Genomic DNA, 72089 nt, shown 5'->3' with positions numbered 1-72089 from the left:
AGGGATATCTGTGTCATGTGCTGTTTGTTTTTTGACAGGAAGACACACCTTCCTGCACAAAAACAATGAGAAATTGCATTTTTCTCCTTCAATGTATGCTGAACATTTCAGCATGCATTGAAGATATGAAAATGTGGAGAAATTAAAACAATTCTCCTTGTGCTTTCCTACACCAATTTTAGAATGGTGCACCATTCACACACATATCGAGATTTATGATTTCTGATAAATCTAGACATGTGTCTTGTTCTATGAGTATTAAGTGCAATCATGCACAACAACACTTATAGGACACCCTTTCAACACAAAGTGGCCTGCATGATGAGGTTGTATTTACATGGAGTATAAAAAGTGCACAGAGTGCCTTTTCCTCTCTTTGTAAATATGAAAGAGTATCTTACACAATAACTATGTTACAAAAAGTGACATATTTCCAGTTCTACGACCCCCTAAGCACCTCTAGAGGGTCAGAGTATTTCCACTCTGCCCCCTTTATATGTTTTACACAATTATTCCCCTTGCTTCTTCAGCCTCGCTTCTACAGAGGCAGAAAATGGCCGCCAACAGTTCCTGGTTTCGAATGTAGACAGACACTCGACAGCCAATTAGCATTCATCGCGCGATCGGGAGGGTGCGCACTCGGTTCGGGGAGGGTGCGCTTACGGTGCGGGTAGGGTCCGCGGATCCTCCCCGGCCATAGATATTTAGCTACATTTAATTCTAATTTTCTCAGGAACTATTGAACGGATTCACATCATTTATGCAAAAGGCATGAGTCTGAACTGAGGACTACCTCTTTGCCAAATTTGGTGTCATTCCGTTCAGCGGTTCGGGCTGTAGCTGCGACAACAGATCCTATGGGAAATTGCATGGGGACAACCCGTTTTGGGACCCCCCTTTTTTCTCGGCCCCCGCTTCACGAATCACCACGAAACTTTCAGGGTAGGAGCGGAGCGGAGCTGGCCAAAAGTTTGGAAAATTCCGCGAGGATACGTCAACCGGCACCAGACTTATTGGGAATAGAATGTTGCAGATTTCCTATGGAAAATAGGTCCTAACTATAACTACCTACTGGCGACCGTCTGTAGGTAATATGTATATATATATTCACTTAAAAAACCATAGGTTTCACACATGTTATAGTTAGCTGGACATTTCCCTCATAAAAAACCAATGAAATTCCCCCGTTATAGTTAGTGCAGGCAACTATAACTCACGCGACCGCAATCCTCTGCTGATGACGTCAGATATTACATCACTGTATTTAGACACCTATTTACCCATGTCTTCTTCCATTAATCTTTAGCTATACATATATTACAAATATTTATTTTTCAGAAAGACACATATGTAATCAGTGATGTAATATCTGACGTCATCAGCAGAGGATTGCGGTCGCGTGAGTTATAGTTGCCTGCACTAACTATAACGGGGGAATTTCATTGGTTTTTTACGAGGGAAATGTCCAGCTAACTATAACATGTGTGAAACCTATGGTTTTTTAACCCCTTCAATGCCCCGCCCTTTGCCCCTCCTGTGCCGGGCGTTACATTAGTGGGCGGGGTCCATGACGAGATAGTCTCGTCATGGGCACAGCGCAACCGTGCTCCATGACGAGGCTATCTCGTCATGGGCATAGAAGAGGTTAAGTGAATTTGCAAGGTTTTTTAAATGCTAATTCCTAACTATAACGTGTGTGAAACCTATGGTTTTTTAAGTGAATTTGTACGTTTTTTAGTGCTAAGTTATGTATTTATTAATATATATTTTTTTCAGGTTCTTCACCGTGCGCGCACCGTGCACGCACCGTGCGCGCGCTGTGGGTGCAGGGTGCGCTTCGAGCACCGAGCACCCACGATGCGTTGTGCGTGCCGTGCGCGCACAGTGCACGCACCCCGCGCTTTTTTGAAAAAAAATTTTTTTCATCCTTGGGGGTCCTTCAGTGACCCCCTGACAAAGGCTAGGGGGTCAGGAACTGTCCACCCTGCCCCCTTTTCACATTCTCCACCTTTGTTTTTCACTGCCTCAGACTGCGAGAGACAAAATGGCGGCCAACACTTCCTGATTTCGACCGACTGGAATGTTTACTGTCATATAACCACAAATCAGAATTACGCTCGCGCACGTCAGCGTGCGCGTATGGTATGCTTACCGTACGCGCACGGTGCGCGCCTATAGATATATATGTACTTTTAACTGAAATTTTCTCAGGAACTACTGAACAGATTGACTCCAGATATTCAAAAGGCACATCCCTGACCTGAGGACTTTCTCTTTGCCAAATTTCAAATAATTCTGTTCAGCCGTTCGGGCTGTACCTTGGACTAAAGGTCCCTATGGAAAAATGCATGGGGAAAACACGTTTTGGGACCCCCCTTTTTTCTCAGCCCCCGCTTGACTAATCAACCCGAGACTTTCAGGGTAGGAGCGGAGCGGAGCGGAGCGGAGCGGAGCGCCCCAGCTATTTTGAAAAATTTGCGAGGATTCGTCAACCGGCGCCAAAGTTATTCAAAATTGAATTTTCAGATTTCATATGGAAACACGGTCCTAACTATAACTATCTACTGGCGACCGCCAGTAGATAATATATATATATATATATATATATATATATATATATATATACATATATATATATCCATACACCAGGTTGCCCCCAAAGAAGCGCCTCACCCGGAGAGGTGTAAACACAAACCACCACAGGCAGCAATGACTCCAGCAGGCAGCATGCTCCTCGATCAGCCATACGCGTTTCGAGGCGCTTGTGTGCTCTTGTTCACTGGCAATTACTGATGGTAGTCGGGGTAATTAAGAACATACTTTTATTTCATGTAAGAGTCCCGCCCACCATGGGCGTCATGCAGCAGGGCCTTATGGTTAAGATAGTTTTCAATCATGCTGCTCGGACTACGGCGTTCATCAACCCAGTGGACTCCGATACTGCAGTCAGTGTAAAAATACAATTCCCGGTTGGGTGAGTCACGTGCCACCATTGCTACAGCCACACCAATATCTTCCTGTGGCTCAGGCCCCCTACGTCCCAATGAGTGTCCGTGATTCCAGGCACTCATGGCCCGCCAAAGTCAGTGGGGCGTTTTGCGGCCGGACCAGCCGCTACAAATCCATACACCAGGTTGCCCCCAAAGAAGCGCCTAACCTGGAGAGGTGTAAACACAAACCACCACAGGCAGCAATGACTCCAGCATGCTCCTCGATCAGCCATATGCGTTTCGAGCCGCTCGTGTGCTCTTGTTCACTGGCAATTACTGACGGTAGTCGGGGTAATTAAGAGCATACTTTTATTTCATGTAAGAGTCCCGCCCACCATGGGCGTCATGCAGCAGGGCCTTATGGTTAAGATAGTTTTCAATCATGCTGCTCGGACTATGGCGTTCATCAACCCAGTGGACTCTGATATTGCAGTCAGTGTAAAAATACAATTCCCGGTTGGGTGATTCACGTGCCAACATTGCTACAGCCACACCAATATCTTCCTGTGGCTCAGGCCCCCTCCGTCCCAATGAGTGTCCGTGATTCCAGGCACTCAGGGCCCGCCAAAGGCAGTGGGGCGCTTAGCGGCCGGACCAGCCGCTATAAATCCATACACCAGGTTGCCCCCAAAGAAGCGCCTCACCCGGATAGGTGTAAACACAAACCACCACAGGCAGCAATGACTCCAGCAGGCTCCTCGATCAGCCATACGCGTTTCGAGCCGCTTGTGTGCTCTTGTTCACTGGCAATTACTGACGGTAGTCGGGGTAAATAAGAACATACTTTTATTTCATGTAAGAGTCCCGCCCACCATGGGCGTTATGCAGCAGGGCCTTATAGTTAAGATAGCTTTCAATCATGCTGCTCGGACTACGGCGTTCATCAACCCAGTGGACTCCGATACTGCAGTCAGTGTAAAAATACAAATCCCGGTTGGGTGAGTCACGTGCCACCATTGCAACAGCCACACCAATATCTTCCTGTGGCTCAGGCCCCCTCCGTCCCAATGAGTGTCCTTGATTCCAGGCACTCAGGGCCCGCCAAAGGCAGCGGGGAGCTTCGCGGCCGGACCAGCCGCTATAAATCCATACACCAGGTTGCCCCCAAAGAAGCGCCTCACCCGGAGAGGTGTAAACACAAACCACCACAGGCAGCAATGACTCCAGCAGGCAGCAGGCTCCTCGATCAGCCATACGCGTTTCGAGCCGCTTGTGTGCTCTTGTTCACTGGCAATTACTGACGGTAGTCGGGGTAATTAAGAACATACTTTTATTTCATGTAAGAGTCCCGCCCACCATGGGCGTCATGCAGCAGGGCCTTATGGTTAAGATAGTTTTCAATCATGCTGCTCGGACTACGGCGTTCATCAACCCAGTGGACTCCGATACTGCAGTCAGTGTAAAAATACAATTCCCGGTTGGGTGAGTCACGTGCCACCATTGCTACAGCCACACGAATACCTTCCTGTGGCTCAGGCCCCCTCCGTCCCAATGAGTGTCCGTGACTCCAGGCACTCAGGGCCCGCCAAAGGCAGTGGGGCGCTTCACGGCCGGACCAGCTGCTATAAATCCATACACCAGGTTGCCCCCAAAGAAGCGCCTCACCCGGAGAGGTGTAAACACAAACCACCACAGGCAGCAATGACTCCAGCAGGCAGCAGGCTCCTCGATCAGCCATACGCGTTTTGAGCCGCTTGTGTGCATAAATTAAGGAGGCCGGATGGCTAAATTATGTCTACTCTGTTTCCAGCCTACAACAACAGGAGCAGGCCCGCCCACCCATCCTCCACTTAGCTTAGATGTTGAGCCAGACAGCACCGAGCATACATACACAGCAACATAGCATTTTCCAAATTAAGTAACTAAATTAATGCACCGCTGTCAGTCATACCACTATACTCACCTCCACCACTACAAAGACATGTAGGTGTGGTGTTGTTATTTACCTTTTAGGCCACTTCATGAAACACCCCGAGATATTCCATCAATCATCTCCGATCCTACTGACTGTCTGCGAGTATGGTATGGTCATCATGATGTCCAACTCTGTAGTGTCCCAAGTGAGTCCATAATCAAAAATGCAATGGATCGGCCTGCAGTAGTACAATTTTGTTATTGAACAACAAGAAGGGAAACATTGACTTGTGGCTCTTTTTTGTGTGTAGATTAAATACTAATGGCCATCATGCACAACAATACAAATACCGATCACTCAGAGTCAGCGTGCAATGCATGCCATCATCATTTACCTGTTTTTCCGGGGTAGTCCCTCTAGACTCAGAAAGGAGGATAGATATGTAGTCAGGCTCTTTGGGGGGGCTCAACGAGGAAGGCACACATCTCACATTTGCTGTACCAATCTCCATCCAATGTCTGGCTTGAGGAAAATGGATTTAGGGCAAGTCAGAAGGACTGGAGTCAGGACTTGGAAAAGTGGACTTACTTCTTCACTGACTGCACACAGTTGCAACTCCAATCAGGCAATAAAGAGTAAAACGGTGGTGATGGATTTGTTGTGATTCGAACCAGGTAGACAGTGAGACACACAAATAATAAAAGTAAATAACATTCCTTAGGTATGTCTTTTTGGAGGACTTTTTTGGGGCATCTAAGCAAAATAGAAAATGACTCGAAACCCTAGTTGTCAGGAAAGTAGAGCTTGTCCTCAAACTCTGGTGGTTCACTCAGAAGTAGGTCATCTAACACACTACTTCCATGACCTGAGTTGCCAGGTATGGTGTAATACGGTGGTATAAAGTGCTGATTCATTTTGATCATGTTTAATCTCTCCACGGTTTAGGGCGAGAGACTGGTCCATTTCGGCACCAGCAGCACGGAAAATACGCTCAGAAGAGACACGTGCAACAGGGCAAGACAGTTAGTTTACCACCAGCGCTTTTTCCCATACCAATACAGCAATGTGTTTTGATCAAAGAAGACCTCGATTGGGTCATCCAGATAGGCCTGGAACATCTGCTCAATGCTCATGGGTGCACCGCTTTGCTCGCCCTCTTTTGCCTTTGCCTCATGACTGGACTTGAACCCTTGCTGTAGAAACCATTCCTGTGCCGATTTTAGGGCTGATGCTCCTGTTGTTGTTGTTGATGTTGTTGATGTTGTTCTTGGTGTTGTTGGTGGTTTTGGCTGCTGTGAGCACTACCCCCAGGCTTTGAAGTTGAACTTGAAGCCGGCTACCCTGCAAAACTCGTGCCCTGGAGTAGCGGGCCTCTAATTCCAGCCCCTTCTTTTTCTAGATGACAGTCCTCCACAGCTATCCAGGTTTTGTAGTTGCCAACATCACCGTCTGAAAAAGGAATGAAAGTGTGCAGTAATGGTTTGTACCGTGGATCCAGAATTGTGGCACAAATTTAATGGTTGGATGGCACAATGCCTCTTTGCACCCTTGAATTTAAGGGTTAAGCTCTCCACCAACTCATATGCTTCTTTTTTTACCTCCACACCTGCGTACATTGCAGACACCCTCTTCAGCTCTTCCTGTAGCATGTGCAACAATGTGATAGCTTGGCCCATAGTGCAGTCCACCTTGCTGACTGTGTGAAGACCTCAAAAGGAAGTAGCATCTCTGTCAGGCATTTAATTAGTCCCCATTGGTCCAACTCAATGATCATGCCTTTCATACTAGCATCCCCTCTTTGCATGACATATTCATTGATTGGTGTGTACTGCTCAGACGTTCAAGCATTTAATAAGTTGAGTTCCAACGTGTTGGTACCTCCTGGATGAGTGCTTGAACTGGCATTCTATTATCACGTTGAATGATTCTCAGCTGCTTACAGGCTTTAAAAGAATGGCTGAAATGTGTGCAGATTCTTCTGCAGGTGGTCTGTAAGTTGCTGACTCGGTCTTCTTTTTTCAGAAAGTCTTGAACAATGATGTTGATGCAGTACACAAAACACAGGATCCTGAAATAGCCACCATCGGCCATGGCCTTAACTATATTACTGCTATTGTCCCTGGCAACAAAACCAATGTTAAGCTCTCTTGTTCGCAGTCATTCAAAGACCTTGCTGTCAAAGTCTACCAAAATGTTTGCAGCAGTATGAGATTTCTCCATGGCGAACATGGCTACAGTTGCACGTTTCCGAGCGGCATTAAAAATCTCAGCATTGTCAACACCTGCTGCAGATATCGTTTCTCTAACCCCCACAAAAGAGATCCAGTGTGCAGTGATGCACATGTAATCAGTGGCTTGGCAACTAGTCCACATGTCTGTTGTCAGGTGGATAGTGTGAACAGCACTCTGCTGCAAAGCTTGTCCAAGCAATTCCAGCACGTCGTAATGTAGTGCTGGAACAGCAACTCAGCAAAATAGCACCGGATGGGAACCTTCCATTTTGGGCAGATGGCTGCCACTAATTCAAGAAAACCCACCACTTACACAAAAGAAAAAGAAAGGAGGTCCAGCACTAACTTTTAGCCAGCTTCGCGTTGTACAAAGATGCCGTTTGGTGGTTGCGTTCGTACTGCACCTCTGACCTAAACATGCTGAGAATGGTAGCAGGGATTTTTTTCTTATCTGGTGCCACTGATGCAGGTGACTTCTTGACGCCAGATGTCACTAGGTTCAACGCACGTTTTTTTGCTGCAGTACTCTGTTGCCTGGGACCCCTTGGTGTCTCAGCCTTACTCTTGTGCTACTGTAATGTTGCTAATGAAGATGTGGGTGGTACCGCTGCACTGCTGGGGACAGGGCTCCTCTGTGTACAATAGAAAATGTCTCCCTCTTGTTTACCTTCCACCGTGATCGGATCTTCTACTTCATAAACACCACCTCCAGCTTCCATATTCTGCCGGCAGCGACCTACATCCACCAGAACCACCTCAGTAGAAGTAGGTACTGCCGAGAGTCAAACTTCACGCTACCAGTTGATCTGGCATTGTAAGTGGCACCAGCAGAGCCAGAAAGTTGACCTCATCAGTTTGGGACTACTTTTCGGTTAGCAGGAATGAGGTGAACATTGCTATATGCTCCATTTGTGGACAAGGTGTTAGTCAGGGTAAACTTGGTACAAACTATGGTACCGGAGGCCAAACAATCCATCAGAAAAAAAAACTTGATCAAGGAGGGGGGCACACCATAGCAGCCATAAAACTCCACCCATTGTTGTTGGTGGGGATGGGTATGATCTGTGTTGGTGGTATCCATGCTACATCCCTCACAGCAATTTGGGATGGGGTAATGTCGGTCTCCACTGGGTCAGGACTAATGTGCATGATGAATGGCTCATCATCATAATCCTCCTCTGCTACATCTACCTCCATAACTCTAAGGCTTTCTAGAACCTTCCTTTTTTCTATCCTTGTCTTGTGGGTGTGGCGTGTCTCCAACTCAGACTGAGGCGGGATTAAAGTGGTGTCTAGATCATCAGAAGGGGGGCTTGGAGAAGAAGTTGATGGACTAACCCTCCTTCTCCTGGCTGGGGATCTGGAAGACAATGGATCCTCTGAAAGAGTGGCTTGCTCTTTTTTTTCCTCTGCAGGAAGCTTGATCTCCTGAAATGCCCCTACTTCGGGAGGAATAACTACTATTGGGGGTGGTTACGGCTGTTGTTACCCACTTATCTGAGTTTCCTGCATTGATTGGGTACTATTTTGCGATAACGATAAGTCAATTTCAACATCACTGCTTGTCGGCGTTGGACTCATCATTAGGCTGGCTGCCTTTGCGTCAGACATGGGCTTGGGCCTAGGTTGGTGGGGTGGGTCCACTGATGAGGGGGGGCTGCTCCCAGCTTGCTCCCCGGACCCTGCTGCTGCAAGTGCAATTTTTGGTTTCCCAAAAATGATCTTGGGTGAAATACTGCTCTTGGTAAGTGGCAGTGCCTTCTTCTCACTGGCAACTTTCTTGGTACTGGACCTAGTACCTTTCTTTGGGGCCATCTTGAAGATGTCAGCAGCATGCAGTGGCACAAGTTGAAGAGATGCCTGTGGTCACACGGCACATGACGTCATGCACAGCAGGACTTCTTTCCGGCAGCACAATGGGTGATGTCTCCTCTTCTTTTATGCACCTAATAGCAAAGAAGCAAGAAGAACATCAGTGAAATGTGGCATTCATTGTTGTGGTTCAATTACTACTAGTACAAACAAACAAATATAATTTATAACTTAGTGTGTGGTCACACTTGTTAGTGTCATTAATATTATTAAATGTATTACCCCAGTTATTAAAAAAAATAACAATGCAGTGTCGCCATTTGGGAGACTTTGGCAACAAGGGCTTTCATTGGTGTACTGTACAATCAGGAAGGATAGGAAAGAAGAAGAACAACAACAAAAATACAAATGTAACGGAAACGGTTTTGGCATTGTGCATCATGTGGGATGCAACATTCAGGGAGCTGCAGCTAACAATAGATGAAAGTAATAAGCCAAGAAGAACGAAGGAAAGACATACAGGCCTGTGGCAAAAGCACACTAACTACTACCACAAAATGGCCACGCGCCACATGGTCACTCACAACAAGCAGGAGGCCTGGAAAACATTGAACTCAAGCAGGCCTATATTATGGACACAGACTTTACAAAATTGCCTCTGCCACACACGGAGGCTCAGCCAAGGCAAATGCTGGCCCACTATCACAAACACACTCACACACTGGCCAGACAAAGGAGGTATGCTAAACAACACAGCTGTAATGCAACAATGCCAAAACGGAAATCCACAGGGCTAAAAAAGTTTTGCAAGTTACACAACAACCACACACATCCAAAAAAAGCATTTATTTAGCACACATGAAAAAAGTGAAATGCCCACAATTTTTTTTTTGCAATTCAATCCATTGCCATCCATGCACTAGATGATGTTTAAATTCAACAGATACCACAAAAACAGTTGCTTCTTGCACTCATGAGTAGCTCTGGGCCTATTGGTTTGAAAGCCCATTGGCAGACTAGGCCACACAGTGAATCAATTCAAATCAATAATATTGCAAATGTATTAGAAAATGTAGTGAACTGTGCTGCATTTTTTGCTGGATAAAAGAAGAAAAAATGTGCATGAAAACAACAACAAGGCATGGCCACCACAAAGAAGGCTTGCAGGCCTAATGCAGAAGCACACTGGCTGCCTTCACAAAATGATCGCCAGCCACATGGCCAGGCCACCACTGCAACAAGAAAGGGAAGACAGACAATGTAGGCCTATAGCAAAAGCACACTGGCTCCCTTGACAGAATGGCCACCAGCCACATGGCCAGGCTACAACAACAAGAAAGGGAAGATAGACAATGCAGGCATATGGCAAAAGCACATTGGCTGCCAAGACAATATGGCCGCCAGCCACATGGCCAGGCCACAACAACAAGAAAGGGAAGATAGACAATGCAGGCCTATGGCAAAGCGCACTGGCTGCCTTCACAGAATGGCCGACAGTCTCATGGCCAGTCTACCACAGCAAGAAGCAGTAAGCCACATGGTCACTCACAACAAGCAGGAGGCCTGGAAAACAATTAACTCAAGCAGGCCTTTATTATGGACACAGACTTTACAAAATTGCCTCTGCCACACACGGAGGCTCAGCCAAGGCAAATGCTGGCCCACTATCACAAACACACTCACACACTGGCCAGACAAAGGAGGTATGCTAAACAACACAGCTGTAATGCAACAATGCCAAAACGGAAATCCACAGGGCTAAAAAAGGTTTGCAAGTTACACAACAACCACACACATCCAAAAAAAGCATTTATTTAGCACACATGAAAAAAGAGAAATGCCCACAATTTTTTTTTGCACTTCAATCCATTGCCATCCATGCACTAGATGATGTTTAAATTCAACAGACACCACAAAAACAGTTGCTTCTTGCACTCATGAGTGCCTCTGGGCCTATTGGTTTGAAAGCCCATTGGCAGACTAGGCCACACAGTGAATCAATTCAAATCAATACTATTGCAAATGTATTAGAAAATGTAGTGAACTGTGCTGCATTTTTTGCTGGATAAAAGTAGAAAAAAGGTGCATGCAAAACAACAACAAGGCATGGCCACCACAAAGAAGGCTTGCAGGCCTAATGCAGAAGCACACTGGCTGCCTTCACAAAATGATCGCCAGCCACATGGCCAGGCACTACTGCAACAAGAAAGGGAAGACAGACAATGTAGGCCTATAGCAAAAGCACACTGGCTCCCTTGACAGAATGGCCACCAGCCACATGGCCAGGCTACAACAACAAGAAAGGGAAGATAGACAATGCAGGACTATGGCAAAAGCACATTGGCTGCCTTCACAATATGGCCGCCAGCCACATGGCCAGGCAACAACAACAAGAAAGGGAAGATAGACAATGCAGGCCTATGGCAAAGCGCACTGGCTGCCTTCACAGAATGGCCGACAGTCTCATGGCCAGTCTACCACAGCAAGAAGCAGTAAGCCACATGGTCACTCACAACAAGCAGGAGGCCGGGAAAACAATTAACTCAAGCAGGCCTATATGATGGAAACAGACTTTACAAAATGGCCCTGGCCACACGGAGAGGCTCAGCCTAGGCAAATGATGGCCCACTATTACAAACACACTCACACACTGGCCAGACAAATGAGGCATGCTAAACAACACAGCTTTAATGCAACAAAGCCAAAACAAAATTCCACAGGGCTAAAAAAGGTTTGCAAGTTACACAACAACCACACACATCCCATAAAGGCATTTATTTAACACACATAAAATAAGTGAAATACCCAAAAAAAGACATTTGAACTTCAATCCAATGCCATCCATGCCCTAAATGATGTTTAAATTCAACAGGCACCACATAAACTGTTGTTTCATGCACCAATGAGTATCTCTGGGCCCACTGGCTGAAAGGTCTATTGGCAGACTTCATCGGCAAGTGAATTAAATGAATATTGCAAATTGATTTCAAAAGTTGGAGAAAATGTTGTGAACTGTGCAACATGTTTCCTTTATAAAAGAAGAAAAATGACTTACAAAGACACAACTAGGCCCAAACTGGAACTACAGGCCACCCACCAAAATTAATTTAAAAAAAACGATGAAAAGTACAAAAAATGTAGGTGCAATGCCCCAATCAAAGAAACAACACCAATTTTCCAACTTACTTGTGAAATCTCAAATTCTAAAGTCCTCAAATCCAATGATATATGATGCAGCAGCCAAAATGAGTAATCCTTCTAGCCCCAAATCCAAATGAAAAGTGAACAGGAGATGGACAAAGCACTGGGCGGAGCCTCCTGGACAGGAACAGGAAGTTGGAGACTCTGGGGCACTTCCTCTTAAAAAAAGGAAAAAAAGAAAAACACTCCTTGCACAAAAAAGTACAGCCAACTGTCAATCTGAGGAGTTTTTTTAATCCAAATCGTCATTTCAAGAAGGTTTTGATGACTCTCAACCAAGTCAACTTTTTAACATGTTCTTCTATTGCTACTTTCATACCTTGCATTCTTCAGACTTTGAGACCTTCATTCATATCTTTCCACACAGAACACATTGAAGATGTTCATAATTTTTTCTTCCCAAGGTTGGAGGTAGAACTAAGGTGGAGAACAACCACCATTTGCCATGCTTTAATTCTTTTGCTTGTCAACTCACTTACATTCCTACCATTTCAAGGTTTGAAACTTGTTTTTCACAACCTCAGCATGATGTGGCTATGTTAATACACGTTAGAAATTCGGTTGTTGGGTGACTGGGATATGAGCCCTAGGCAAGAAGAAACCACAATCCTAGTCAGGGTTAGAAGAAAGCAAATCCCAAATTAACCTTTGCTCACCCTTTAGTAGCTTGGCACAAAGCATTCAGGCTTAACTTTAGAAGCAATGTATAAAGTATTTGTGCAACAGTTCGAACTGCAAATCAGTGAATACACCACACAAAAAGGTTTCACACTAGGTTAGAAAAATAGGCCTTAAATTAATAAATAAAACAAGACCAAAATGACAAAATTCCAATTAGTAGTGCTGGGGATATTGAATTGTAAAGTTTTAAAGTAAAAGAGCGCCTACGGGGGATATCTGGTTGCATTGTACAGGGTCAAAGTCACAAGATCAGACCGACCACGATGGAGTGTGGGCTGGCTTCTGGGACCCAGTTAGGCCCCCTGAACAAAGTACCTGAATCCTGGTTGCAGAGCGTTTCGTGGATCTGCATCAAAGATGCATACAGAGACGAAATGCATTGTTGAGGATCCTGTTGACGGGGCTTGCGATGGGATGTCTGGGGTCGAGGATGTGAGGTGCAGTAGAAGCGATGCGTCGGTTCCGATGGGCGATGAAGCTGCGATGCGGAGTTCTGGTCTGGCCGTTGAGGCTGCCATTGCCAAGGGATGCCAGGAGCTTGCACCGGGTAAAAACTTGTGCAGTTGCAGTTCCAAATGCATGCTGTGGTCCCAGATGCTTGGGAGTTCTTTGCGACGGGTTCAATCCACATAACAGCACTGATTAATTGGTTCTGCTCAGGGATGCACAGCTCAGCAGAGTAGTTGTGTCCGTTCCACTGGCAAGCATCTTAAGCCCACTTCCAAGGGTCCACAACAGGGGTGGCACCACTTGTCAGGGTAGACTTACAGATGGCAGAGTCCAGGTGCAGGAGCTGGAAGTCTATAATATCCATAAGATTTCAGATCTGAGTTCTGGGATTAAGTGATGCAGGTCCATTCCTTCTCACCCAGGCAGGAGGGCAGCAGGTCGGCACAGCAAAGGAGGAGTCCAAATAAGCAGCAGTCCAGCAGAGTGGCAGTCTTCAGCACAGCAGTCCTTCTTTCTGGCAGAGAAGCCACAAGTCCAGAAGTGTACTGAAGTGATGGTGTCTGAGGCCCAATACTTATACCCAGTGGTGCCTTTGAATTGGGGAAGACTTCAAAGACAGGCTTTTGAAGTGCACAGAGGTCCTTCCTTCCTGCCCTTGCCCCAGACTCACTACAGGGGGTTATGCAGCCTTTTGTGTGGGAACAGGACACAGCCTATTCAGGTGTAAGTGAGGCTGGGTCCAGCTCCTTCCTCACGTCCTGCCAGGATGGCCAATTAAGTCACACCCTAGCTCCCATTTTGTGTGACCGTTTAGGGGAATACACAAAGCCCATCTGTCACCTACTCCAGACATGTTATCAGAGACAGTCAGCAGACACCAAATGACTAAAGTAAATGACAACTTTCTTAAAGTCTAATAGTCAGGGGTTACGCCCAGTTTTGATGGTCAGATAGGGCGTGAAATCCATTTGACAGTGAGTTCCAATGGATGGTCACATTAGATGTCATCTCCCTTTATACTCAAATACCAGAGGAGGAAGCCCTAGAAACTATGGAGCATTACTTGGAAACCAGGAATAGGCTGCACAGAGTACCTACAGAATTCATATTGAAGCTCACAGAAATAGCTCTCAAGAGGAACTACTTTAAATTTGACGATACGTACTTTATGCAGATAAAAGGGACCGCGATGGGATGTCCCTTCTGCCCAGAAATGGCGGTCCTGTTCATGGTCTGTTTTGAAGACAAGTACGTTCATAATAACAACCCCTTTGAAAGACATATACAACAGTGGTATAGATACATAGACGATGTGTGGTGTCTCTGGAATGGCACAGAAGAACAACTACAATCATTTTTTGAATGGCTGAACAATCGCCATCATGACATTAAATTCAGCATAAACAAAAGTAAGACTAACTTGACTTTCTTAGATGTGGAAGTAATACCTGAGGAACGCAAATTAAGGACTACACTTCACTGCAAACCCACTGATCGAAACACAATTTTACATTATCAAAGTTCACATCCAAGAAGCTTAAGAGATAATCTTCCTTATGGACAATTGTTACGTATACGAAGCAGCTGTTCAAGAAAAGACGATTTCATGATACATGCGGAAGAATTATGTGATCAACTAAAAGAGAGAGGTCACCCACATAAATTGTTGAAACATGCAACGAAACAGGCTTGGTATACACCAAGGGAAGATCTATTAAGGAAAACCACCAAAAAACCTTTTGATAAACTTGTTCATTTGGCCCTCATACAAACATGTATCGCCAGATAATCCTTAATAATTGGCACCTTCTCTCTGGACTGGAATGCCTATTAGAAAGACCCTTGTTTGCTATGAAAAAAGACAAAAGCATAGGCCAGAGTATATTCTGAGCGGACATAGCACAGAAGTCCTTAAAAAAAGATCTGCGCGCCCAGTGGAACATGACACCCATAGAAGGGCATCACAAATGTGGAAACTGTTCAGTTTGTTCAAATACAATAGAAGGAAAAGAATTCATCCATGACGCAATTAAATGGACACATAAAGGGGCAGATTTATGAGGGACTTGCGTCCCTTTTACGCCGCCGTTGCGTCACTTTTGTGACGCAGTGGCGGCATAAACTCTGCGCCATATTGCGCCCCATTTATATCGTGACGCATGTTATGTTATATTATGTTACCTTCGGTTTATATAGTGCCAACTCACCTACAGGTCTCTAGGCGCTTTGAACCTCTAGCCAACAACTATAATTCAAGCATAAAAAGCGAGAAAGATACCCTACAAGAAACTATTTAAGTAGGCCAAAAGCCTCTTTAAAGAGGAGCGTTTTCAACTGCTTCCTAAAACGTAGGAGGTTTCCTTCTCTCCGGAGTGATTCCGGTAGTCTGTTCCATAATTGTGGGACCAGCACCGAGAAGGATCTGCCTCTTTTAGTTGACAGCCTATATCGAGGACAAACCAACAGCTGAGCATTCCCAGATCTGAGAGCTCGTGTAGGCCTGTAGAGCTCCAAACGTTCCTTGATATATACAGAAGCCTGTCCATAAATCGCCTTGTGAGCCGTACAAAGGCTCTTAAATTCCACTCTCTGCACGATGGGAAGCCAATGTAATTTGTGCAATAAGGGTGAGGCTTGAGTTCTTCTAGGGAGTCTAAAGATCAGTCGTGCAGCATCGTTCAACACAACCTGCAGTCTGTTGGTCAGAGACTTTGGTAGGCCTAAATAAAGGGCGTTCCCATAATCCAGCCTTGATATTATTGTAGCAGAGACAACTGTACAAAGCATAGAAAAGGAAAAGAAAGGGACAAGCTTGCGCAGCTGTCTAATCATGCCAGTACAAGTCCCTACAACAGCGGAGATCTGACTGGCCATTGACAGCTCATTGTCAATCTTAATCCCAAGACTTTTTACTTTGTTGCTTGGTGTCGGCGTAGGACCCAAATCCTGGGGCCAATATAGATCACACCAAGGTGAGGCTGTGGTCGAAACCACCAGTATCTCTGTCTTATCTGGATTTATTTTCAACAGATTTGCCGTCATCCAACTGACCGTGTATCTGAGAATATTTTGGGCATTGGAATGTGCTGTCGCCGTATTATCAATACTTAATAGTAACTGGGTGTCATCGGCGTAGTTAAACACATGACAACCCATGTTGGCTAAAGAGTTGATCAGAGGTTGCAAGTAAAGATTAAATAGTAATGGAGAGAGGGCAGAGCCCTGCGGAACACCGCACTCCAACACTCCAACCACCGAAACACAATCCCCCAATTGGATTCTCTGTGTCCTTCCTTTCAAAAAAGACTGTAACCATTTATAGGCCAGGTCTTTTATCCCAAAACAGGCCAGTCTGTCCAGTAGCAGGGAGTGGCTGACAGTATCAAACGCCGCTGATAGATCTAAAAGTATCAGGGCGCTTGGTTTCTTACTGTCAGCCATACCTCTGAGCTTATCCAGCACCGCAAGCATCACTAACTCGGTGCTGTGATGTGCACGAAAGCCTGCCTGACGCTCCTGGAGTATATGATGTGACTCCAGGAATAAGGAAAGAGACTTCAGTACATGTTGCTCCAAAACCTTGGACAAGAAAGGCAGTTGAGAGATCGGCCTGTAGTTTTTCAGAATGGTCGCATCGGCTCCAGGCTTCTTTAAAAGTGGTCTAACTCGGGCTTCCTTAAAACTTGATGGTAAAAGGCCGGTCTCCAACGAGCTATTGAGGAGGGGGATAATGTGATCCCCTAAAATGGGGCACGCCAAACGGAAGACCCTAGGGGGACATGGGTCCGCCGGGGAACCAGACTTAATTCTATTCATAAGCTGTTCAAGGCTTTGATAATCTATTTCCGGAAACCTTGAAAGAGAAACTTCCAGGGGAGTTTGAGCTTCTTGTGGTGGAGGTGGGTCATTCAAAATGCCGTGGTGTGCCTCAGGGCTCCTCCCTGAGCCCCACATTATTTAATATCTATATGTCCACATTGGAGGAGGTCATCACCCCATTCGGAGTGAGCGTCGTCAGCTATGCTGATGACACGCAACTAGTGGTGTCTCTATCTCACCCCAGACAACAATCAGCAGACTTATTTAACTGCCTTACGCAGGTCCACTGCTGGATGAACAACTCAGCCCTAAAACTAAACGGGACGAAAACTGAAGTCCTGCTTCTCGGCCCGAAAGGACTCTCACTCTCCCCGAACATCTGGCCAGCTTGTCTGGGCCCCCCCCCCTGATCCAAAAGAAGAGGTAAAAAGTCTTGGTGTGTGGCTCGACACTGACCTTTCGTTCACTGCGCAGGCAAAGAAAGTAGCCGGGACCTGCTTCGGGCTCCTAAAATCATTGAGGAAAGTCCTGCCCCTCCTGCCTTTCAACTCCCAAAAATTACTAATTCAAGGCCTAATACTTTCGAGGCTTGATTATAGCAATGTAATCTACCTAGGCGCTCCTGAAGCGACTCTTAACAAGCTTCAGAGAATCCAGAACACTGCGGCCCGGATTATCACAAACACCCCAGCCAGAAATTCGGCTAAACCTGCCCTAAAACTCCTCCACTGGCTTCCCATAAGGGAGCGGGTCAAATTCAAGGCCCTGTGCCTAGCCCACAAACTACTACAAAATCAAGGCCCCCCTATTCTCAGGAGTCTCATTACACCCTATAAATCCGTAAGATCCCTCCGTTCGGACTCAGAAAACTTCATCATCACCCCAAGATTTAAGAAAGTACGCACAGGAGGAAGACGTTTTTCAGTCCACACTGCACGCCTCTGGAACTCGCTCCCCCGCGACCTGCGACTCGAACCACAATACCTTCGCTTCAGGAAGCGGCTCAAGACTCATCTTTTTCCCCAGTGATTCATGCTTACCCATAACCCTGATTTTCTGTCCTCCCCCCCCCCCTTTTTCCTTTTGCTTTGCCCTCGGCCCGCTGAACTGAAGAGATAGGGTTTCTCTTGTTAGCGCTGGGATACCTCAGGGTGACTACACGCTCTACAAAATTAATTATTAATAATAATAATAATAATAATCTCTAAGAGAATGGTCTCCACCTTCTCCAGGAAGAAGCATTGAAACGTGTCCACATTTATTGTAGTTTCCAACGTTTCTGATTTTTTGCTCAGCTCTGTCAGAATGTTAAATGTTTCCTTCTGGGTATTTTCAGCCTGATTGATATGAGTTTCATAAAAGGCTACTTTTGTAGCCATAATCAACTTTTTGTATCTATTAAGAGAGATTTTATATCGTTCCCTGTCCATGCCATCCTTTGTTCTCCTCCAGTTCCTTTCCAGAGAACGAAGCTTTTTTTTATGGTCCCTCAAGGCCGAGGTAAACCACGGGGCCCCCTTTCCTGCTCTTTTTACTTTATGTGATTTCTCAGGTGCTATTTGATCTATCGCCAGACTCAAATTCCGCGTTATGTTCTTATAGTCTTGGTCTAGATCTCCGCTAGATACCAGTGGTTGAGCGTATCCAGGAAGGGTATTGGTCAGTGATTGTGAATCAACTCTTTTCCACTGACGAACTACTTTCGTTTTTAGAGGTTTTTGAACTGGGTATCCTATAATGGGGATCTCACAGTTCACCATATAGTGGTCTGACCAGATACATGGAGAAATATCCACAACAAGTACCTCGGGGTCTGAGCTCCAAATAAGATCAAGGATATTCCCCTTAATATGCGTGGGGGCATTTACAAGCTGTCTAATACCAAAGGATGACATGATGTTCTCCAAGTGACGAGGTGCCGAGTCGTTATGACTTTTATCCCAATGCATATTAAAGTCCCCGGTTATCACAATTTTTTGGTACCATGTACAAAGGTCAGATATCAAGGAGGCAAATAAGTCATTAAACACTGACGTCGAATTTGGAGGGCGATAAACAGTAAAAATGGCAAGACATGAATTATCCAAAATAATCTTTACTCCCAAGACGTCAGATATGTCCAATGTTTCCGCCGCTATTTTGACAACCTTTAGATGTTTTTTGTACAGGATTGGTACCCCCCCCCCTGGCATTATAGGCACGATTATGCCAAACCGCATCGTATCCAAGGGGGAGGGCGGCTATGATATCAGGTAAGGAGTCGTCACCCAACCATGTCTCCGTGAGGGTTAGGACATCGATGTCCTCATCCTGCAGGAGTGTAAAGATTTCTAAATGGTGTTTATGGAGCGACCTAGTATTCAAACACGTTAGCTTTCACGTAGGTGATTTGGCCCCAGACCTCCTGCTAGGGACTCGAAGTAAATTCATGTCCCCAAGCCTAGCCATAGTGGTAGAATCTAGCCTCTGCATACCGCTGTCTAAGTGAAGTAAATCACTGACAGAATATACATAGCGGAAAGTAATAGTCTGCTGACCTGAGCCCGGTCGAGCGCGGACGGGCGCAGACGGGCTGAACTCAGGCGTAACTCCGGCGGAAGTCCGGCGAACCCGCTGCGCGTCAGCATGACCGCCTTAAGTACAGTTCCAGCGTGCTTGTGACGACTAGAGCATAAACAAAGATGGCGCCGCCCGGCGTCCTACTCACCCATCCAATATGTCCCCCAAGTAGTGGAGTGTGTTCAAGGACCCGCTAAAAGAGCGGTGAATATTACCGATTATAGTGCGAGTATGAGGCCTGCCAATTAAAACCAGGGGAAACAAAACAAAAGCAAATTAAATAACAAACCGGGAACTATTTTTTAACCCCTTCGATGCTCATGACGGAACGGTTCCGTCATGAGCATCGGTTGAGCTGTGCTCATGACGGAACCGTTCCGTCATGGCCCCGCCCGTGCTAGAACCCTTCAGCACCGCGGGGGAATCCGCGCAGCGCTGAAGGGGTTATAAAGATTCTTACAGGCGCACTGACGCCGCTTCCAGCAAGATGCGCAATGCGCTGCTAGTGTCCGTTCAAGGTCCAGAGCCCCGGTAGGATTTTCCCGCCTTAAGTACAGTTCTAGCGTCCTTGTGACGACTAGAGCATAAACAAAGATGGCGCCGCCCGGCGTCCTACTCACCCACCCAATATGTCCCCCAAGTAGTGGAGTGTGTTCAAGGACCCGCTAAAAGAGCGGTGAATATTACCGATTATAGTGCGAGTATGAGGCCTGCCGATTAAAACCAGGGGAAACAAAACAAAAGCAAATTAAATAACAAACCGGGAACTATTTTTAAAAAAAGATTCTTACAGGCGCACTGACGCCGCTTCCAGCAAGATGCGCAATGCGCTGATAGTGTCCGTTCAAGGTCTATGGAGAAGCGTCACGGTGTAAAGCCCTGCGCCACATGAAACCTGCGTCAGGTTTCATGTGGGCGTTGCTACTCAGGGGGGGGCGTTCCGTCGCAGGAACGCCCCAGAAAACTGACTCAGTGAAATCTATAAGATTTCACTGAGTCACTTTCCCAACGCTGATGTGTTAAAACCCTGCGCCTGCTTGAAGCAGGCGTAAGGCTTGACGCACCATGTTAGGGATAGGGTAGGTTTGAACAGTGCTGGAGTTGCGTCGCGCTTGCGACGCAACTTCAGCACTGCGCCAACCTTACGCCGGCAGATGCGTCACGTATCTGCTTGTCCTTGCGCCACGATGCACCACATTGTAAATGCGGCGCATCTGCGGTGGCGCAAGGGCAAACTTGCGTGACGCATCTTCCTTGGCGCATCCATGCTGATTTGCAGGGATGCGCCAGGGAACATATAAATCTGCCCCAAAGAGTTTACTAATTGCAAGACCAAAAACGCAATTTATGCTATCAGATGTCCCTATCTGAAATTGTACATTGGGAAAACAATCCAAGAGGTAAATCAGAGAATTGTGCAGCACATATCCAGAATTAAAAAACAAGTTTTGACTGCTCCTATGGTGTCTCGCTTTGTTGAAAAAAACATACAGAACAAGAATTCAAATGGACAGTGTTAACAGCACTTAAAGAGTCGCCCAGAGGAGGAAATATTGAAACTCAACTTTTACAAAAAGAAGCGTATCTAATTTTGAAATTTCATAGTGCTCAGACAGGGCTAAACGAGATGACTGAATTAACGAAAATCACATCTGAATAAATCATGAATTTTCAGAATCAACTACAAAACCCACAATGCATTGTTTCTATACGTGAAGAGACTGGCCATGTCTCAAATCCGTGAAATACACATTTTATCATGAATATTCAAAATTTCAAAACCACTCGTTTAGAACAGTTCACAATGAATGCAAAAGAAAATATTCTCGAATTTATTGCAATTTGAAGTTACGACTTGTTCCAACGAAAGTCACGTGACTAATACAAAAGGAGACGCCGAAAACCAGAACTGGAACAGAAGCTTGACGGAAACAAAGGCGAGAAGAGACAGAATTCGCGCTACCGCAAAATTCGAATCAGTAAATTTCACCGGCAACAGCATAGTACTGTAGACACTTCGGGGCAGATTTATAATAACTGGCGCATCCCTGCATATCAGCAGGGATGCGCCAGTTATTGTGCGCCACAGCTCCGCCACCATGGATGCGCCACATTTACAATGCGGCGCACCATGGGGCAAAAACGGCACAGATGCGTGACGCATCTGTGCCGTAAAAGTGGCGCATTGCTGGAGTTGCGTCGCAAGTGCGACGCAGCTCCAGCAATGCTTTGGGGGGACCTATCTTCACAATGCTGCATCAATCCTTACGCCTGCTTCAAACAGGCACAGGGTTTTGACGTAGCATGGGCTCAAAAGTGACTGAGTGAAATCTTGTAGATTTCACTCAGCCACTTTTAGGAGGCGTTCCTGCGACGGAACGCCCCCCCTGCACAGGTACGCCTACTGCTGGTGCAGGGCTTTACAACGTGACGCTTCTCCCAGATGCGTCACGTTGTAAATACCCCGCAGCATGGCGCAGGATTTGCGCCGCCGCTGCGTCACAAAAGTGACGCAACGGCGGTGTAAATGAGGCGCAAGGGCCTCATAAATCTGCCCCTGGGTAACTCCAACCGCGTATGAATGAAAGCGAGCATGTTTCAACTTTTACAGACCTCGGAAAAGCCAGTTAAAATCCTGCCTGTTCATTGTGCTGTAGATACTTTGTAACTCTAACTTCGTATTAATGAAAGCGTGTGTGTTTCAACTCTTTCAGACCTTGGAAAAGCCAGTTAAAGTTCTGCCTATTCATCATGCTGTACCAAACAGATTGAATTACCAAACAGCACTGCAAATTCCAAGTGAGTTCAACGTAAGTTTTTTTTCGCTAGTTGCAATACCGGCTAAGCGTACACAACGGATATTTAAGCAGTGATTTGAATGTTCCTGTTTTTCAGAAATAAGTGAAATTACATAGAGCATGACATAGGCAGAGCTTCAGAATAGTTCGCCCATTCATCTTTGATTGAACTATTAGCACATGCACTGGGTAACCCAATGGACTGTGCTTCAACCGGTGCACTCATTCTTTTCCTAGGAAATGGCAACAGCAGTGAAGCCACAATGAGCATACAGCTGGAGAGACTCGTGATGCACGACATGAAGTTCTTCAAATCCACAAGTAAGCCACTTGATAATATGATCTTGCACAAAGAATTAGTTAACTATCCTGTCCCTGGATAAAAACAACCCAATTTCTTCTCATTGATCCACAGCACATTAAAATAGTTCAAATAAAAGAATCTTCTTGACTCACAAGCCAAGGCCCAGGTACTTTTGTCCTTCCAAATAACACAGACAAAATGTAGTACTACATTTAGAGAAGGGCTAACTATACTTTTTCATTTTTTGTCCCTTATGTTTACAGATTACACTGAGTTAATTTGCCCTGAAGAAAATCCCATGATAAAACAGGGATTGGAAACGCGTTGGCTTCTTTCTTTTAGATATCCTGAGGGTAGTTCAAGTAATGTAGCCCCAAAGGAAAGATAGGGATTATTATATGAAAATATTTCCCACATAGTCCTAGAGCGCAGACCCATGATTTAGGAACTTCAACAGTCAGGGAAAATGGTTTCTTTGTATAGAGTTCCTATGATATGTGAACTTTGACAAATTGTGGTGTAATGTGATTATTGCACTGTTTAAATTCATGTGATTTACGTATTTTTTCTGAAATATTTGTTTTCACATTATACAATTAATGATTATGAGTATTATGTGTATCTTTCTATGTGTGTGCTTGTATTTGAATGTTCAAAATAATTTCTAAAAAATCTTTAATCGTTGGCAATGAGATAGCCAAAACCATGATAATGCATTACCATTAGTCCCTAATCTGCAAAATAAACAGCATAAATAAAAAAGGTGGTCAGACTTTCTTTCTTTTTTCAAAAACTTTCTAAAAGTGGCATTTTCAGAAATGTAATTTAAAATCCGACTTCACCATAAGTTTGGATTTTAAATTGTGATTCCAGAGGCACCAGACTTCAATGACTCATCTCTTACCAATTGGAAATTACACTTTTAAAATGTAATACGCTAATCAAAATGTTATTGTATGGGGGAGATAGGTCATGCAGCAGTGAAAAACGACTTTGAGAGTAATTCTGTTTTTGATGACTTCGATGATGTCAAAGGATAACAATAGATTCTGTTTGCCTTGTTTTAAGGTGTGTTGGCCTCACAAAATGAATGTCTATCCACTGTTAGACAGGAAGGGGTTGTTGGTGTGCTTTGATGTTTTCTGTGGTCCTTCTTTGTACTGCTCTGCCAGTTATACTCTTTAGGGAATAATTTTCTCACTCCAGAAACTTCCAGTGCCTCAAAACAAGCACTTCCTGATGTGTTGTGCAAGTGCTATTTTATTGTAAATAGCACAAAAGTCACTATTTAACAAATGTGGTAAATACAAATTCAGGGGGATATGATAAAAACTCATAATCCATAGTATATTAGTGCACACAATAATTACTGAACCCCGTGGTACTGGTTTTACCGATTGTGCAAATTTGATGTTTACCACCAAAATGATAATTAAGGCCTAAATAGTGTACACTTTGCCTGGTGGCACTAACATTTACACACACAAACAATTATGTTATATTTATCAGTGTTTCTAAAAAAAATCTGAGCTATTTGAATTCTAATATATTTGATAGGAGATTTCCGTCCAATGTCAAAGTATGTGTTTAAATCCAGGTTGGTTTTAGATTGTAATCAGTCTCTGCAGACTTGCTACAGAAAACGTGCCTTTCCAAAAGTACGAAAGCTGAAAACGATTTATGGAAACTTTAGAATAAAACTGGGTGTCCCCTTAAGCAGAGAACATGTAAATGAGGCCTGGTCATAAGGCCTCAGCCACAGCTGATATCAAAACCACCAGGGGCTCAATTCACAATAAAAGTGCACACTTAAACATATGCCCAGATATGGCTTCAGATTCACTACTCTTTGATGTTCATAAATATCCCTGTATGTCAGAAAGCTGCGCCTAGTGCTTGAAGAATTCCACATGTAATGATGATTGTTTTATGTGAAATATCCCCAGCGATCCTATGTCCCATTTGCATAATTCTACTTTTTGTAGAATGGCACACAGGCTGAATATAGCCCACTGGAAAAATGCACTCCACCGCTCCTCTTCAGGGAATATATGTTTCCTCTTGGTGAAAGCTCTTCATCTGAACGACCCTCCCCCCCCCCCCCCCTCCCGCAGAATCTGGGGGTAATCCATTTCCCTTTCCAACTTAAAAGGGAGCTTCTCCAGTCATTGGCTGGAGTAAATCGTCAGCCCTTTCTAATCACGAAAAGGGTCTAACAGGAGTTTGAGAATGCTCACAATGTTAAATGTTTGTGGGCATTCCTAAACTTACAAGGCTACAATGCCATGTTAAGCCCACTCCACTCCACCTGCTCCATGTGTAGTTTACTACTGAGAATTGTCCACACTCGTGACTGAGACATATTTCATAGTCAAACTATTTATGTGTGCAAAGGTTCTCTTTTTAAATAACTGGCAAGTGTAAATGTAGGCATGTGTGGCCAAAAAAGCCATGTGAATTGAGCCCTAGTTGTCAATAGCAAAACATGCAGCGAAATAGCAAAAAGATGGACTTTCTCACAATATTAGTCAAGAAAGAGAATGCTGAACTTTCGGAAATATTGAGGATGTATCATTCAGTCTAGAATACTTGGTGGTGAAAACTTTCATGCAATAGTTTAAAAAAAAACCTTTGACTTAAGTTTGTGGCAAAGTTTGTTTACTGTATTGCATTAAAGAAAACTATATTATCTCTAAGAAATCTGACTAAAAACAATGGATTTTTGTTCTTGGTCCTACTGGGTCGTCAGTCAATTACTACTACAGCCACTACTGGTTTAAATGATATAGGAGGTCATGGAATTCCCATAAATCCATGGTTTCATTTGAAGGAGGGCGCCTCTGGTAGGCACCTTCTAACCACAGAGCTCAACCCCAGGTAGCAGCCTGTGTCAGTGGTCCCTCACCAGACACTGCCGGGGACCCGGTCCATCCCAACATGTCAAGGACTGGGTGCTGTGAAAGTCTCTCAAGTTTCCTTCTTCATTTCCCGAGAAAAGTTCAACTCTCAGTAGTCCGGTTGCAGCCTGCCCTTAATATACAAGTGAAGGTTATCAAGTGGCTCTAAGTAGATCTCAATTAGGATGAATAAACCACAAGGGCAAAAACCACCATGGTATTCTTAGTGATGCTTAACTGCAGATGAGGGTAGATAAACGAGTTGAAAAGCAAAACAACAAGACTACCCTGGAACAGGATAGAAAAACAGCCCAATATGAGATCTTCAGAGCCAGAGAATTCAAATAAGGAGTCAAGCTGCAGAAAAATAGACCATAAATCAGATTCAAATAGGCTTCAATGTATGGGATCAATGCTATGAAGAATAGGGAAGAACGTGATGTGATGCATCCGTCTCTTGGCATAGTCTTCATATACATGACCTAGAAATGATATGACATCACAGGAAATGAGATTAGCAGTATCTTGGATTAAGAAGATATCGCAACAAAGACTGAAGAGATGAAAACTTGGAAAATAATAGATTTGAGTCTAACAGTGCCTTCTTTTTCAGGAGAATCGTGTTCAATAGGTATCTTTATATCATTGCTCTTACCACATTCCCACACTTATCCTACTGAACTCCCAGGCAGGCACTCGACCCTACTGTGCAGCAGCCCTCAGGCTGACCACTACCACCGAGATGCATGAGGAGAGTATTCTTAGGTCTGTACTACACCACTTGCATGTGGAGAAACAGACTTCAACAGCCTTACAGATTACATTTTAAGAATGACACCATCCCAGACACATTTTTTCAACATGGTATGTATGCCTACAGATCAGTCAGTAAACATTAAAAAGAATACTACCAGCATCTACTTGTTTTAAAATTATTAATAATATAACAGATGATCAGTTTTATATAGTCATTTGGTCCCAAGGAAATTATAACCTTTCAGTTTTCTAAGCTAAAGTCAAAAGCAACCTGCTTTTCAGTAAAGCACACACACAGATCCATTTGCAGACTACCAGTAATAAAGTTCCCTCTCCCAACACAAACATGATGCGTCTTAATGTTCTTATGAGGGAATAGCCTAACATTATATTAAAACAATGAGATAATAACTCGTATATGTTAAATTTCAATGTCAGAAACTCTAACGTCAGGCTACACTGACCCTCTTTCTTTCACACTACTTAAGGTAGAGGTGGGCGAGCCAACATTTTAACAAGGAGACTCGAACCAGAGCTGAGCCAAGGGTCTGGCTTGGCTCTTTAAGCCCATGCAAGAGCCAAGCCCTGAAAATGTTTGCTGTGCAGAAACATCTTTAATGCGTGGAAGATTTGCTGTGAATGCATTACATTACAGCAATGCACAGAGAAGTACTTAATTAATAATTATAGTTTTTAAACTTGAACCATTAGCGAACTAAGATGCAATACATTTGACATGTAAACCCTGTAGGTGGCCCACATTATTATAGAGCAATATTATAGTCTATTAAATTACACACAATAGGATTTTGAACAACTGGTATTCTGAACACACATATTTGAAAGTATTTTCATATGCAATTAAGAAGAAAATGTTTTGGTAGATTAAAATGTTTGCTTGGATCGCACAATTTAAGTAGGGAAGCCACGATTTTTCCATGTGTTAAGGTTTTACTCTGTACAACTCAGCCACTAAATGCTTGTCTATGAAGGACCAAGTAAACGCCACCTGCAGATCATGTTTTGACTCTATAAAGCTTCTAAAAAAGGCTCTTTCTTGGCTTCCCGACAGTGCCAGAAAAACTTTGGTCCAAGCTCTTATAATCAGTCCCCTGGAGTACGGGAATGTTCTGTTGACATCAGTAAACGACTCTTTGCTGATAAAGTTGCAGGTGGTACAGAACAAAGCCGCTAGATTTATTTGTAAACTTCCTTCGCGTTCCCACTGTTCTCCTATTCTTCGGCATCTTCATTGGTTGCCTATCAGAAAACGGGTCATTTTTAAACTGACACATAAGGCACTTCACAAATCCTGCCCCGTCTATTTCTCCATGCGTTTAATTCCTTATCAACCTGCAAGATGCCTTAGATCATTGGATAAGGCTCTTTTGACTACCCCCCACATTTCATGCATAAAATACGAAATAATCAGTCATCCCACTAATCGGCGCTTTATGGGAATCTGTGGCTAACTATGATAACTTAAGTTTCAATAAATATTTGTTTTCATCTTTGCAACTAACCAATGAGGGTGACTTGTGGGACTTGAATTTGTTGCGTTCTACCTTTTGTCAAGCGTTGAATAAAGCAGCTAAAATTCATTCGCTACTCGAGGATAAAAGTACATTTTCACGGCAAGCCTATAAACTATCCGGTGTATTTCAAGAAAAAACTATTGGCCACGCGCTTAGGTGATCTACTGTCTTTGTTAGACAAACCAGTATGGCGTTATAATGGACAAAAAATGTGGTCTGCATATGTCCCAAACTGAACAATGTACGCCGTGCACTTTTAAAGCGCTTATTTAATGAGAGATGGATTCGAACGTGTAGAACAGCCATCATGAGAAGTCTGGATTCCACAGATCCTCAGATGAACTGTAAAATGTTGAAGTTTTTACAATTTCATGACAAAGCTGTAAATTGAATTACAAGTAGCATACAACAGCATAAGTATGTTCTCCAGCCATAAGAGCATAAGATGATGATAAAACAGTCGCAGGATGTTGATATTTTGAGCTGCGGAATTACTTATAGACACATACGCTATTTTATCACAACTGTGAAGTGTACCCACAATCATGAATTGAATGAATTTTATAACGTTTGATTTTATAATTCCAAAATGTTTTCTTGTTTTGCCCCAATATTAATCAATGTTTTTAAGAAAACGGATCATTTTAAAATGAATTTCTTTAATATGTATCTAACTTGTATTGTGATGGTTTTTACTAACTAATAACAATAAACTACTGAAACTACCCCCCACATACGGACCTCTAATCTGAGGGGTAGATCTTTTTCTTACAATGCCTCCTATCATTGGAATAAACTCCCCATTAATCTTCACTTATGCTCAGACACTATTGCTTTTAAGAAGGCTTTGAAGACCTGGCTGTTTTAGGAAGTTCTTCCTGCTAAGTAGTACAGAGACGTGATACTCCTTCGGGAGTGATTTGTGGGCTATATTAAATGTTTATATTATTATAATTATTTGTCTTTCTTTTTTATTCTAATGCTTTGTATTTAGCTCAGTGAGCGTTTTTACACATTATTTATTTAGCGCATGGTATTGGAACACTTTACATGAGCACCAGTTCCATCACACAAAGTTTAGGTTACATCACCACCAGTTACATTAAACAAGAATTAAATGATTTGCCAAGTATCTCAGGCTGTTGAGCCAATGCCAAGACTTTAACTTCGTTAACCAGCCCCAAAGTCAGAAGGCATGTTAAAGGTCACTGACATGCAAATGGGATTTCAAATTTCTTTTTAAGGTCTAGAGTGCATCTACACAAGAATGCACTACACACCATCAGGGGAGCAGGTGGCATTGGTAACAGCCGCCTGCAAACTAAGTCATACTTTCCCCTTCCTGAGGTCCCCATCAGAACAGTTGTGGAGGAGCAAGTGTATTGCTAATACAACAGTATGCACAAGGAAAAAGCTTCCTTTAGAACTAATGATTTAAAAAGCTCGGGAAGCATTTCTCTTGATGCTTGCTCCAGCAGAGGCCCTGTGGGCCTAGAAAATGTAGAGTGCATGCTCGGACACACGCGCACCCTACAGGGAACATAGGTCTTAGCAATGAAAGAAGAAAAAACTATTACAGCACTTAGCCAGCCACACATTGGGCATCAGCATGTCTGTTGATCTGTGTGCAGTATTGCTTGTGCTTCTTTTGCTCTGGCTGCATGGATGTCAATGTTAGATGGAGGGTGCTTGTGCGTTTGCTATTCTGTTTGTGCACTGAACATTACATGTGGAATTGGTTTGTGTGTGAATGGAGGTATGTGGGTGTGATTGTCTGCATATGAATGGCCACTTCTTGGTCTATGTGCATGAATGTTTGTATATGTGCTCCCCACACTGCATGTGAAAATATGTAGATGCTTTGCATGCATGTGTAGATGTATGCTAGTTATTTCCGCACATGTACTGTACAAAAGCCAATCTGATTAGCTTTGTCAATGCTTGTATTATTTGTAATGTACTGAGAGTTTTTATTAAAATGCAAAATAATAGTTAAAATCACATGTGTAATTTTAACATGCAATTTAAATTGAACTGACACAACACTAAAAATGTGCAAAATGTAATATGCAGCTATACATATTAGTACTAGGCATCAAAATGCTTAAAGCAAGCTTCATTTTACAAATGGTTTAAATGAATGGGCTGAGATGTCCACAAAATGTTTAAAAGTTGACCTTACCCTGTGTGGGTACGGTGCGTATCACTATTGTAGTGGTGACGTAGGAGTACGCGTGGTACGGGCCGTACACCCACTCTGAGAGCGTGTGTATGGCCCGTACCACGCGTACTCCTATGTCACCACTACAATAGTGCTACGGACCGTACCCACGCTATGGATGTGTGGGTACGGTGCGTATCACTATTGTAGTGGTGATGTAGGAGTACGCATGGTACGGGCCGTACACACGCTCTCAGAGCGGGTGTACGGCCCATACCACACATACTCCTATGTCACCACTACAATAGCGCTACGGACCGTACCCACGTTATGGATGTGTGGGTACGGTGCGTATCACTATTGTAGTGGTGATGTAGGAGTACGCATGGTACGGGCCGTACACACGCTCTCAGAGCGGGTGTACGGCCCGTACCACTATTGGATTGGGGTCTTAGGGGTACGCGTGGTACGGTCCGTACACACCCTCTGAATGTGGGGGTATGGTCCGTATCACACGTACCCCTACGGCACCAGTACACTTGGGATACAAGGCGTACACACGCCACGAATGGTGTTGTATGGCCTGGTGCAGCATATCACCATTATATTGGTGTGTGTGGAGGTCAAGGAGAGTAGTGTACAGTACCAAGGTGGTGGTTGTGTGGGTGTGTGGCTGCATAGGATTCCCAGCAGTGGACAGAGACATGGGGGTGGGTGCACATCACTACCAGCAGTGGACAGAGACATGGGGGTGGGTACATATCACTCCCAGCAGTGGACAGACATATATGGGTGGGTGCAGAGGACTCCCAGCAGTGTACAGACATATGTGGGTGGGTGTATATGACTCCCAGCAGTGGCCTGCAATATGAGGGGTGGGTGCAGAGGACTCCCAGCAGTGCCCAGACATATGAGGGGTGGGTGCAGAGGACTCCCAGCAATGCCCAGACATATGAGGGGTGGGTGCAGAGGACTACCAGCAGTGCCCAGACATATGAGGGGTGGGTGCAGAGGACTCCCAGCAGTGGACAGACATATGTGGGTGGGTGCACATCACTACCAGCAGTGGACAGAGACATGGGGTGGGTGCAGAGGACTCCCAGCAGTGGACATAGACATGGGGGTGTGTACATCATTAGCATATGCCCACGACTCCATGGGTGTATGTACGCATCCCTGAGTTTTGACTATGAGGATAGTGCCATAACAACACATCACTGACAGCAGTGTCCCACTCCCAGGAGGATGGCTGTCTTTCCCCCACTGCATGACACACCACATGTGGGTGTGAGGACAAATGACACATGCATACCCACCCCTGGCAGATGCAGCACAATACACACACTGAGATCATGCCACAAGACTGAATAGTCATGTCACTGCCTACTAAAGAGAGAGAGCCAAAGGGAACACACATTGTCACGCACATCCTAGGAATGATAGGAATGTACAGGTGCTGGGCCAGCCACCAAGATGTCGTCTCTCAGGGAAGGAATAGGGTGGAGTTTCCACAGATACAATGCCCACAATTGTGAGTCACATGCCCAAATACCCAGCAGAACAAGTACCAGATGTGTGCTAGGCCTGGATTACACACATGCATAGTGCTGAAAAGGGAGGATTTCCACATGAAGGCATTTCAACATACTCAATACACAAGCACAGTGACTAGCAAGGATGGCACAGACGATGCAGCCAGAGACATTGCTGAGCAGGCATGGCCATAGTTGAAGGGATCCGTCACCAACAAAGGAAATGCAGACACAGGTCAGCACAACAATTGGGCAACTCTTTGCAGGGAAGATGTCAGGTGCCGCAGAGGAAGGAACACTCCTTGGGACAATGTCTCAAAACCATCATAACACACACTACAAATGATACTTGGCAGAGACCTTGTGATGGCACGCAGATACTATGGTCAACCTCATCGCCATCAGACTCGAACATTTCTCAGAACAATAACACATTACCACAACCCCAACTCCTGGAGCCCCAGCACCAACATCAATACCTGAAATAGTGTTCAAATGAAAAATAAAATGCTTTATTCAGCATTAAACAAAAGGAAGTAATAAGACTATATACAAAGGCCAATGGCCAGTCCATCATATGAGTCCTTGGGGGGACACTGGGGCACATGTCTCCCCTAGCTTGCCTGCACACTGGAACCCTCAGGTTCCTCGACCGGGGGGGGGGCATCATGTGGGGAAGGACCAGGCACGGCAGGGACAGGAGGGGGAAGGGTAGGTGGGGTGGGTGCAGGGGTGGACATGTCCACTACAGGGGGTGGGGCAGCGCCAAAGGTGGTGGTTAGTTCTGCGCTGCACACTTCTGCAAGGGCAGAGAGAGAGTAAGCCCTGCCCTGGAAGAAACCCAGGGACAATGGAGGGGGGGGGCGCAGGGATGGGTTTCAGCACTCCTGGAGGAGGGGGTGGACATGGGGGTGGACTCAACTCCCCTGCCCGGGGACTTCCTTGACCGCTTGCGGGGTGGTGACACAGTGGGGGCAGGGAAGCCAAGGGGAGTGCTGGTGGATGGACAGGGTTGTGAGGAATGCGTACTCAGACTGTGGCTGCATGTATGGCTTTGTGCCCTAGACCCAGTGGGTGTGCCTATCTCCCCCTGAGTGTGGGTGTCAGGATGTGTGCGCTTGCCCTTTCTTGGTGGTGTGCTGGATGTGTCTGGTGTGGTGCGTGCATGAAAAGGTCTGTGTGTGCATGGGACAGGTATGGGAGAGGGTATTGTGGATGGGGCTGGGGTGGGGGGGACGAGGCACTGCAGGAGAGACACTGCTACCGTCAGTGAAGAGTCCATGGACTGCAGAAACCGGCGTTGCTCAGGCATCGCTGATGACATGCCCTCCATGTACGACACCATCTGTGTCAGCAGTCTGGTGTGGCCATGGAGGACATTCAGCATCAATGCCTGGCCAACCTGCAACTGCCGCTGTATGTCCACAGACTCAGCACTGAGGGCAGCAGGGGTGACAGGGGCAGGGAGTGCGGTGCCTGGACCGAAGGAGACATGGTGGTGGTCAGCACGGACAGAAGGGACCGGAGCAACGGGGAGGGCGGTGATGGGAATGGAGGAGGCAGGACCAGATGTTGGGCTGCTGCAAGGTGTAGTGGCAGCCTCCGCCCCCTCGATGAGGTCAGCCTCGGACCCGTCTGCGTTGTAGTTGGTGTCGCCACCAGACAGGTCCTCTGACTGACTTCCCTCACCCTCCGTGCCACTGGCTCCCGATGAGTCGCCAGCACTGGTGCCACTGGTGCCACTGGTGCTGGGTCCCTCCTCAAGGTCCGTGCTGGTGTCTCCCTCGGTTACCGTTGATGATGCTGTGGGCAAGGTGAAGATACAGAAAAACATCAGTCACCTGTATACATCTGACACATGAGTACCAAAACAATAGGTCACAGTGCATATCAGGCAATGCTTAATGAGTAACAGCTAGATTACTCCGCACATATGTAAGCCCTGTACTCCCCAGTTGGTAGACAAACCATGACACTTGGACACAAGGAAAAATAGGACACACCAGCCCAAAACTAGACTGAGAAATATACTGAGAAGCTAGTGATTGGGAACAGGTGAGCACAGCAATACAATGAAGTCATGCCACCTCTTGTTTACCCTGAAAGAAACACGAGTGGTGCACCCAAGGCAAACTATCACCCCTCAATACTAAAGGTGTCCCCACACTCAGAGCCTTGTAAGTAATTTCAAACAGTAACCCAAAAAACTTTAGTCCCTTGGGAATAACAATACTTCACACAATCGACATGTCAATAATGTGGGAATGTTCCATTTTGTGAACAGAACACACATGTGCCTGTATAAAAGATGTCTCCAAAGGAGGTGCACACCAAACTACATTTACCCAGTCATTGAAGAAGCTGGCAGTCTTATCCACAGGACCCACTGTCCAAAAGAAATGGTGTTGCAGAAAGTACATATACATGGGCCCACAAAGGTCCTGATGACTTGACACTCGTAAGTTGGTATCACCAACAACCAAGCACTTACCCAAATTCCACGACAGTCTGGGAACAAGTATATGTATAATCAGCTAAACAGTCTGATGAGAACAGTGGCTTCTTTTAAAAATTGCCAGCATTTTCCATGAAAGTGTAAAGGTGGTTTGTTGTGCACTTCCTTGGGAGACATCTGTCATGCATGCACATTATTGTTCTTCACACAAAAACATCAAACTAAAGCATTGAAAACTGGAAGACATGTTGACAAGTGTAGTGAGTGCAAAGGTACAAGACTTTTTTGACTAACAACTTTAATTATGCCAGATGTCACATGGCCATCCATTCCCTGATGACACAGTTGGCAACACATCAGACCCACTGCCTGTCATGTGGAGTGGCACACGTGTCCAAACACAGGACAATGCAAAAGCTGCGGGGCCTGCAATTGGGTCGTTAAAAGGCACACCTGCACTGAGCAGACACCCTCATGGCAAGCCAGAATGTCCACACAGATGTCAGCACACAAAGACAAAACTACGTAGTGTCTGGACCACACACTGGTGCCAAAAATGTATGACCAGGAATCATGTATTTAAACTATTGACAAATGCTGCACTGCACAAACATTAAACACCGCACAACATGACTGGGTCACTGCACGTTGAGTCTCTGTCAAGACAATTATTGCACACAGGTCAGAGCTGGCAAGGAGACATAAGGTTTGTCCATGTAGGCCTCGCCCGCACAAACCCCCCATGCCTGAGACAATGTGATTGAGATAGATCAAGAACTGACACCTCGTAATCAGTGTTTTCTAAACTTTGCTCTAATTTTCCCAAAATTTACTCAACATCACCTCGTGAGACTGCCAACACATATATGTGACAAACAACCATCAACAGATAGTTGTGAATAGCCACACAGGCACTGCCCAGTGTGAGTATGCACAAGCCAAATAGGGTCTCCCTGACCAGTGAACACATGTAGCACACTTCGGATAAATAATGATAAAACCAGGGAACAATGCCACAGAGGCAAATCATTGCTGAACACACAGAGAATGGGCACAGTGTTGGATGACACACCTGATTACGAGGCAAGGGTGTCTCAGGGGACTGTAGTGTGCACACTGCTCCTTGTTCCTGGAATGATCTGACTGTAACATGAGCAACCGTCCTGGCACCATGCATATCTCCCACTCATGCACATCATGTCTGAGGCCACAACATCGGTCATGCATGCTGCAAGTGTGTTCACTGGAAACCTCACACTCCTATGGTGAGACTCATCATCAGTGCAAACCAATATGGACCCCCAACTGAGTCAAGAGGATAGGGCACAGGCAAGATACCAGCACATGTCACAGACCTCCCTCACACATGATGCATAAAGCAATGTGCACTCGGATTAACTGGCAGCCCAGATGACCATGTGCAATAGTGATTACACACAGACCAGGGTACACATGTCAAGAAGGGGAAGGGATGAATAAGAGCACCGTTTGACTTTGGGGAACAAAATATGCACTGCACATATGAACCCTGGCAGTGTATCCAGGCGACAGAGCACTTCGAAAGGCTGGTGACACACAACACAACAAACACACATGTACCTACCCCCTCCTTGCTGCTGTAACTCCTGGAACCGCCTATCCAGGTCAGGGAAGACCACCGCCAGGACACACTGCATGTGGGGGTCATGCGTCGGTGCCCGCCGTGTTTACATGGAGGTGATAGTTTCAGCTGAACCCGGGCGATCCGCCGGGTCCAGCACCGGATGTCCTGCCAACGTTTCCGGACTTGGGGCAGGCGCCGCCTGCGATCCCCCGCCGTCCTCACGGCCCTGACGATCCTCTTCCAGATGATCCCCTTCTCGTAGGCAGTTACCTGTGAGGATGACAAAGTGAGACAACATCACTACACATGCTCCATGTCACAGAGACACACATTTGAACATCTTTGACATGTTGGACAGGGCATCGGATGCTGCCAATGAATTTATTATTTCTCATATGTCCATTGGCCTCTGTGGAATCCCCAATGCACTACATGCCATTGAAAGTACACAGGTGGCAGGAGGGGTGCCACACACTCCCTGATCATGGCACACACTGTGCATCACATGCAACACCAGGCTGATGAACAGAACCTCTAAGCAGTTACGTGCCCTAGGCCTCTGACGCAACCTCAGCAGAGTACACAGATACACACAGGCACAGAACAATCACCTGCCGTTGGCAACAGCGGATAAATACATGTGCCACTTGCCTGTGGGTTGTCACAATTGTCGGGCTACCTCATCAAGTCAGACACACAGCACGGTGTCAAGAATTCCTGTCATGCGAGGGGAGGAAAACGGTAACCAGCGAAAACGGACTACATCTCCCAGGAGGCTTAGCGGTTGAGAGGTTATGTAAACAGGAGAGCTGTTACATAACTCAAGGAAAACACGCCCTTATGTAAACAGGAGAGCTGTTACATAACTCAAGGAATACACGCCCTTATGTAAACAGGAGAGCTGTTACATAACTCAAGGAATACACGCCCTTATGTAAACAGGAGAGCTGTTACATAACTCAAGGAAAACACGCCCTATAAAGGGAGGAACCGGGAGGTACAACGCTGTCGGATATTGTGTTTACACCGACGTACCTGCTTCGTGAAGAGCAGTGTTCCGGAGTGGTGCTCCAGTAAGGCAAGAACGGAGGTAGGTCGAGTCGTTACTCCCTGGGCCGTGTCTTGCCCCATCGTCACCTGTGAAGGACCTGGAAGCTCTACCGGTCAACCATTGAGCTTCGCTTTTTGACTCGGCTGAGTCAAAGCGCAGTGGCGCTTTTGCTGGTTGGAGTCGTAACTCCCAGCCTGACCAGAGATACAGGGACTGCCAGCTGTAACGCACACCAGGAGGTGTTTGCCGCGTTACAGACTCGGAAGTCCACAGGATCGATCGAGCGGCTGCTCTCGGTTCACTCTTCTTGCTTTTGATTGGGGTATCGGTGACGCATCACCAGGAGGTGACTCCGCGTCCCGGTGCAGTCTGAGGAAGAGGTTGAGCGGCTGCTCCCTTCAGGTAGAGACCCCGGCTGGGTGTTTCCCTGACTCCTCGATTCTCCCCAACACTCTTCGTGCCCCTCACAGCCTACCGATTGGCATTGTCGGCCATTTCATTTCTGCCCTCTGTTGGCATACGCCGGGATCGGCGTATATGCAGAGGACGGTTAGGACCATCCGTGCTGTGGGCTGGTAACGTACTTAGCCTGGAGGATTCCAGTGACTATAACTTTTGTTTATTCTTTGTATTATTTTTGCCTTCATTAAATAACTAAACCCTTCACAAGTGGTTGCGTCCTCATTATCGTGTCTGTTAAACGATCCTGAGACGTTCAGGGCGTTACAAAATATCCGACCTTAAATAACACTAACTGTCTCCCGGTCGATAACAGACATGGCAACACTTGATGATGTGCTGGCTGCTTTAGCGACCGTGCAAGTTGAAGTGGCTGCCTCTAGGCAAGAAACAGCCGATGTAAAAGCCAGACTGGATGCTATCCAATTGGACCCGCTCACGCCCAGCACCTCCCTCACGAACCAGACCCCTGCGGTAGTAGTGGAAATGCCGGTAGCCATCCCCTTGGCAACACCAGAGAGGTACAGTGGGGATCCTAACACAGTGCAGATATTCCTCACACAAGTGGCGCTACATTTATCGTGCAAACCAAAGGCGTTCCCCACGAGTCAGGCTCGTGTGGCTTTCCTTATTTCCTATTTGGCTGGAAACGCGGCACAATGGGCCGTATCTCTGGTGAGCAGGGACGACCCCATCTTATGTGATTGGGGTGCTTTTCGCAAGGAATTCCTGAAGGTATTCGACAGAAGGGCTGACTCGTACACGGCGGACCGTGAAATGCTTGAGTTGAGACAGGGATCCAACGACCTGGTGCAGTATCTCAACGCGTTCCGAAGGCCGGTTGCGGAAACCAAGTGGCCTGTTGCGAAACAGACGGCGCTCTTCCATCACGGGCTGTGCGATGAGCTCAAGGACGCCGTGGCTCATATTGACCCTCAACCCAAGACATGTGAGGGCCTTATCAACCTGGTATTACGGCTGGAACATAGGCTAAGTGAAAGAAAGGGGGATCATGGGAGAAAAGGAAAATCCCTTCCATCCTATGTGACGGTGGGAAGTCCTGAAACTTCCACCGCATCCAAGGGAGAACTCATGGACATCGGCGCAATACGAGCGAGCCTCACAGCCACGGAGAAAGAGTCACGCCGTAAACAAGGATTGTGCCTATATTGTGGCAAAAAAGGCCACTACGTACGTGAATGCCCTGCCAAACCGAATACATCACGTTATCGGGCCAACCGGTCGGTAACAGCCGTGGTGGACATACCGGCGGAAAACTAGAGGACTCCCAGACCAAAGAAGGGGCATCTTGGAGTCACTCATCCATCCCTTCACTTTCCAACTCGGTCACTAAGGGACAACGACACCTGTTTATCACGGTGCACGTGGGAGTGCATGACCAGTGGATACCCGTTGTGGCCATGGTGGATTCAGGGGCCACTGGCATGTTTATGGACCACAACGAGGCATGCAGGCTAGGGCTAGTGCTTCTTCCCAAAGCTGTACCCGAAGACGTCTATGCTGTAGACGGAAGGCGATTGGTGACGGGGCCCATCGGGCAGCACACGGGGGTCCTTCCGATGAGATATGGGAGGAACCATTTGGAACAAATCGATTTTAACATCATCCGAGCGCCCCAATATGGCGTCATATTGGGATTGCCGTGGCTACAGAAACACAACCCCTCTGTGGATTGGCCAACACATCGCATCGAAATGACGTCACCGTATTGCATCATGCATTGTGGAATAAGAACGGAATCCCTTGACGCAGATGAGAGCGGGAGTCAGACAGTGGCTACAGCGGCAGAAAAAGATGTGGCTCTCCCCCAGGCTTATCACAGTTTTGAGGATGTATTTGATGAGGTGAAGGCGGAAGTGCTACCACCACATAGACAGTTTGACTGCCAGATCGACCTGGTGCCAGGGGCCAGCGTTCCCAGCGGCAGGCTGTATGCCCTGACGGAGCCTGAAAACGTGCATCTCCGGGGGTACCTGGATAAACTCCTCAAACTAGGATTCATCCGCCCGTCCAAGTCTCCGGCCGCCTCGCCACTCTTCTTCATCCCGAAGGATAATGGGGAGCTGAGAGCCTGTGTGGACTTTAGGGCATTGAATGCGATAACCATAAAAAATCGGTACCCCTTGCCTCTCATCAGTGTACTTCTGGAACAGGTCAAGAAAGCTCGTATCTACACCAAGTTGGATTTGAAAGGGGCATACCATCTGGTGCGCATGAGGGACGGAGACGAGTGGAAGACCGCCTTTAAGACCAGGTTCGGCCTTTTTGAGTACCTCGTCATGCCGTTCGGTCTGTGCAACGCCCCGGCAGCCTTTCAGTACTTTTTGAATGAGGTATTCAGAGAGGAGTTGGATATCTACGTGGTCGTATATATCGACGACATCCTCATCTATTCGTCCAGTGTGGAGGAGCACGTACACCACGTCAAAGCTGTGCTCCAAAAGCTGAAGGAAAACATGCTGTTTTGTAAACTCAGCAAGTGTGACTTCCACGTCACATCCGTGGAATTCCTCGGAGTGATGCTGAGTCCAGAGGGACAGGAGATGGCAGAACGAAAGATCATGGCGGTGCAAGAATGGCCGGTGCCCCAAAGCGTGAAGGACGTCCAAAGTTTCATTGGCTTCGCCAACTTTTACAGGCGGTTTATAGATGGATTTTCAGGATTGGTGGCCCCAATCACACAGCTACTGAGGAAGTCCAAGGAGTTTGTCTGGTCCCCTGAAGCGAACACAGCCTTTGAGGCCCTGAAAAGCGCCTTTGGTAAGGCGCCGGTGTTGGCTCACCCCGATCCGGATCTCCCCTACGTGGTGGAAGCGGACGCATCGGATGTGGCGCTGGGGGCTATCTTGTCCCAACGCAACCACGACACAGGGGTGCTTCATCCCGTTGCGTACATGTCCCGCAAACTCAACGACGCCGAACGCAACTACCATATTGCGGAGAAGGAGCTTCTCGCAATCAAGGACGCCTTCACCGAATGGAGGCATTGGTTGATGGGGGCAAGACATGTGGTATCGGTGTACACGGACCATTGGAACCTACAGTTCATGACGGCCACAAGACACCTTTCTCCCAGGCAGCTGCGGTGGATGGTCTTCTTTGCGGGGTTCAACTTCCGCATCACATATCGGCCGGGGACGGAAAACCGGAAGGCGGACGCCCTGTCCCGTCAATCTGCAGTTAAAGAACCGGTGCCTGCGACCGAGCGTTCCATCATTTCCCCGAGGATGGTATTGGGGGTTATCCAACCGGATACTTTCCTGAGGGGAATAAAGAGAGGGATCAGGTCATTCGCATGGCGGAGGTGGCTCCTCAGTCACAAAGAATGGCAGCTGAAGGACGGGATACCCCTGAAGGGCAGGTGCCTATTGATACCCACGCCTAGGCTAAGGAAACAAGCATTCATCTGGTGCCATGACTCTCCATGCGCAGGTCATTTGGGCTTTGACAAAACGGTGGCTAGCATGGGACGGCATTTCTGGTGGCCAACCATGAGAGTGGATGTCAGGAGGTGGGGACAGGAGTGTCCTACGTGTGCTACCATGAAGGCCGACCATGGCCGAACCCGAGGGCTCTTACATCCACTTCCGACCCCGGATAGACCATGGGATAGCATATCACTGGACTTCGTGGTGGGCCTACCGGTAGACCAGGGGATGACGGCAATACTGGTGGTGGTGGATTACTTGACGAAAATGGAGCACTTCATCCCCTGCAAGAGAGTCCCTACGGCCGGGGAATTGGCGTCACTACTCCTAAAGAAGGTGGTACGACTGCATGGATTACCTGGAGTGATCGTGTCGGACCGGGGGTCGCAGTTTACTGCGCAATTCTGGAAGACTTGGTGCACTGCGCTGCATGTTAAGACCGCCCTGTCCACCAGCTACCACCCTCAAACGGACGGCCAAACCGAGCGCCTGAACCAAACGCTCAAACAGTATCTGCGATGTTTTGTGGACCAGGGCAGGGAAGAATGGGTCGACTTGCAATGGGTTGCAGAGATAGCCTATAACAACGCCACTCACAGCTCCACACAGTCATCTCCGTTCTATAGCAACTATGGCCAACATCCCAGGTTCTTGCCATTTCTACATCCGTTCAGAGAGGACAGGATTCCCGCCACAGCGGACAGGGTGGCACACATACAAGACACATTGATGCGCTCAAGGGCTGTCCTAATAGAGGCCAAGAGAAGATACAAGGCTGCGGCAGACAGGAAGAGAAGGCCCGGGCCACTGTACCGCACTGGAGACTACGTCTGGATATCCACAAGAAACATGAGGTTTCGAAAGAACAGTGTGTTCCATCCCAAGTACATGGGCCCCTATCGAATTACCAAGTGTATGGGTCCCGTGAACGTGAAGGTGTGCTTGCCCCAGTCATTGCGGATACACCCTGTCTTTCATGTATCATTGCTCAAACCAGCACCCTCCAAGCCGTCTGGGACACCTAGGCCGGTATGCGTGGAGTCGGAGGTGGAGTATGAAGTGTCGGGCATACGGGCGTCCAAATGGCGCAGGGGGAAGCTGTGGTACCTGGTTGCGTGGAAAGGCTATGGCCCGGAGGAGCAATCATGGGAACCGGCTGAAGGGGTTCATGCTCCGCGCTTGGTCTCCTTGTTCCATCGGCGTTTTCCTGCCAGCGCTGGACCCGTGGGGAGCCGCTGAGAGGGAGGATGTACTGTCAAGAATTCCTGTCATGCGAGGGGAGGAAAACGGTAACCAGCGAAAACGGACTACATCTCCCAGGATGCTTAGCGGTTGAGAGGTTATGTAAACAGGAGAGCTGTTACATAACTCAAGGAAAACACGCCCTTATGTAAACAGGAGAGCTGTTACATAACTCAAGGAATACACGCCCTTATGTAAACAGGAGAGCTGTTACATAACTCAAGGAATACACGCCCTTATGTAAACAGGAGAGCTGTTACATAACTCAAGGAAAACACGCCCTATAAAGGGAGGAACCGGGAGGTACAACGCTGTCGGATATTGTGTTTACACCGACGTACCTGCTTCGTGAAGAGCAGTGTTCCGGAGTGATGCTCCAGTAAGGCAAGAACGGAGGTAGGTCGAGTCGTTACTCCCTGGGCCGTGTCTTGCCCCATCGTCACCTGTGAAGGACCCGGAAGCTCTACCGGTCAACCATTGAGCTTCGCTTTTTGACTCGGCTGAGTCAAAGCGCAGTGGCGCTTTTGCTGGTTGGAGTCGTAACTCCCAGCCCGACCAGAGATACAGGGACTGCCAGCTGTAACGCACACCAGGAGGTGTTTGCCGCGTTACAGACTCGGAAGTCCACAGGATCGATCGAGCGGCTGCTCTCGGTTCACTCTTCTTGCTTTTGATTGGGGTATCGGTGACGCATCACCAGGAGGTGACTCCGCGTCCCGGTGCAGTCTGAGGAAGAGGTTGAGCGGCTGCTCCCTTCAGGTAGAGACCCAGGCTGGGTGTTTCCCTGACTCCTCGATTCTCCCCAACACTCTTCGTGCCCCTCACAGCCTACCGATTGGCATTGTCGGCCATTTCATTTCTGCCCTCTGTTGGCATACGCCGGGATCGGCGTATATGCAGAGGACGGTTAGGACCATCCGTGCTGTGGGCTGGTAACATACTTAGCCTGGAGGATTCCAGTGACTATACCTTTTGTTTATTCTTTGTATTATTTTTGCCTTCATTAAATAACTAAACCCTTCACAAGTGGTTGCGTCCTCATTATCGTGTCTGTTAAACGATCCTGAGACGTTCAGGGCGTTACACACGGCTTACTTCTCACATCAGATGGTTAGAGCTGTTGCCTCCTCCGTGCAGCTGTGGTGCAACACTTCACATACACACTCACCCACATGACAAGGAACATTCACACACATCAATGTCCATGGGGCGTACACATCACTTGGACACTCTCACCACAGCTCCACTCAATTCACACACATCTGTGAGTACAGTCACCTGTCACACCGGGGGGACCACTGACTCACCTCAGGACAATAGACAAAATAGGGAACAAAGGATTTGCCAGCCTGAATGTGTCATGCACTATGCAGTGAATGTCACAGTAAGCACAATGCAAGTGAGGAGTGCACACCTGAACTACATCATGCTCAGCATGAGAGACATAAGCCTTTCCCCCCCCGGGACCCACTGTAAACAACATTGCATGTCTGTCACACCTGCACACAATAGCAGAAGTGACAGTCACAAAAAAGGTGCACAGTCTAAGATAGTGTAGTCAGCACTCACCTGTTGCCCTAGTCTCCCATACAGGCTGGTTTACTGTGGGAGGAGCACATCCAGCAGAGCCTCATTCTCCTCCAGGGTGAATGGCTGTGCCCTCTCCACAGTCCTTGACATGGTGCCAGAGCAAACACACACAGCAGCAGTGGTCGACAGGAAAGTTGTGCAGGCAAGTGCCCTCTCATGGGTTCAGCCTAACTTATATCTGTCTTGCTGGGTGCTTTCATTTACTGGAGTACAGAGTGATTGGTCAGACTCATTTGCATCCTATGTTTCCTCCAATCCCATTAAACATACACCAATGACAGGATTTTGCATGGTTCAAAATTTGAGCATCATAGCAAGGCAAACACCACTTTGCAACATTGTAATTTTTGGACCAACTGACTATTCCAGCCCACATGATGTGCACATTGCAACAGATATCTCGGTATCCATGACAACCTGCATGCATTTTGGGCCTAATACTTCTCCACTATGTATTCTTTGAGTCAAAGTACGGTGCGTTTCACACATACCCGTACACGTACGGCACCACTACAATAGTGATACGGACCGTACACATGCTCTTAGAGCATGTGTATGGTCCGAATCACTATAGGAGTGGTGCCGTAGGAGTATGCATGTGTGTACGGAGTGTATACACACGCGTACTCCTACGGCACTACTCCTATAGTGATACGGACCGTACCCACGATGTGAGTACGGTCCGTACCACGCGTACTCCTACGGCACTACTCCTATAGTGATACGGACTGTACCCACGACGTGAGTACGGTCCGGACCACGCGTACTCCTACGGCACTACTCCTATAGTGATACAGACCGTACACACGCTCTCAAAGCGCGTGTACGGTCCGCATCACTATAGGAGTGGTGCCGTAGGAGTACGCCTGTGTTTACGGAGCATACACACCCGTGTACTCCTACGGCACTACTCCTATAGTGATACAGACCGTACACAAGCTCTCAGAGCGTGTGTACGGTGCGTTTCACACGCTTACACTGGTGATAGGATGCGCACACGAAAGGAATGAAGGTATCAGACTCACACAAGGCTGTACATCAAGTCATTGTCATTGCAGAACCTTTGTGTGCATGGCCTAGGTGTGTCAGGCAGTGAAATTGCACATGGCTCCTCATGTAGTTGCACAATTGATGTGTGATGACCTGTGTACACATGCCATGTGTGATGGGCACTATGTGGCACACTTCCTCTTCACACTTTGCACAGGTGTGCCTGTACTCCACACCTGTCACGCACAGCATCACTGGCATGGCACAGTCACCACCACCCGCAACTGTCCCCTGATGCCATGGACAGGGACACTAACAACTGACATTTCACGATCAGCGTGCCCCGATGTGACTATGTCATGTGTGTGTCATGTGTTCCCATGAGCTTGCTGTTAGTGTTCCGTCAACTACATCTGCTGTTGCTGCATCCAACATGTGTCTGTGTGGAGATGGGCATGGCACACATCTGCGCACACCATGCCACATGTGGATTCCCACATAAGCATGGTCTGTATGCATTGGACATGACATTTTCACATGAGGACATATCTGCGTCGTATCAATGTCTGTGGTTTATGTTTTCACGTGTACCCCTTCATTGCAATGTGTTGGATCTGTACATTTGACATTCCATGTGACCTGTGCATCGAGCTTGCCGTCAGCTGTCTGTATGAGATGACATCCTTTAAATGCAGCTATGTGGATGTATGTCACTCCTGTGATGTCTCTGGCTGTTCACTCAGACTGGCCCCCAGCTCGTTTCAGAGCATGTCATGACGACTTGCCAATCAAGGGATGTATCTTGGCTTTTGTAGGAGTCTCACCAAGCTGGCATACGTGTCCTGGATGTATTGCACAGACCAGACTCTGTTTTCATCTGATGTGTAGTAGCAGGTAAGCATGTGCTCTGTTCATTGACATTGATGATATCATGCTCTAAATCTTCGCTATTCAATTCTATTTTCTGCAGGGCACCACCTGTCCTCCGACCAGTGCCAGACTTGGGTGCCATGAGGGAATGTGACTGCATCCGACGGTACAGATTCACACCACAGTTGATTGAGGACATGACCGCCAAGCTGGAACCACACCTCCAACCGCGACACAGGTATCCCACTGCGCTGACCCCCAAGATGAAGGTGATGGCAGCCCTACATTCTTTTGCCACCGGTACGTTTCAATTCACCAAAGCTGATGTTGGTGGCATGTCCCAGACAATGTTCAGCCGTGTCCTTAGTGATGTTTTGGCAGCCATGTTGGTGCACCTTGATGAATTCATCCTTTTCCCTATTCCTGAGGAGTTGACAGGTGTCAAGGGTGATTTCTATGCCCTGGGAGGGATGCCCCATGTAATTGGGTCCATTGATGGGACACATGTAGCTTTGGTACCACCACAGTCACAGGAGGTAGCCTATCGCAACCGTAAACATTACCACTCTATTAATGCCCTTGTGGTGTGTCTTGCTAACATGCTGATTTCGCATGTCTGTGCACGGTTTCCAGGGTCAGCACACGATCGCTACATCATTAGGCGTGGCAGGGTGCCACAAATGATGCTGCGGCTGCACAACGAACGAGCATGTCTTGTTGGTGGGTATACTCTGTTTTGCCTGTGTGTAGCGGTATATTTTGCGCTTACGGCATCTCCTGACCCACTTTTTTACATGATGTTTCCATGTAGGTGACTCAGGATATCCCAACATTCCATGGCTGATGACACTTCTCCGCAACCCAAGATCAGCTGCAGATCACCGCTACAACAATGCACACGGGCAGACAAGGCGAGTGATTGAGAGAACTTTTGGCCTCCTGAAGAGCCGATTCCGGTGCCTTCACAAGACAGGCGGGTCCCTACCATATGCACCGGTGAAGGTCTGCAATATCTTCCTCGTGTGCTGCATGCTGCACAACATGGCAGTGGAGAAGGCAGTGCCACTCATCCTGGATCCTGATGAGCAGGAACATCCACCCGTGGAGGATGAAGGGCTTGGTCACGAGGCAAGTGACGAGGAGGAGGATATCCGGAGTCAGCTCATACGCAACTTCTTCCCATAATGGTGAGTCACTTGGTCTGAGGGTGCACGCTTGTATCCTTGGGTGGCATGTGTTGCAATGTGTGTGTCCAGCTGACTGTATGCTAAGTGACTTAGATGTGTGTTCTGATGTGTCACTCGAGTGAGGATGTCATTCCACACATTTTCCCAGAAACACTGTCTTTTAAATTAGCATGGGGACAACATTGTTCAGGTATAGTAAATGACCATGTATGCGTAGAAAACTATTTGCGCTGACTTCTTGTGTGTCTGTCATTCCCAGGTACTTGCGCATGTTGTCTGCTCATGTCATCGTTGTCCTCCTGCTATTCCTCATGAGTATTGCAACGTGTGGTGAACCAGCGTGCCATGCACACACACGGGGAAAGGTCATTTTGGGTAAGTATTGAAGCAAGGCAATGTTTGGGGTGGTACGTGTTTTGAATGTGTGGGTACTGCTCCTGTGCATGTTGTGTTCCCATGCATACATGTCGACTCAGCATGGGGCACATAACATGTAGAATGACTCCCATGAATTGATAGTCACCCTTCCTGACAGTCATCTGTAATGGGTGTATGATTCAGGTGAAGGCATCAATGTGTGTAAAAATTCCCTCTGAAACCTATGGGATGCTACGGGTGGACATAGTGTGGGACATCCCCATGACAGGCACAATGTGGAATTGCAGCCTCTACGTGTGCAGCAGGAGGTGTTTGGCTCATCCCCTTAACTTGTGTGCCAGTTCATTTGGATTTACAACATCCGTGTTGTGAAGGAGGTGTCCAGCGTAGGTCCAACATGTTCAGTCAATTGACCTGTGAGTCTGTGCACATAGATGCATTTCCCTTAGTGTGAGTGTGAGTTATAAAGGTGTTCCTCACACTCATAAGTGCCTCATCTCTGTCAATGCAGGTCTCTTGCCACTTTGCATGCGTCATCTCTGGCATAGTTGTCAAAGATTGTGCCTAGGAGTGTATGTGTATTTCGTCAACATGCATGCATTTCTTCATAGATAATGATCTCTGGCCATGTCTGGACTGGGGTGGCAGAGTGGGCTAAAGAACGGTGATGGATCAAACCCAGATCTGTTGACTGGGTGTGAGTGTTTGATTGGTTCTGATGCTCCGTCCATCACCACCCCCTTTTGTACCGCTTTATTCGCCATAAGTTGGCAGGGTATGCTCAGACGTGAGTCCCTTGCTCACTTTGCCACTGGATTCAAGCAAGCCTGGCTGAAGACGTTTGAAATGCCAGAAACCGGTCCTAGGAAGCTTGTTTCCGGTCCAGGGAAGGCATGGCTTGGCAGTTCGGGCTGGACTGTTCCCATGAGGCACAGGGTCAGACTGATTTGCATATGGCCATGTTTGAACTGGGGTGGCAGAGTGGGCTAAAGAACGGTGATGGATCATACCTAGATCTGTTGACTGGGTGTGAGTGTTTGATTGGTTCTGATGCTCCGTCCATCACCACCCCCTTTTGTACCACTTTGTTCGCCATAAGTTGGCAGGGTATGCTCAGACGTGAGTCCCTTGTTCACTTTGCCACTGGATTCAAGCAAGCCTGGCTGAAGAAGGCTGAAATGCCAGAAACCGGTCCTAGGAAGCTTGTTTCCGGTCCAGGGAAGGCATGGCTTGGCAGTTCGGGCTGGACTGTTCCCATGAGGCACAGGGTCAGACTGATTTGCATATGGCCGTGTCTGAACTGGGGTGGCAGAGTGGGCTAAAGAACGGTGATGGATCAAACCCAGATATGTTGACTGGGTGTGAGTGTTTGATTGGTTCTGATGCTCCGTCCATCACCACCCCCTTTTGTACCACTTTGTTCGCCATAAGTTGGCAGGGTATGCTCAGACGTGAGTCCCTTGCTCACTTTGCCACTGGATTCAAGCAAGCCTGGCTGAAGACGGCTGAAATGCCAGAAACCGGTCCTAGGAAGCTTGTTTCCGGTCTAGGGAAGGCATGGCTTGGCAGTTCGGGCTGAACTGTTCCCATGAGGCACAGGATCAGACTGATTTGCATATGGCCATGTCTGAACTGGGGTGGCAGAGTGGGCTAAAGAACGGTGATGGATCAAACCCAGATCTGTTGACTGGGTGTGAGTGTTTGATTGGTTCTGATGCTCCGTCCATCACCACCCCCTTTTGTACCGCTTTGTTTGCCATAAGTTGGCAGGGTATGCTCAGACGTGAGTCCCTTGCTCACTTTGCCACTGGATTCAAGCAAGCCTGGCTGAAGACGGCTGAAATGCTAGAAACCAGTCCTAGGACGCTTGTTTCCGGTCCAGGGAAGGCATGGCTTGGCAGTTCGGGCTGGACCGTTCCCATGAGGCACAGGGTCAGACTGATTTGCATATGGCCATGTCTGAACTGGGGTGGCAGAGTGGGCTAAAGAAGGGTGATGGATCAAACCCAGATCTGTTGACTGGGTGTGAGTGTTTGATTGGTTCTGATGCTCCGTCCATCACCACCCCCTTTTGTACCGCTTTGTTCACCATAAGTTGGCAGGGTATGCTCAGACATGAGTCCCTTGCTTACTTTGCCACTGTATTCAAGCAAGCCTGCCTGAAGACGGCTGACATGCCAGAAACCGGTCCTAGGAAGCTTGTTTCCGGTCCAGGGAAGGCATGGTGTGGCAGTTCGGGCTGGACTGTTCCCATGAGGCACAGGGTCAGACTGATTTGCATATGGCCATGTCTGAACTGGGGTGGCAGAGTGGGCTAAAGAACGGTGATGGATCAAACCCAAATCTGTTGACTGGGTGTGAGTGTTTGATTGGTTCTGATGCTCCGTCCATCACCACACCCTTTTGTACCGCATTGTTTGCCATAAGTTGGCAGGGTATGCTCAGACGTGAGTCCCTTGCTCACTTTGCCACTGGATTCAAGCAAGCCTCGCTGAAGACGGCTGAAGTGCCAGAAACCGGTCCTAGGAAGCTTGTTTCCGGTCCAGGGAAGGCATGGCTTGGCAGTTCGGGCTGGACTGTTCCCATGAGGCACAGGGTCAGACTGATTTGCATATGGCCATGTCTGAACTGGGGTGGCAGAGTGGGCTAAAGAACGGTGATGGATCAAACCCAGATCTGTTGACTGGGTGTGAGTGTTTGATTGGTTCTGATGCTCCGTCCATCACCACCCCCTTTTGTACCGCTTTGTTCGCCATAAGTTGGCAGGGTATGCTCAGACGCGAGTCCCTTGCTCACTTTGCCACTGGATTCAAGCAAGCCTGGCTGAAGACGGCTGAAATGCCAGAATCCGGTCCTAGGAATCTTGTTTCCGGTCCAGGGAAGGCATGGCTTGGCAGTACGGGCTGGACTGTTCCCATGAGGCACAGGGTCAGACTGATTTGCATATGGCCATGTCTGAACTGGGGTGGCAGAGTGGGCTAAAGAACGGTGATGGATCAAACCCAGATCTGTTGACTGGGTGTGAGTGTTTGATTGGTTCTGATGCTCCGTCCATCACCACACCCTTTTGTACCGCATTGTTTGCCATAAGTTGGCAGGGTATGCTCAGACGTGAGTCCCTTGCTCACTTTGCCACTGGATTCAAGCAAGCCTCGCTGAAGACGGCTGAAGTGCCAGAAACCGGTCCTAGGAAGCTTGTTTCCGGTCCAGGGAAGGCATGGCTTGGCAGTTCGGGCTGGACTGTTCCCATGAGGCACAGGGTCAGACTGATTTGCATATGGCCATGTCTGAACTGGGGTGGCAGAGTGGGCTAAAGAACGGTGAGGGATCAAACCCAGATCTGTTGACTGGGTGTGAGTGTTTGATTGGTTCTGATGCTCCATCCATCACCACCCCCTTTTGTACCGTAATGATCTCTATTGTGCATGAGGTCCATGGGTGTGTATGTTTTTGTCCAGGTTGCTCACCCCAACGGGCCGGACACGCCTGCTGAGGGTGTGTCTCCTGTGCGCAGTTCGGCATTCTGTTTCCTGATCCTGTGTCAGTCATCTTTGGTGATTGTTCAGCCATTTTCTCTTGGTGACCCATGACTAACCTGGCACTCCTTCCTTTATGTACGCCTGTTGCAATTGTTGTCCTTTCTGACCTCGATGTCTTTGTGTGCTACTTTCGGCGTAGCTTCCAGTACATGCCGCCTGCTGCTGCGGGCCCTGCGGCAAGGGCCCACCAAGTTCCTGGATTCTGCAACCCACACGCCTCCAAGATTCTCCTCCATTCCTCCCTCCACCCATTCATTGGGTTGTCATCAGCTTGTCTGTGCCACTGTTGCCGCCACGCGGTGCCATAGACAGGACCGTCAGTGCATGCAACGTGCACATTGCACGACACTCATGTCCTTGCATGACCCACATCACACAACAGTCTCATGTTGCAGCCACCCCCCAAGCAATGTGCAACCAAAATTCAACCACATGCTCTCAGCCATGCCCTAAGCGCGCACACGACCCCTTTGCATGCTGAGTGTGCAACTCCAACTGCCTACACAGCGCTGCCCCACCTTCCAGGCCCGGGCACGCCAACCAGGTCATGTCCCTCCTACTCCACACCGGCTCCGTCCAACAGCACGCAAGCCTTGGCACACAGAGGCAGAACGCACTATTATACGCGGGACCAACCCCCTTCAGGTTTAGCACTTCCAGCATCAGGAGATACAACACCCGGTTCATGTGCAACATCCACTGGGGATCTCCATCAGGCCCCTTCCCACACAACATCTCAACCACATCATTCCCCATCCTTGTAGCCCCCGTCCAGCACGTCATGTATGTATCATTGGAGTTAGGCACATTCCATGGTAGATAGATGCATACAGTGACCCAGGCCCTTCTTAGACAACGGACAGCAGGAACGCAGGCTCTCAAGGAACATCACCGTGCTTCCCTAGCCTGCAAATGTCATCAGGAAGACAGGCAACGAGCAACTGACAAACTTCCTCCACGCAAAGAGCTCCAGGCAACCTGCACAAGGCCATCTTCCACTGTAATCACCCCACTGCAAATGTCATCATTACCAACAACAACGACAACTTTGCCCTGCTCCACAATGGTGAGGCCACCCCCCTTCACCACTCAACAGCATTAGCCATGATGTACTCACACACTGTCAGCTCACACATCTCCAACACTGGTATCCCGGGTATGGACCCTGATGAAATCACCTAGTAGCTCACCAGCAAGGCCATGGGAGTGCGACTCAAGCCTTAAGCATGTGGTACAGTGGCCTCATCTGGAACATGGCCAAGGGCTCATCTCTCAGCGTATCAATCTTCAATGTGTCCATGACCCTCCTCTCCACCATCACATATTCACACAACCTCATCATCATCTCGTATGCCATTGACAGCCAGCTGCTCCTCACCCTCACCACAGACAGAGCCATTGCAGGTTCCAACCTTCAAGTAGGCATGAGGTCCATTGATGAATCTGAGGATTGTCCCCTTACAGCTGGGTCAACTCCTTGTGTCCCACCCGCCATGGCACTGCACCAGCACCCAGTGACCATGCACACAAGATGGTGTGCATCCTGTACTCGACACTCACAATTGCCATGCTACTCACCAGCATCTGTACCTCATGCTGCAACACCCTCCACATGATGCACATGATCCAAAGATAGATCCACTCCAAGGCAAGACAGACCATCCCCTAGGTCCACGACTCCAGCTGTGTCAACTACAGCCCCGCACCCTACAGATCAAGTACAGCCAAACTCCCGGCAAACTTGTCCACATCCAGGGTACATCTGCACACCTCAGCTTCAACATCCCATGCACCAGCCACATCAACGTCCACCTGAGATAGCTGCAAGGGATCACTGTGTGCTGCAGGATGACCTTCACACTCCTCACACACACTCAGGAGGCAGTCAACAACCACAGACCCCAAAATCAACCTTGTACGTCTGTCATCCAAGACCCCATTGGGCCAACTCTATGCATCCAAACTTGCCCTGGCCACCATTCTTCACATCCACCAAACTCCAGCATGAAGGAGATGGTTCTCCCACCTGGCCAAACATACCTGGGACTCCCTCCCCGGGAACATCCACATGAGCCATGACCTCTAGGCCTTCATCATTCTCTTCCTGATTGGTCTGTCCGCACAGTATTGCAAGCTCCCCCTCAGCAGCTTGAGGCCATCACGGGTGAGTATTGGGCTCCCAGTCTGTATCAGATGATACATTGTAACCCATGTGTGTCCTGTACCGGACTCAGATCCCAGGGTATGGATGGCTGGAGTTAGTTCAACACTCAGGCATAGTTTGATATTTACCCACACGTATGTTGTGGACTAATGCAAAATGACTGCAACATCTAATTATAACAAATTAGTTTTATTCTCGGTGGGGTGCGTGTTGTGTTAGAAATAAATAAGGTGCTCTACCGAGTGCATATAATCCAAAGTTCACAGGGGGAGATGGGATCCTTGGCATTTGAAGTCATCAGAGTCCAGACCACAGTGTTGGTCATCATTGGTCAGACTGTGACCAGCAAGTCCATGTGGCAGAGAATGTCAGTGAATGAGGTGATGCTGTTGCGCATGAAGGCCAGGTGCCAGGCCAGGTGACCTGGGAGATGTGGATGGTCCGCTGCCTCTCACGGTCTTTTCCGTGGACGACCCACCTTCCTCGGGGGACCCTCAGATGCAGGCCTTGACAATGCTTGGGACGCTCCATCGGACAAATCCTCCTCCTCCTCCCTCCCTGTGGCTGGTGTTGGTCTTCGCCTGGTGGCACAGGGAGGGTTGCCCATGTTGTTGGCGATCCGACGGAGTGAACGGCTTATGTCCTTTTGCACCGCCAGGAGCTCAGCCAGTCTTGCCTCCATCCGTCCTTGGTGTTGTTGTTGACTGGCGTGTTGCTCGGCCTGCTGATTCTCAATGTCTGTGAGGGTCGCCACTACCTGACTGATGGCCCTGGTGTCACGCCGGTATGCCTCCATGATGTTGCGTACGTGTGACATACCGGTCCCGTCAGCTGGCTGGTCAGGTTCTCGCCTCCACCTGCCTCCACTCCCACCACCCCTGCCCACACGAGCCTGGCCTGCCATTGTGGGCACATCAGGTCTACGGGACCCCTGAGGGATGGCAGTTGCGGGGTGTTCTGCCTCCTCCTGGGTGCCCGGCGAACCTTGTCCCTCCAGGTCAGACTGGCTCAGTTGTTCAGTGTGGCAGGGCTCCTGGGTGTCTCCTGAGATGGGGCAGGAATGGGTGTGGTGGTTGGCACAGATGTACCTGAAGCAGGTGCTACAAGAGCTTGGACACCAGAGGGGCCAGGTGGGTTGGGGTCATCCGCGGAGTGTTGTGAGGTGTCGCTGCCGGTGGGATCAGGTTTCTCCCGAGCGTGGGACTGTGGTACTTCCCCCCCATTGTTGGGGGGAGATCCATGACGTTGCCCTGTGTGTGAGAGAGAGACAATGTTGTTTAATGCGACATCCATGTTTCACACATATTCTAGTTGCCACAGTTCCTCCAGGTAGTTGTATGTGCCTAGGATTCACATCAATGTTCACTTGCGGATGGGTATGTTGCAGGGGACTGATTGAAATGTTCTCCAGAGTGTTTGACATGTCGAATTTGGGCTTGAATGCTTCTTTGGCTGTGGCTTGATCTTGTTGTGTCACATGTCCATTGTGAGAGTGGGTAACTCCATTGGCTGCCCCGGGGGTGTGTGCTTGTGTAAGGGGTGTGTGATCATCCCCGATGCTGTTCAACATCCACATGGCCCCCCTCACATAAATGGCCCGCCACCACAACCTCAACATCATCTCCTACGCTGACGACACCCAGCTCATCCTCTCCCTCATCATGGACCCTCACACCGCCAACACAAACATCCACGAGGATATGAAGGCCATCGCTGACTGGATGAGGAGCAGCCGTCTGAAACTGAACTCAGACAAGACGGAGGTCCTCATCCTCGGACCCACACCCTCAGCCTGGGACGACTCCTGGTGGCCGACCGCTCTGGGGACAGCACCGACACCCACCGACCATGCACGCAACCAAGGATTGATCCTCGCATCCTCCCTCTCCATGTCCAAGCAGGTCAACGCCGTCTCCTCCTCCTACTACAACACCCTACGCACGCTCCGCCGGATCTGCAGGTGGATCCCGACCGAAACAAGTGGAACAGTGATACAGGCCCTCGTCAGCAGCAGACTGGACTACGGCAACGCACTCTACGCTGGACTCCCATCCAAACACCAACGGCGGCTACAACGCTTCCAAAATGCCTCCGCACGACTGATCGTCAACGCTACCAGCCACAGCCACATCACCCCCCTCCTGAGAGACCTGCACTGGCTCCCCATCGACAAGAGGATCACCTTCAAGCTCCTCACCCACACACACAAGGCACTCCACAACTCCGGACCAGCCTACCTGAACATCAGACTCAGCTTCTACATCCCCACCCGCCAGCTCCGCTCTGGCAGCCTCGCCCTCGCAGCTGTCCCCCGCATCCAACGTACGACCGCCTGCGGCAGATCCTTCTCCTACCTCGTTGCCAAGACCTGGAACACCCTCCCAAGCCACCTACGACTGACCCAAGACCTACTTGCCTTCAGAAGACTCCTCAAGACCTGGCTCTTCAAGCAGTAGTGGACCCCCCCAGCGCCTTGAGACCCTCACGGGTAAGTAGCGCACCTTACAAGTACCCTGATCGATTGATTGATTGATTGACGGTGCCTGCTGGTGGGTGTAGTGTGATTTGGCAGTGGGTCTCCCAGGTGATGTATCTGTCCCCCCATGGAGCATGCTGCCATGTCAGTGAGTGTGAGTTCCTGTCCTAGATATCTGAGCTTGTTGTGTTTGTGTTTAAGTTTGCAGTGGTCACAGGAGGGCCTTGTGCTGCCTACAGCAGGGCCACGTGTCAGATACCTTGTCAGTACTTTGCCAGTCCCTGTGCATTGAGCATGGTGCATGGGTATGTACCTGGGCCATATGGGCTGAGGGCAATGGTGTCTGTTTCTGAGTTTTAGAATGTGTTTTGTGATCCCCACCCTCCCAGCATCCCGGACATCCAGTCTTGGGTTTGTGGTTTGTGTAGCCTGGGACATGGCATGGCCTTGCTTTGTGAATGGAGCATACACATGTTAGTGGCATGAGTGTTGTTTTTGAGTGTGGTTGTGTCCGGTGAGGGCTTGGGGGTACGTGAGTGCATTTGTTGTAGTTGGGGTTTGGATGCCATTACCCCCATGTTACGTAAGTTGTTTGTGTACTCACCAGGCTCGGCAACTCCTTCGACTCCGTGTACTCCCACCGGCAGAAGCAGGGCCATCACCTTCTCCTCCCAGGGATGGTAATGTACCGGTCTGCGGGGCAGCCCACCTCCAGTGATGTTGCTCTGGGCGTAGTCCTCGTTCATTTTGCGCTTGACTGCCCTCCGCAGATCGTACCACCTGGCTTGGCATTCATTCCTGGTCCTTCTGATGGGCGCAACAGCATTCACCCGATCGACGATCCCCTGCCACATGCGTGTTTTTTCGGCTATACTGGTCTGTCTGACCAATGTTCCAAAGAGCTGTGGCTCGACTCTGATGACTTCGTTGACAAGGATGTCCAGCTCCTCCCTTGTGAACTTTGGATTCTTGTCTGTGGGCATGGTGTGGGGTGAGGGTGTGGATGGTTGTGGGTGTGTGGGTGTGAATGTGAAGGTGTGTGTGGGAATGTGGAGAGGGGGCATGTGTGAAGGAGTGTGTTTGAAGGTGAATATGTAAAGGTGTATGGGTGCAGTTGTTTTGGTGTGGTCTGTATCTGCAGTGAGTCTGTTGGTAAGGCTCATGGTTTGTGTGTGAGGGCCCTATTTATTGGTCCATTTGTGGGTGTGCCCTGAGTTTGAAATTTGGGTGGGTGTATTATAAGAGGTGGTTGTGAGTTTGGGCCTCTGTTTGCCTGTTTGGATGTGCCAGGTCAGTCGAATTGACCCTCCTTGTGCTGTTTTACAGTGTACTAGTTCAGTACGAGTCGTTTTAGCATATGTACGGTGCGTATAGACACGATGCTGGTGTACGGGGCTGGGGTACGGTGCGTCCGAGTACGGGACTGGGGTACGACGCGTCCAAGTACGGGGCTGGAGTACGGTGCGTCCAAGTACGGGGCTGGGGTACGGTGCTGGGGTACGGTAAGTCCAAGTACGGGGCTGGGGTACGGGGCTGGGGTACGGGGCTGGGGTACGGCACGTCCAAGTATGGGGCTGGGGTATGGCGCATCCAAGTACTGGGCTGGGGTACGGTGCGTCCAAGTACAGGGCTGGGGTACGGTGCTGGGGTACGGTGCGTCCAAGTACGGGCCTGGGGTACGGTGCTGGGGTACTGTGTGTACAAGTACGGGGCTGGGGTACGGTGCATACAAGTACAGTGCTGGGGTACGGTGCATCCAAGTACGGGGCTGGGGTACGGTGCTGGGGTATGGTGCGTACAAGTACGAGGCTGGGGTACAGTGCGTCCAAGTACGGTGCTGGGGTATGGTGCTGGGGTACGGTGCGTCCAAGTACGGGGCTGGGGTACGGTGCTGGGGTATGGTGCATCCAAGTACGGGGCTGGGGTACGGTGCTGGGGTACGGTGCGTACAAGTACGGGGCTGGGGTACCGTGCTGGGGTACGGTGCGTACAAGTACGGTGCTGGGGTACGGGGCGTCCAAGTACGGGGCTGGGATATGGTGCTGGGGTACGGTGCGTACAAGTATGGGGCTGGGGTACGGTGCTGGGGTACGGTGCGTCCATGTATGGGGCTGGGGTATGGTGCTGGGGTACGGTGCGTACAAGTACGGGGCTGGGGTACGGTGCTGGGGTACGGTGCGTATATGTACGGGGCTGGGGTACGGTGCGGACATGGGGGATTTCAGTGCTGACATACGGGGGGTACAGTGCTGACATATGGGGGGACGTGCGGACATACGCGGGGGGAGGGGGGGCTGTACGACTTGTATCCCGGGCACAAGTTTACCCGGGATGCGAGTGGTACAGAGTTCGCTCCGATCGGGACGTTTTACATACGCTTGTGTATTGGGAAGGGCGGTACGGATCGTACTTGTGCGCTCGGACTTCATTTTTACGAGTTGTACGTAAAACATTATGACCACGTCTCGTAGACATTTTCCCGATACGAGTCGTATGTATTTTACACGTACGAATCGTACTTCACCGGTGGGACGGCACTTGTACGATTCGTACGTAAAGAAATACGGATACGAGTCGTACGGGAATTTTTTTTACCCGATCGGAATCGGCACCTAAGTCATTACAAATAAATTACTTCCCACCCTTTATCCCTATAAAACCCACTATACATACCTAAAAAAATTACACAATTATCATAATTATGTATCAATTAATTAATATTAATTAACAAATCATTATTAATTAACTAAAACATTAATTACTCGCCACCTTTTACTCCCAAAAATTAAAAGCACAATTAACACTATTAAATATCAGTTGAATTAATATAATTAAATAAAAATAATCATTAATTTATTATAATTAATTTACTTCCCACCCTATTCCCCTGTAAACCCACAACCCACCACAAAACTAAAAGATGGAAATTACTTCTATATTTTAAAAATCAATCTTACTTACCTTAAAATCGATATTCTTGTCCACAGTATTCTTGTTCATGATATTTCTGTGTCACGATATTTCCAACCCGATACTTGTGTCATACAATATTACTGACTAGATATTTTGTCTAAACACCAAAATTGTATAAACTGATGTCAAAACGGTTGGGGCTCAATGTTTGAGCCTCGATGGAAATATTCTGTAGTTATTCAGCAATAAACATATCAGTGTCCACTCCAACATCGGTGCTAACAATCATGATCATGGGCTAGACTGAGGCATTTGGGAGTCCTGCCCCCTTTTCCCATGGCATGTTCTCTTTCGCAGAAAAAAACAAACTCTCCCTCACAAACAATTACAACTTCAACAAAGTCTGTAGAGACAGCTTTCACATTTCTAGTCTTTCCAGATTACTTTTCGCTGCCTGACGCTCGTAGTATGCACCTCAGCACCAAATAACCATTGCTTCATCCTAAGAACAACTTTTACCATTGCATCTGGTTCACAGTCAGTGAATTTAGAAGTTCTTCTTGTCAAGAGGACCTCTACATATTCAGTGCCAAAGATCCCTGATCAGTTCTGAGCAGAGCAAATGTAGTGGTGTGGTTGATTTATAAGTGTTGCAGAAGGTATGGCTGTGTTCTAATTATAGTTTTGGTTTGGTGCAGATTTATTTATTTTAAAACATGATCCCGAAGGATATCAGAGCACTTTACAGTTTGAGGGAAAGGACGGTAACAGTTGCAGTACAGGCATCAAGAGGAATACCAACCCAAACAAATCAAATAGGCATACCAAACAAAAAGGTTACAATCAAAGTAGGGTAATAACTGGTACATAGCAAACTGGGAGGGGAGCCAATGATTATTAAAGAAGTGGAACACCCAGCATAGCCTTAGGGTGTAGGTCCAAAGCAATAGAGCAGATGATCCGAGAACCTTTTAACGTAAGAACTTGTTCATGAGGAATCTTTTTACTTCCAATTTGAAGGCAACCTTGGAAAGAGTTCTAGATCTTCAGCGCAGCGCATAGCAGGAGAAAGCTCGGTGACATGTTCTCTTTTTGCGAAAGATCTGTGGTTACAGGAGGAGAAAGTTAGCACTCCTAGAAGGTCTACCCCCTCCGGATAATTCTAGCTTTTGCAGTAGATAACTGGGGGGTTTGAAATGGAGGGCTTTGTGAGATAGACAGGCAATCTTTAGCTGAATTCTTGCTTCATAGGGCAACCAGTTTTGTGATTTTAAAACAGGGGAGATGTGCACATTTCTTTTGGTACCCATAACCAATCTGACCGTAGCATTCATTGTAACCCTTAGTGGGGCCATGGTATAGGTGGGGAGGACACATAACCTAGCACTGCCATAGTCTAGCCTTGGCAAAACAAGCGTTTGGACCACGTGATTGAAGTCAGCTTGTGGGAGGAACGGTTTGAGATTCCTGAGTATCCTCATCAGGTGATTAGCTCCCTTGCACACATTGCTGATATGATTGTTCATGTTCAGATGCTTGTCCAGGGTGATTACGAGCAATTTGGCTGAGTCAATAATGGGGGGGAGCAGTTGTAGGCAGTGAGGTGGTACATCCAAAGGTCTGACTTGGGGATGTCATTCGGGGGGGAAATGAGAAGGAATTCTGTTTTGGAGGTGTTGAGCAAGAGGTGGTTCTCAGTTAACCAGATTTGAGTATTAGGGTAGTGTTGAGTGATATGAGGTTATCCAGGGAGAAGATTTTCAGATAGAGTTGCATTTCATCCGCAAACATATGGAAGAGAATGTCCGCGGAATTTAGTGCATTAGCTAACGGTTCCAAGAACAAGTTGAAGAGTAGGGGAGATAAGGCAGACCCTTGGGGGACCCCCATGGATACTGGTGATGGTTGGGAGAGAGAGTGGTTCGCCTTAACTCTTTGGGATCTGTGGTACAGGAAGAACGAGACCCATTGCACCGAACCAGAGAGGCCCATCTTGTGCTCCAAAATGGATAGGAGGTTGTCGTGATTAACAATGTCAAAAGCAGAGGAAAGGTCAAGAAGGATAAGTGGGCAGGATTAATTTTGGTCAAGCATTTTTAAAATGTCACCCATAATGTGATTGAGCGCTGATTCAGGGCTATGCCCACTCCGAAAGCCAGATTGATGTTGGTCCAGGAGATGGAAATTCTCGATGTGGGCACAGAGTTGAGATTGGATGCAGTTTTCTAGGAGTTTGGCTAGAGTGGGGATGTTAGAAATAGGACGGAAGTCGTTAAGGTCTGCACTATCTGCGGTAGGCTTTTTTGAAATCCGTGTTACCTGAGCAGCTTTTAAGCACTCTGGGATCATACTTTGTGACAGAGAAACATTGACAACTTTTTTCCAGATGGGGGTGACGACATCCTTGATTTCTTTGAAGATGGAAGGTGGTAACGGGTCGCTGAAATGATTAGATAGGTTGATACTCTGAAGAAGCTTGTTAAAGTCTCTTTTACTGAGGGGAGTGAAGGTGCCCATTGTGGCATTGTTCTTGGAGCTCAGGCTAGTTGGTTCGTGCTTCTCTAATAGGGCCGGGGAGGGCACAGACCCACCTGATAGCAATAGGGCCCTCCCGGAGTCAAGATCAATTTTGATGAGTCTAGATTTCTCAGTAAAGTAAGCATCCAGGTCATCGCATGAAGGCTCCAGACTCCAGAGTCTGATCAGTTTGGTGCTTCCATCGATTCTTGTTTCACCAGCTCATAACGTTTCTTGGGGCGATTAGTGGCTTGAAGTAGTCAGCCTTAGCAATTTTGATTTGTTTGTTATAGGAGCTCCTTACCGATCTAAGAATTTTTAGCTGGTCCGAGGATGTTTTGGATCTCCAGGAACGTTCGATTGCCCTAAGGTTGAGGCGTTCCAAGTTTAAGTGGTTGATGAACCACGGTTTGGAAATTTTTGCTGAGGCATTTTTTTTGTTGGAGTGGAGCAATGAAATCCATGATGCTAGAGATAGTAGAGTTGTAGAAGTCAGTGAGTGCGTGTACCTCGGACATGTCACCTTGTGAAGAGAGGGAAAATTTACAGTGGGTTGCTAGATCGGCCGTAGTGATATCTCTGAGGTCCCTTTTCCAAATCTTTGATTTTGTTGGTTGAGCCTTCTTCAGAGAGACCTCCAAGTTGATAAAAAAAAAAAGATGATGTGATGATCGGACCAATTGCAAGGGGTCATGGTGTCCAGTGTGATGGTGTGACCTTTGGTGATGATGAGGTCCAGAATTTCACCTTTATTATGAGTTGGCCGGTCACAATGTTGAATCAGCTCATGAACACTTAAGGATTTTAAGCACGTTACAGCTTGGTCATTGAGGTTGGACCAGTGAAGGTTGAAATCACCAAGGAAGATTTTGGGCAAAAAGGAATCAACATTGCCAGAGATGATTTCTATTAATTGTTCTATGAAGGGGAGATTGTACCGGGGGGGGGGGGGTTGATAAAATGTGTGTAGTTTGCACACCGGAAGATTGTGACTAGCGATGTTGAGACAAAGATATTCGCATCAGGATGGCGTAGAGGACTCCGAGTGGGAGACCGCTAGTGTGCTCTGATGTATACAAGCTAGGCCACCGCCTGGCTTTAGAGCTCTGTCTAGAGAGATTATGTCATGGGTAGGAGGCACTAAGAGGTCTAGGATAGGAGTGGAAGCGGGATTGAGCCAAGTTTCAGTGAAGATGATGATGTCTATCTCATTGTGTTAGATGAGGTCGAAAATGTCAGATGTGTGTTTGCTGGCTGACCTGCAGTTGAGTAGTACGCATTTAAGATCTTTCATTTTAATATGAGAAGTGTGTTATTAAACAAGTGTATTTTTAAACAAATGACAATTTATTGATCGTAATTTCCTTGAATGCACATTTATATCATGCTCTTCCATGTTACAGATATTCTATAAATGGTGATAATCAAGATTAATGATATTGAAACATCTTGGCTTGAGCATGTAATTATTATGTTTTAGTTGTACACAGAATTACCAGAAGGCTAGTGATTTCAGGCTTCAGTCATTATGTTTGTAACCTTTCAGAAAAGAATATTGCAAAACGATCCAACAGTATCTGCAAGGTCACTTTTGTTTAATGTTAATTTTTACAATTTTCAACAAGCTCTCTGGCTAAACCCTGGTTATCAACCTCTCTGGCTCGATCTTATTTAACGTTCATTTTAACAAATTTGCACAAGTTGTCTTGCCAAACCTCATATACACCATGCATTTTGGACAAGAAAGACACGGATGGCTTCAGCACCGACTGTAGTGGAAGGTTGCTGCATCGCGGGAGGCCTTCAAACTGACTTGTGCGCTCTGCACATATTCGCAGCTCTTACCTGAACTATCAGGCTTGCTGTCAAGACGGAACAATAATAACTTATTGTCCTTAAAACAGACATGCAAAGGCACACTACCTTTGACTCTTAGAATTGGGCTGTGTATTTATTAATATGCTGGGACCAGTGATCCAGCGCAAGACTGGAAAATGGGGAATAACATTTACCGATACCCTCCCTGCGTCGCAGACCCGACGTCACATTAGCTCATTCACACACGCAGTCATTGGTGGGGCCCATAACACCAACACTTATACGTCTCTCTCACGAGTCTGCACACAGGAGGGATGTGTAATTCAAGCGCTGGACATGTGGGGGAAATACCTTATATAACCTATGGGGAGAGAAAAGTTATTTTACAAAATATACATTAATATCCTTCACCTATAGATCCCTAGTCTCAAACATCAAGGCACTCCACCCACCTGGTCAATGGACCATTTTAGTTGGATTGGTTGATGGTGATTTAGAACTAGCTAAAACACAATTTAAGACTCAGAATCCTTATTTGCCTTAATTAACCACAAACTCATATTTCTTGTTAATCAATATCTGTTTATCTAAATTTTCATAATGATTTATATTTGCTTTTGTCTCGTCAAAGTCTAGAGTTTTAGATCAATTCAAATAAATCGCAGAACATCATATTTACCTAATCTGGCTATTTGACGTCCTCTAATTCATTGGCTCTGCATAACCAAAATTTGTCGTAAATTGTCCGAAAAGCAGGCCAAAGCTCAAAGTCCTCTGCTCAGCACGCTACAGTCCCAATTTATCAAGGAACCAGAAATTGTGCAAGCATATATCATAGCCCGTGGATTTTTAGAAAAAGTTTGCAGTCATCAAGCATTCGGGCAGCATCTGGATCTTCGGAAAAGGAATGTGGAAAATGAGAAATGAAAAGAAAGAGAGATCATCATCCGCGCCCTCCCTATTCTACTACCCTTTTTATAATAAAACAAGTGATAGAAGATACACTTTTAGGGCCTGATTCTCAGAACTAACTTAAGACAAAATCCTAAACTTACTACCATTTTCGTATTCACAGAAGGCACTTACTCATTTTGGTATTCACAGAAGACACTTACTCACTTCGGTATTCACAGAAGTTAGGAGTCCTAACTTTAGGACTCCTAAATGCCTTCTGTGAATACCGAAAGTCTTAAAATTAGGATTTTTCTCAGTTTAGGAGTCCTAAAGTTAGGACTCCTAACTTTACTACTACTAAACTGAGAAAAATCCTAATTGTAGGGCTTTCGGTATTCACAGAAGGCATTTAGGAGTCCTAAAGTTAGGAGTCCTAACTTTACTACTACTAAATTGAGAAAAATCCTAATTTTAAGACTTTTGGTATTCACAGAAGGCATTTAGGAGTCCTAAAGTTAGGAGTCCTAACTATACTACTACTAAACTGAGAAAAATCCTAATTTTAAGAATTTCGGTATTCACAGAAGGCATTTAGGAGTCCTAAAGTTAGGACACCTAACTTCTGTGAATACCGAAATGAGTAAGTGCCTTCTGTGAATACCAAAATGAGTAAGTGCCTTCTGTGAATACCAAAATGGTAGTAAGTTTAGGATTTTGCCTTAAGTTAGTTCTGTGAATCGGGCCCTTAAACTTTAGAACAGTCGTGATTGGCTGGTTGAGATCGTACAACTAATATTCCAAGATTTTCAGTACAGTTCGAGGGGTGAGGTCATTGGTTAGCGAAGTATCGGCTTGTTCCGGTTTACTGTAAGGTTGATTGTTCCCATGTCTTGGCGAGTGTCCCGTTTCGTCTCCTTGACCGGGGACACTTTGTGCAAAGGTCGCTACGAGGTTTAGGAGACTTCTTGCACATGCGCAGCTCACTCCACGCCTCATGAGACAGTGGCCACTTCTGCGTGTGGTGACAGCGGACATATTGGATTTAGGCCCAAATGCCAACTTAAACGAAACAAACACAAAAGAATAATTAATTCATAGAAATGGTGATCCAGAAGTTAACCCCTTGCTAATCCCTCTATGTGCTTGTATTTATCTAGCATATAACGACAGATTTTAGTTATAAGAGTTATTTAGCCATGCAATTAGCAAATCCCATGTGTATTTTAGTATTAATAATGTTGATTAATATACATGCAACACTTGTTTAATAATATTATAATTAATAGATTATATAATTAGTATTTTCATGCAAAAATAGAGGAGGTATACAAAATGTTGCACTACCTGCTCCATCACCAGCAAAACCCCTAGTAATAGCAAAAACAGGGTGATAGGAAACAAAATCAGTAACCATGTTAGAATTTACAGTGATGTTTTCATTACCTATAAATTGCTTTGCTGCATTGTGGTTAAAATGCATATCATATGCACCAGGTTAAGATTTTGAAATAACATTTTAAATGCATATTCTGGTTCCTGGAGATTTTTGAGTGTGTCATTCTTTTACAAAAGAGAGTTTGAGTGTCTTATGGGGCTGATTGTTACTGAAAACACTTCATAAGCAAATATTGCTGAGTGGGTGGTGCATTGGTTACAGTCCAACTGGGTTTCTTATTCAGATTAGAACACTGACTGAGTTCTTAGCGCCAGGGGGTCAGAAAACCTAATCCACCAAGCTGAGGAAGAGGTGTGGCGCAGCGGCCAGGGCGACTGACTCTGGAATCTGGGGATCACAGTTTGATCCCCGGCGCCAGCGGCAGATTAGCCCAGCACCATGTGAATCTGGGCAATGGCTTCCTTAATCTTCCCGACGGCCCCCAGCGCCTAGAGACCCTTACGGGTGATTGTTCACGCTTTACAAATGTGGATTATTATTATTATTATAGGAAGACCTAAAGAATGTGTCAGCTTAGTACTTATTGCTGTGCATGTTTGTGTGCCAAGACTAATGTCTCACATCATTTTTCCACTGCAGTGGAAAGCAAGCACCATGTATTGGGTTTTCCACCTCATGGTGTTGCACATGTCAAAATAAGGAAGATTAATATTGTCACTCCTAGTGTGCTGAAATATTGTTACCCTTCAGGGACAGCCAGCCCACCAGCAGATGTTCCTCATCCAGTTGACAGTCATTAAGTTGACACAGCCTCAGGGTGGTGAAACGCCATCCTTCGCGTTAGCAGAAGCTGTCATCCTGCCATGTTGGTGGTTTGGATAGCATGAGCCAAAATCTTAATGCCCCTGAGTGCCTAAATTATTCATTAAATAGAAAAATAAGTTTGTATTTGATGTAAAGACCTATTTTGCGTGCTCCTCATATTCAACATCTTAATAAAATGTGTGCTTCTGTTTGAGTAATGTCTAAGACTGAAAATGTTTCCAAGTTCAAGAAAGCGAAAGAGTATACGTTTTCGCCCGACTTTCTTTCAAGACATGAACCGTACAAACTCCTTTGATGATTCAACCATAAAGTCTATAATTAAACTAAATAGGATGTGATAATTACGTTAACAGATCATCGGGTATTGCAGTCTCCCACATATGTCTTTCCTCTTATTTGCTCATTCTTTCATCTTAACTCCCAGGATTTCCCCTATAGCCACGTTCAGGGACGTCTTAAGGATTGTGGGGGCCCTGGGCCAAACATATTGTGGGGGCCCCTTTTCAAATAGCTTTGAATGTAGGATCCAGTTTAGCTCTTTTGTGCCCTCTTTGGTCAGATCACTGACAGTGCACACACACACTGGTCCAAATTCTAAACCTGTTTACATTCTAATATTTAGGATAGTGATGCGTTTTCAATATTGTAACACAGCAGTAGCTCACTAATATTACTGCAAATAATCTCTGTGACATACGAATATGTAAGGTCCTGTTTTGATCTAAAGTAAACTTTTTATGTATGTTGTATGAAACAAAAACACATTTCTCTGCAAAATGTTTCTAATAGATTCTCACCCACCACCCACATTAAAAGTAAATTAAAGGAAAACGGTGTTTGAAACAATCTGTTGAAGAATTATTCAAGGTCATCTGGGCGTGAACAGAGCTGGTTCTCTCAGGAGGCCCCCTGACAGGCTGGGGCCCTGGGCCAGAGCCCACTTTGCCCATGCCTTAAAACGTCTCTGGCCACGTTTCTCTCTCCCAGTTAGGCTTTCTGTCATCAAACCTCTCATGTGTTTCTACTGCAGATCCCTCATCACTCCTAAGAAACATCTCTCAAAACGCATCTGGTACGACTCATGCGCGGACACTAATCACAGTTGTATCAGGAAATGCAGTGATAATGGGAGAGAAAATCTCAAGCCTATCGGGCCAGACACTTCGACATGTCTGCAACATCCACATTTGACTTCACTGCATTGTATTCCCAGTCCTAAATCTTACCGATGCCCAAGCATGGTTCAACAACTGGAATAAAAGTCTATAATTTGTTTTAACGACAGCAGGCTTGACATATTCAACCCCTACTCCGAAGATGAATAACAAACTAATGGTGCGGGATCACTAAAATAGGAGATTATTTTCTAAAAATGTTAGATAAGATTTATAGCTAAATACACCAAAAAGTTAAAGACATGTTTTAAAATGATTAATCCCCTCGCTTCCAAAAATAAATAACACATGTCCACATTGATTGAAGAAACAGGAGAGTTAGACGTTGGTGCTGAATATGTCTTTGCCACTGTGCAGAGAGGTGAGGTTTTCTGGTCGAGTGCAACAATAAGTTAGAGGTAGTTATCAGGAGGGTGCCTTAGTGAGATTCAGGTGTGTGAGTCTCAAATTTCCCTACTAGAAAAGCAGTGGACTGCAGGGTGGAGGGGTGAGATGACCAAGGTTCAGGGGAGACTGTTTCAATGAAGAACAGGGTCACTTCTGATTTACATTAGTTGGGCCTCTGTCTAGAGTGGCACAGTGGGCAAAAAGCAATGGGTCGGTTTGCTACCCACAAGTATTTACCACTGATTAGACTAATTTAAAACAATTATCACATCACCTTTTGGGCCTTTGATTGCCCGTAATGTGCCTGCAAACCTAAGACTGGCAAACCCTTCCGAGCCCACTACTGCCAATGCTTTGAATTAAAAAAAAAAACTGTACATTTGCACCCATCATGAAGTACTTTTACAGGCATAGTTTTACTATTAATTTAGTAAACCAGTTACTACATACATTTAAGCTTTCACTCCCGAAAAATGAGGAAGTTATGAGCATGTAGCAAAATGAAAATGGCGTGAAAAACAGACACAGTCATAGCAACCCAACTCAGGGCCTCCCAGACTCAATTACCAAGCCAAAAATGTATATGTTTCTTCTCTGCTACAAGAAGCCTTGATGATAGCGAAGTCAAATTGGTGCATGTAGGCAGTGCTAAATGTTTCTAGTCCTGCATGTAGGCAGTGCTAAATGTTTCTAGTCCTCACCTTTTACAAAACTGTTATCAAGTAACTGACGGCCTCATGTACTAAGCCCAAATTGCAAATATAGGTGCCACTCTATCAAATTAATAGCACAAACCAAGCAAGAGGTGAGCCAAGGGGACTAGCTTGGCTTTATGAGTGCAAGTACAAGCCAATCCATGAAAGTGTTTGGTATGCACAAGTGAGGTGGGGTTCCAGGAGATGTGGTCCACGGGCTGAAATCAGTCTTGAAGGCGTGCCAAGCAGCCCCCACCCATTATATATATATATATAAAAAAGGCAGTGCTCAGGGGGATGGGGTTCCCAAGGCCTAAACCGGCCATGGAGGGGGACAACCCAGTCCCCCTTCCACAAGAAAAAAAACACATGCAGGACCAGCAAGTCGCCGGAGACCTCACCCCCTTTCTCCACTACCTAAGCTAACTATAACCTAGGCCCCTGCAATACACTGCTTATGACCTAATATATTACATCACTAATGACATAGTAAATTACATAACTCATGACATCACTGATGACATCTCAAATAACATCATTGATGACATCTTAAATTACATCAATGATGACATCACTGATTACATCATCCACACTCACACACCTACTCAATGATTCATAGAGCCACTCACACATCAACTCACCCATATAGCCACTAACGCATCCACTAACTCCTATAGACAGCCACTCATGCACCTAATCACTAAGCAATACAGCCACTGACACAGCCAGTCCTACAGATTACAGACACTTACACACCCACTCATACACCCACACAGCCATACAGCCATTCTCATACTCAGTCACCTACACACATACCTACTCACTTATCCATACAGTTACTCATACATCCACTAACTTACTCATAGAAATACTAACACATATACTCACTCATCTATACAGTTACTGTCCCATACACCCTCTGTCACACTCACTTACTCACCGATACAGCCACTCACACACCCTTACAACTACTCACTCACTAACCCATACACCTACTTACACATCCATTCATGCACCCTGTCGCTTATGTACCTTATCACTCACCCATACAGACATTTATGTACCTGCTTAGTCACCCATTGAGTCACTCATGCTCTCTCTCATTCACCATTTACAGCCACTTGCACGCCCTCTCCCTCACCCATACAGCCACTCATTCATCCTCTTATTCACCATTACACCCAATTACACATCAATTCACTAACCCATATAGATATTCACACCAACACTCACTTACTCATATACAGATACCCAGTCTCTCATTTATCCACTGACTTTTGTTTACACCACTTACACACCCACTCACTCACTAAACCATATAGAAACTCCCACTCAGTAACTTTTAGAAAATACTCACTGGATGATGTCATGAGTGATGTCATGAGTGATGTCATCAGTGATGTCATGCGAGATGTTATGAGTGATGTCATGAGTGAATTCATTTGAGATGTGTGAGTGATGTCACTGACCATGTCATGAGTGCTGTAGTATGTGCGGTTGTATACGGTGAGGAAACCCCTCATCTTGTTTTAAAATTGAATACTGTGCTTGCTATTTGTTGCCGATCAGGGGTGAACAATTTTTTTAGGAAATACTGTTAGTTTTGCTATTTGCACTTATTGGGCTGTTCATTTGCACTTGCACATTTGCACTTTTCTTGATCAAAAACCTCGTACAGCTGCTGTTTTTAATCGGATTTTTATCTTTTTTAACTACTTTTAAATGTTTTGATGTTAATGAATTGACGAATCTGCTACTAATCACCGCTTAGTTTACCTTGCCTCCGCTTCCCCGGTCCAACGCCGGCCTTGCGGCCATTCGATTGGAGGGAAGCGGATATTCCCTCCTGCGCCTTAGCCAACCAGTGTATTTGTTGTTCGCCCCTCCAGGAAGGGCGGAGATGGTGGATTTACGCGCCGGCCAGCTATTTAAATCCAAGCTGGGCCGGACGCGCAGCGGGCGCGCCGGCGGCGCGCCAAAGGCAAGCCTGTCTGCGCCCGTCCGCGCCAAGGACGTGACAAAGACAGGACGTACTGCTCTACCTGGTAGGAGAACCTACCAGGTTGAGGTATTAAAGAGTCTAAATTCGAACTCTCCTTGCCAACATTTTATATTCCCTGATTTTACTTATGGAGCCTGCTCTTGTTGTAGATGCCTGTCAGACCTCCCGTTTGTACTTTCAACTGGAGATCCTAATCAGAATGTACATCCCAGGTCTGGCAATGTTAAGAACGGGGGTCTACTTATTGGAGGTCTTATTAATGCACGAATCTGGAATCTGGAATCTGGGGATCACAGTTTGATCCCCGGCGCCAGCGGCAGATTAGCCCAGCACCATGTGAATCTGGGCAATGGCTTCCTTAATCTTCCCGACGGCCCCCAGCGCCTATAGACCCTTACGGGTGATTGTTCACGCTTTACAAATGTGGATTATTATTATTATTATAGGAAGACCTAAAGAATGTGTCAGCTTAGTACTTATTGCTGTGCATGTTTGTGTGCCAAGACTAATGTCTCACATCATTTTTCCACTGCAGTGGAAAGCAAGCACCATGTATTGGGTTTTCCACCTCATGGTGTTGCACATGTCAAAATAAGGAAGATTAATATTGTCACTCCTAATGTGCTGAAATATTGTTACCCTTCAGGGACAGCCAGCCCACCAGCAGATGTTCCTCATCCAGTTGACAGTCATTAAGTTGACACAGCCTCAGGGTGGTGAAAAGCCATCCTTCGCGTTAGCAGAAGCTGTCATCCTGCCATGTTGGTGGTTTGGATAGCATGAGCCAAAATCTTAATGCCCCTGAGTGCCTAAATTATTCATTAAATAGAAAAATAAGTTTGTATTTGATGTAAAGACCTATTTTGCGTGCTCCTCATATTCAACATCTTAATAAAATGTGTGCTTCTGTTTGAGTAATGTCTAAGACTGAAAATGTTTCCAAGTTCAAGAAAGCGAAAGAGTATACGTTTTCGCCCGACTTTCTTTCAAGACATGAACCGTACAAACTCCTTTGATGATTCAACCATAAAGTCTATAATTAAACTAAATAGGATGTGATAATTACGTTAACAGATCATCGGGTATTGCAGTCTCCCACATATGTCTTTCCTCTTATTTGCTCATTCTTTCATCTTAACTCCCAGGATTTCCCCTATAGCCACGTTTCTCTCTCCCAGTCAGGCTTTCTGTCATCAAACCTCTCATGTGTTTCTACTGCAGATGCCTCATCACTCCTAAGAAAGATCTCTCAAAACGCATCTGGTACGACTCATGCGCGGACACTAATCACAGCTGTATCAGGAAATGCAGTGATAATGGGAGAGAAAATCTCAAGCCTATCGGGCCAGACACTTCGACATGTCTGCAACATCCACATTTGACTTCACTGCATTGTGTTCCCAGTCCTAAATCTTACCGATGCCCAAGCATGGTTCAACAACTGGAATAAAAGTCTATAATTTGTTTTAACGACAGCAGGCTTGACATATTCAACCCCTACTCCGAAGATGAATAACAAACTAATGGTGCGGGATCACTAAAATAGGAGATTATTTTCTAAAAATGTTAGATAAGATTCATAGCTAAATACACCAAAAAGTTAAAGACATGTTTTAAAATGATTAATCCCCTCGCTTCCAAAAATAAATAACACATGTCCACATTGATTGAAGAAACAGGAGAGTTAGACGTTGGTGCTGAATATGTCTTTGCCACTGTGCAGAGAGGTGAGGTTTTCTGGTCGAGTGCAACAATAAGTTAGATGTAGCAATCAGGAGGGTGCCTTAGTGAGATTCAGGTGTGTGAGTCTCAAATTTCCCTACTAGAAAAGCAGTGGACTGCAGGGTGGAGGGGTGAGATGACCAAGGTTCAGGGGAGCCTGTTTCAATGAAGAACAGGGTCACTTCTGATTTACATTAGTTGGGCCTCTGTCTAGAGAGGCACAGTGGGCAAAAAGCAATGGGTCGGGTTGCTACCCACAAGTATTTACCACTGATTAGACTAATTTAAAACAATTATCACATCACCTTTTGGGCCTTTGATTGCCCGTAATGTGCCTGCAAACCTAAGACTGGCAAACCCTTCCGAGCCCACTACTGCCAATGCTTTGAATTAAAAAAAAAACTGTACATTTGCACCCATCATGAAGTACTTTTACAGGCATAGTTTTACTATTAATTTAGTAAACCAGTTAGTACATACATTTAAGCTTTCACTCCCCAAAAATGAGGAAGTTATGAGCATGTAGCAAAATGAAAATGGCGTGAAAAACAGACACAGTCATAGCAACCCAACTCAGGGCCTCCCAGACTCAATTACCAAGCCAAAAATGTATATGTTTCTTCTCTGCTACAAGAAGCCTTGATGATAGCGATGTCAAATTGGTGCATGTAGGCAGTGCTAAATGTTTCTAGTCCTGCATGTAGGCAGTGC

This window comes from Triturus cristatus, chromosome 3_1 (genome assembly GCF_964204655.1).
Source record: "Triturus cristatus chromosome 3_1, aTriCri1.1, whole genome shotgun sequence".
In the NCBI taxonomy this organism is placed as follows: domain Eukaryota; kingdom Metazoa; phylum Chordata; class Amphibia; order Caudata; family Salamandridae; genus Triturus; species Triturus cristatus.
Note: the sequence above shows the minus strand (reverse complement) of the source record.